Raw genomic sequence first — 72089 nt, forward strand, 5'->3', positions numbered from 1 at the left:
ATATGTTATTTTACATATGGCCTCACCATGAATTGATAAAATGTCATGATAATGAATTCTGTTTTTATTCACAATACTTTATCTTTTATTTTATTTTATTTTTATTTTTACAGAGATTAAGTCTCACTGTGTTGCCCAGGCTTGTCTCATACTCCTGCGCTCAAGCTATCCTCCTGCCTCAGCCTTCCAAAGTGCTAGAATTATAGACGTGAGCCACTGTGCTCAGCCTACATTACTTTTTATAATGAGATTCTTTCTGGTTGACTGTTTAAAAATTAAACTTTTAATTTTGAAATAATTGCAGACTTACATGAAGTTATAAGATATAATGCAGAGAGAGCTCATGTAGTTTTTACCCTGTTTCCCCCAATGGTCAAATCTTGCAAAACTGTAGTGTAATATCACAACTAGGACTTTGAAATGTTGACATTGATGCAGTCAATCTGGATGACTTTTTAAATATTTTTTTGTGGTTGTGGTAATTGTTTATGGCCACAATTTCTTCTCATCCAAAATACATGCTCTTTGGCAATGTAACTTTGCTGTTTCTGTAATTTAGAGGTGGAATCTTTTGTTTTATTTCTTTAAATTTGGGCCAGATTTGTTTTGCTTTGACCAGTAGAATTTGGTAAAAGTTATGTTGCGTCCCATAGTCTAGGCTTCAAAAGGCCAGATACCTTTTACCGCCTCTCTCGGTATGTTTTCCTGAGATCCTCTTGTACAGAAGACTGTCTAGTCACTGGAAGATCAGAGACCATGCAGAGGCCCCAGCCAACAGCTAGAATCAACTGCCAGACATGTGAGTGAGGCCATCTTGCACCTCCCAGCCAGCTGACTGCCTTGCTGATGCATAAATAAGCCCAGGCAAAATCAGCAGAGGAACTGCTGAGTCAAAACCCACAGAATTGTAAGAAAGAAGAAATCACTGGCTGAGCTTGGTGGCTCACGTCTGTAATTCTAGCACTTTGGGAGGTAGCACTTTGGATCACCTGAGGCCAGGAGTTCAAGACCAACCTGGCCAACATGGTGAAACTCTGTCTCTACTAAATCTACAAAAATTAGCTGGGCATGGTGGTGGGCCCCTGTAATCCCAGCTGCTCAGGAGGCTGAGGCAGGAGAATCGCTTGAACCCGGGAGGTGGAGGTTGCAGTGAGCCAGATCACGCCACTGCACTCCAGCCTGGGTGACAGAGCATGACTCCGTCAAAAAAAAAAAAAAAAAAAAAAAAAATCATTGTTGCTTTAAACCATTAAATTTTTTTTGCCAATCACCCTAAAAATTCCATTTGTATATATCCAAATTCAGTAGCAGATGGAGGGTAAAGTGGTGTGCTACTGTGACTGAAGTCTGACTAATTTGAATCTATTTGCCCTCTATCATTTCTATGTCAGCATAGCCATACCATTAATTTTTAGAATACTTGTTATATTGCAGAGGGTAACTGTGACAGCAGCATCTCACACTGAGAATCTTTAGGTATAAAGACTCAGGTTTTATTCTTGGAATTTGATATGGTGACTAGCAGGTAAGGATTGACTATGTATAGTTTGAATTTTTTTTCCTTAAATACATAACCTGTCAGTTGATTTCATCTTGTTATGCCTTGACTCAGCTATATATCAAGAAAATCTGATGAATACCAGCTTTCATATCTCTCTTATTAGCATGTGGAATTTTTAGTGATAATTGGCAAAGAAATTTAATGGCTTCATGTAGATACAGACTCAGACTCTGTTTTTTAGGTTAATATTTTTGTCGACTTAAATCTAGTGAAACAAATGTTTCAGTGGAAAAATCCACATTATCATATTTTAAGATAAGAATGGAAATCTAGAGTTCAGGCTCAAGATGACAATTCAAAGGCTCTTTACATTTTTTGAAAACCATTCAGTAGCTCTCATTTTGATTTTTATGTTGATTCTAATATTAACACCAGTGATAAGTCTTTAACAAGATATGTTCTGAAAGGGTACAATGTTTCAGAAATCCCAGGAAAATATCTGGACACGCAGAGATTTCTATAGGTAGTAAAGATATGAATGAACTTATATTTACTGACCCTTTACAATGTTTTTTTTCTCAGAGATATTAAAGATTCATCAGATATACCAATGGGTAGATCTTACTTTAAATAATGGTTAGGAAATCTATCTTTAAAGTTAGATTCTCAGGGTTAAAATCTAATTATATCATTTAGACTCTATGACCCTTGGCAGACTGCTGAAGCTCCTTGTGCCTCAGTCCCTACATTTATAAAATAGGGGCAAAAATAATACTGTGTAAAGCTTGTTATGAGGATTAAATGAGAAAATGCACAATTTATACCACATAATAATTATTCAAACGTTACTTAATACTATGCCCCCTCATTACCTCTCAGATTGCAGTTGTTATTTCACTTTATATTCCTGTTTTGGCCACTAATATGAACTGTCTTATTCCTAGATTCTTGTTATAACTTTAGTACTCTGAACACTTAACGAAAAGCCACCAGCTTGTCTAGTTTAAGCTTTTGTTACCATTAGTAAATGTTTACTAGAAGGTCAGCAAAGTGTAGCATGAGAGAAGCTCCCGCTGGGTCCAACCCGATCACTGTGGTGTGTTTGCTGTTGTCATAGTTATTTATCTTCTGTGGACATCCCTTCTACTTCCTCTGAGGGAGAAGATAAAGGAATAAAGATTTCTGAAAATTGCTGCTTGCTAGTCCCTTTGGGATCAGGTGAAGAATGGTACCCTTGAAATGAAAATGACCTCTCTTTCTCCTGGCTGTACTTACCTCTCCAAGACATATTTGTGATCAGGACCCAGTCATTCTACCAGAGTGAAAGCCTTGTTTCCATTTATTAAATCATTAGCTGGGTCATTGACCCCCTCGCAGATATGGCAGGGTTATATCAATCTGAAAATTGATGAAAGCTAAGTCCTTAACAAGATCCCTCATACTTTCCTCTGAATAGCCGTGATTCATTTCGGCTGCTAAATTCATTAGAAGGCATATTCTGGGTCTTCTGGATGCAAATAAAGCTGCATGGGATGTATCCAAATGCAGAAGTAAATGAAGGGTAAAGTGATGTGTTAGTGTGACTGCAGTCTGACTAATTTGAATCTATTTGCCCTCCATCATTTCTGTGTCAGCATAGCCATACCAGAGTGGATTCTGTGAAGCTGATTGAATCACAGCATCTAGAAGCCTAATAAATTAGCTGCTGAAATGTAAATACTGACCTGGGGAATTTTGCATGGCTAATGAAGGCAGAGTTCGAAGTGCATGATTACATTATACCGCTTTACCAAAACAGCCAATAAATGTTTACAAATCCATTTGATCTACTCAGGTCATCTGCTCGAAATATAGGTGGGGTGATTATATTTCAATAATAACTTAGCTCTTCCAGGGAGAACAGCATGAAAGGAATGAAGCAGTAGACACAGAGTGAGTGGCTGCTTTGAGTCTTGGTTTCAAGGATGGCTGATGTACAATCCTCAAAGTATTCTGTTTGGTGATTACAGGATCAGCTCTAAGAACAAGAAGCTTTCTGCCAATAAGTAGTGCAAATAGTTTTGGTTCTGGAAGGAGATTGAGGGGTGAGTGGAGAAAAGAGAATACAAATGCTTTGTGCTATGAATGCTGGATCTTTCCATCTGAAATCTGTAAATACAATATAGATTTTCCTGGCATTGGATTCGATTTGGCAGATCCTTCATTCCATTGATCTTGAAGGTAATAATATTTATCATAGTGTAATCCTTTGGTAGAAGCAAAAATGCTTCTGACTGAAGAGACATTCCAATTATTCATGTCCCTTTGTTATTGTGCTGTTATCTTTATGTTTGTTTTGTTTGACTGTTTTGGTAAAGACAGAACAGACTGAAAAAAACATGAATTTGAAATGGTACAGGGTGGGTACCCTGCAAAATAATAAATGCATATGTTATTTTTCATTTTGAATTAGAGGCAAAGTTCCTTTCTAAACCAAAAACATAATTAGTTTTAACGATAGCCTATTTTGTTTAGATCATTTAAAATTTCAAAGTGTGTTGTTAAATACATAGATTCTTTCTTTTTGCTTCTTTCTGTCTGAATCTTTGCTTAAAGCAAGGGCCTCTCAATGGAACACAGGGAATCTTTAGAAAGCAGTAATTCAACCAAAATGAACACAACTGGGAGTGCAGAGACTTGGTGCAAATTATGCTTTTCATAGCCCCCAGATATATTTAGGTATCTGGACAAGCTAAATTCACATCCCAGGGCTATGCAGTGTGGGTGCCCTCCTACCCTGCTGCCCTTCAGATAATAGCAGCACTTAGAGTAGGGCATTAGGAGGGCGACAGAGGGACATGCTTAAACCTATGGTCACCTCAAAGGAGCTTTCTTTCAAGCCATACTGGTTCAGTCATACAGAGACTCTCCACATGTGGTAGAGGGATTTGGCTCCAGGACACAGATAAATGCCAGGAATTCGATAGGTTCATTGAATACTCAAATAACCTGATGGTCTTAGATGACCTAAACCTGATAGGCCTGAGTCTTCTGGGCCACCTGATTCCATATCCCAGCTTGACGCTAACCTTAACCCTAAATTTGGTTATTTATGGCATTAAGTTCTAATCTTATACTTTAGTTCAGCTGATAATAGCCAGCTTATGGGCTACCAAAAAATGTATGTGGAGCTAGGACATCTGGCAAAAGCCTTGGGAGTTTAAGGGGAGAAGAAGGGGAGCAACTCTGGGGAGTCACTGACAGTATACAACTTTCTAACCTATAACTGTTAAGTCCCCGGGAAGATGAACATGAGGCTGAGAAATTAGGCAGATCCCAGTGTATCATGAATAGTCATGGATGCACCAGCTAGGTTCCATTTCAAGGAAGGGCTTGTTGCTCCAGTTGGTTTGGTGGGAGTGGTCTCAGAAGACACCTTGGAGGCATTGTCGCAGCAGCAGAGAACCACCTGCTCACCGAAGCCCACATTCCTGGGCAGCCCATATCCAATGACTTATCTAGGCTTGGCCATTTTGGCCAAACACAAGCCAACTGACAATCCTTGCCTCACATCTTCCTCTGGCATTGACTTGCTTTGCAGTGTGACTGCTTCTTCTACTCAATCCTACTTCCTTCTTCCCAAAAGCACACCCTGTGCGTGAAATTCCATCTCAGAGGCAGCGTCCCAGAGAGCCCAGTCTGAGACACAATGTGAACAACTAGGTCCCATTTGAAAATGCAGCTAGAATTTAGTGAGTTAGGATAAAAGTGTCTTGGTTTGAAAAGTAAAGAAGGAGATTAAAGTCCTTTGCTAAACTAGCTATGTTAGATCCGATATTTAGGACATTGTATCCTAAGGAAGTATCATATTAGAATATCACTAAATAATTATTATTTCAATGATTTCATTGGAAAGTCTGCCACTTAAAAGATTATTAGGAGACAGAGTTAATAAGGCCCTAACCAGGTCACAGGGAAAGGAGACCAGTATGGCATAAGGGAGCTAGGTATCAATAGCAGTGGTCATGAAAGATACGACCTACAGCATGCCTTGCTGAAGACCCTGTTATACAATTTTCATTTACTGTGAATCCTGTGGTAGGATTCTCTGTGGTTGCTCTTAGAGTCATGAGAAATAGAGGCATCTATTTTTCTGTGTTTCCACAGTCCTCATTTCTTTATTAAAAGAATGTTATTTGCAAGCTGGCCTTCCCCATTGCAGTATAAGTTCTTTAAGGGCAAATGGTCTTAGTTTGGGTTGCCCTGAAAGCAGATAGTGAAGCAAAAATTGGAATGCAAGTAATTTCTTTTCCTTTTTCAAGGGGAGAAATTACAGAAAATACTGACAGGGATGTAGAAATAGTTCGAGGGAGAGGAGGCCAGTAAATTGTCCATTACTAAGTTGGTAATACTGAGCCACTCCTGTGTCTCAGCATTCTGCCTCTCCAGTGTCAAAGAAATTAGAGTGTTTCCATACCCACTCCGATTAATCATTGCTTGAGGGCTGTAGAACGCAAGGTATATGAGGCTGAAGAGGCACAGGGAGGTGTTAATTCCCTGTGACTTCTGGCCTGCCATTGTCTGGAGGAGTGGTTTTCTGGAAGAATTATTCAAGCTCAGAGATACAGATACTAGCAGATGGAAGTTGAAACACCAAATCGGTGAAGTCTGAAATATATGGATGTGGGGAGATAAGCTTACAATGGGTATTCAGGCATAAATTTTATTATTTACTCTTATATTTCCTTTTACCTGCACTGGGCCTGGTCCATAGCATTTGCTCAGTGGCCTTAAAAATGAGACCAAGCTCAACTATGTGGTCCTTCCATGCGAGGATCCAAAGCTCTCAGCAGGGCAGAGAAGATGCATGTGTGTGTCTTGGGTCATCTCTTGTTTCTGAAAGAGAGAATAGAGAGGGTCAAGCACACTTAGACTCAGTTCTTAAAGATTAATGTAATACTTGGTTTCCTTGATAAGCTCTAAATTAAAGTTGGAAACTGCCTAGTGCAATTCACAAAGGTGCATACATAAGAAGGGAGAAAAATTCTGATTACAGTTTTATTTGCTGACACTCCTTAACAATTTATGTTCAAGTGCTATTTTGCTAATTAATGGCTGCTCAAGAAATGCCATGTGTCAGCAATGAATCACTTACTTTTGTTGCTCTTCAATGGTATATGGATAATGAACAAGGACAAGTCATATAATTAAAGCTGAAAATAGCCTGGCTGTGGGACAGAGGCCTGTCAATAAGAAAAAGATACATTTTCCAGTATCCATGCCACCCTATTAACAGTTAAACAAGTGAAAAGCACAAGAGGGGACTTTATTGACATATATAACTCAATAGCCAAGGACTTGGAACAAGGGGTAGAACTAGCTTCAGGGACATTTTGAACCAGGAAGTAGAGCATCCACATTTCCACTTCACATCTCTCATCTTTGCCTCTCTCTGTGCTTCCTTTATTTTCTCATACTAGCTTTTCCATAAAGTTGGGGCCATGGATGTTAGAAGCTCCGGGCTCACACTAATACAGCTCAATGCCAGAGAGGAGAGGGCTTTTCTTCTGCATCAACTGTGAAATACTTCAAGGAGGGACTAACCAGCTGTGAGAGTCAGATGGCCAAGGAAGTGGGCCTCAGACTTTAGAGCTACCATGTTTGAGGGAACATTTCTTAGGAGAAGGGGAAGATGCTGTTGAACAGTATCAGCAGCAGTACCAGGAAGTACATGATTAAAATTCTGGGTGAGCAGTCTGCATTAAAGCTGCCATTGTAATTCAGAGACGGTGCAAGGCATGGCTCAAGCGGTTGGGGAGGTGGACTGGAACATGAATTTGATTAATGGAAAGATCACAGAGAAAAGAGCATTTCAGATAAATGATGCTAAGTGAGTAAGTACGGATTCAGGATTAAATGCAGGGCACTGGGAAGACTGGTCTAGCCAGAGCAGAGCTGGTCTGTGTTTCGGAGTAGAAAGAAAGTGGAGGAAAAGGAAGATTATGGACAGCCGTGAATGCCAAGCAGGGAAATCGCAATAGAATTTTCAGCCAGAGAATAATATAATAATGGTAATAATAACAAATACGACACTCTGGGTCATGAATTATTTGAAGTGCTTTATATAATATTTATCTCACTTAGTCCTTATGATAAGTCCATCATTACAATTATCTTACAGAAGAGAAACTGAGGCACAAGTGTTATGTGGTCAAGATCATACAGCTAATAGGTAGCAGTCTGACTCCATGTCTGTGCTTTTCACTGCTGTGCTATGCCACTTAAAGGTAATACATCTTAAAGTTGAATAACACCTGATATGTGTATAATGTTTTACACACAACAAAATACTTTAATTCATTTGAGCTTTGTAACAATCCCCTGAATTTAGTAGAGCAGTTATTTATTTCTATCTTTATTTTATTTTTAAAACAATTCAAATATACTTCTCTCTTCCTAGGCAATTTTCCTAAATTCATATGGCTGGAAAGTGGTTGAGATCAGACTAGACTTAAGAGCTCTTGAGTCGTGTTAGTGTTTTTGCCTTGCTGCCTGAACATTAATGTGTTGCTGGTGGATGACATCAGAATGTGGCCTGGGGAGTAACCAATGGGGGAGAGATGATTCAGGAGGCTGCCTGCAACATCAGAGGGTTCTGAGAATCTGAGCTACAGTAGTACTGTTTACCTTCCAAATCAGGAGGACATTTTTCAATTTTTAAAATTAAATTCAATGTCTCTGATTTCCTGAAAAAGTGAAACTAACCATATTCAGATTTTTCCTGAGGAAAAAATCACTTAAAATATTGCAACTGTCTACTTTAAAAATTTAACATTGTAAACTTAAAATTTTATTCAATAAATGTGAAAAATACTAAAAAATTATTGTTAATTGATTTTAGTTAAAGAAAAGATAAATAAAAGTGAAGGAAAAGGGGTGAGTTAAAAGGAAATACATACTGAGAATAACAGATGTGAGAGAGAAAGACAATGAATGAGATTATATATGTGTAAGAAACTAGCACAGACTCTGGCACATTTTATATGTATAAATACAGTTAAAGAAGCTCAATACATTCTTAGATGTATTTTAGCTCGCAAAGTTGAAAGTGAATAACTTTTGTAATATTGATCCCTCAGAGATATTTTACTTGTTTGAAACCTTGACTGTTTATAAATTCTACTCTTAATGTGATAGGCCAAAGAATCCGATATAGTAGATATTGCCACATTGTAAAAGCATTGATAATTTATTTATTCCCTCTATTCATTCACTGATTCATTCACTCATTCAACAGATATTCATTGAATATCTTCCATTTGCCATATACTATTCTGGGTGGTCCTGGTTTTTAAACAATTCTCAGTCTGGTAGAGAGAAAACTTCAGGTGTGCAACCAAATCCAAAATACTTTTTGATCTGTGATCTCATCAGCAACTCATGGGGTACTATCTGCAAATAACAGATAATGAATCTGAGATTTAGGCCTACAAGTTGCAACTTGAACTTCTCCACACCTGATCAGAGAAATATCACTCCAAGACTGTGTAGACTCAAGCCAAGTGCTGGAATTGGTCTTCTATTTGCATATCTCCTACTCATATTCTAAGTTTTAGCTAAATGAATAGTAATGATATGTCTATTTTAATTAATTCCATTACTACTCTCGTGTATCCATAAACTTTGTTGCTTTTTAGCCAGAAAAAAATTATAAAAGTTAGGCCAGGAGTAACAGTTAATTTTGGTGTAGTCCCTCAAAAATATGAATGTCTAACTATGTGCTATCCCACAAATTCATTGGCAGCTTTGTTTTTTATTTGTTGGCAGGTCATTTCCAATTATCCTTAGACTGCTTCTCACTGATGGAAATCTGGTATCATAAAGTCTTTGGTACCAATGGGGTTCATTTTCTACCCAATGCTGAGGAGCAAAATGCAATAATAACCTAAATACATGCTTAGATATTTAGGAGCACACGAAGTGAGAGATGCCTCTGGGGTTTAGCAGTAACCTGTGACTTCATCTGCTGGATCTGTCTGTTGATTGGACGTAGGTAATTAGGTGAACTCTCTTTCTGAACTCTTTAGAATCTTCCGACAAATTAGATTATTCTCTGTTTTCTGTCTTCCACAAAGAGTTCTGCATTGCTACAGAACTAATTCTGTAACTAACTCCCAGCTAATTCTGGGAAGTGGTCTTGTTTCACACCAGTAAGTGAGAAAAGCAAGCATGACTTGCTCAGAAAAACAAGGATCATTAGACGTGATATTGTTGATTGCAGGGCAACAAAACTGCTTTTTATGCAAATAGATGGATTTGTAAGAACTAGGTTAGTTAAGGAGTAGATAGGCTGAATTTTGTTGTGGTGAATACTGAAGCAATCAGAGGAACAGTTCTTACCCCTCATCCAGAATAGAAGAAAGAAGAAGATATATGAATGGTTTTCGGTTTTTACATATGTTGACAGAATAGTTATAATATAATATGATAGGTATTATAAACTCAGAACACTGATACATATATTTTTTCAGGCTAACATCATCCTGTTTGCAAAATGGACAGATGCTGTTTATTTTTGCAAGTAGTCAACTAAACTAATGTGAGTGCCAGCTTCTTCTTTGATGTTTCAGCTTTAAGAAAGTTGCATTAATGGAGGGCAATTATGGTAATTTGAATTAGAAATGGAATTATGGTAATTGAAAACTTCTGCAGTGACAGGTATTTGCAAGAACCTGGTATTCTGGTGCAGTTCAGAACTGCTATTAAGCCCATGGTAATTAGCATTTTCGCCCCTGAAATGGTTGAAAGAATAAGGGAACATAAAACAAAATTTGACAGTATGAGAAGGGAACTGGCAACAACATCAAAACCTACAGTCAACACAAAGAAACACAAACACACGAATGGTCTTAGACTTTTTAAAAATAGAGAATCAGAAGAAAATCACAGCTTTGTATATACCACTGGGGAGGGAAGGATTTATGTGATAGGTCTGCATTATAGAGCCATTTGCAACAGAAAGATGAAGCATAGAAAGCCATTCTTGTTTTCTGGCTTCATTTCCAAATCAATTGTTGCAGAGAGGTCCATAGGTCCTCACAACACAAAACTTTAGAAAGCTACAACACAATTAGATGAGTCACTCCACAATTATCATGTAGTCATTCAACAAATGTTTGTCGATTGCCTACTATGTGCTAGTGATGTGAAGACTAGGTTCCTGCCCTCAGAGAGAAGCTGCAGTAAAGTAAGAATTGAGATCAATTTGGCCCACCTTAAAGATAGGAATGTATCCTGTTACATCTAGAGCTTATACTCCTAGCCTCTTTCATACTATGAAAGATACTATTTTTGCTCTTAATCTCATAAGGTATCTTTTTGCCTTTGTGATTTCTCCTGAGGCTTAAGGATAGTCAAAGGAGATAGTGTCTATAAATTAGTAAATGCTTGGCTACAAATAACAGGATACCTGACTAAAAATATATTCATGACTTAACTAATATCACATAATATGTAAGAAATTCTAGAGTTAGTATAGCAGGTCAATGGTATCACTAACAACTAGGCTCCTACTGTTCTGACTGCTATTGTCTCTATGGTGGCAGTATTTCTCTAATGGTGACAAAATGGCTGTCAAAGCTTTAAGCTAATGTCTTTACACAACAATGTTTTAAACAAAAAACAAAACAAAAGGTGAAAGGAACAAAATACCTTCTCCCTCATTTCTAGGGGAGATATTTTTCCCCCAAATCACTAGGAGACTTCTCCTTACATTTTATTTGTCGAAACTGCATCATATGTCTACTCTTAGAACTTTAATTGGTGAATGGGAATAGGATCGGCCTAACTGGTTTAGATAAATGGTTACTCATTGCCTGTGACCGAGCCCATTCCCTTTCTATGCAAATTAGGCTTTACTTAGCAGGAAAAAGGGGAAATGGCTTGGTTACACAGGCATCTCTGTGCAGTCAGAGATGATGGAAAACTCTGTAGATACTCTCCTTTGAATTATACATGCGTAATTTTTCCTCTTGGGTCAAATAATTTTTCAAACATCTCTCTGTAAAAATGCAGATGCTTCTGGGAAAGGCATCATATCACGTTCCTAATGCCTCAGTCTGTTGGATACACTTTAATAAGAGAAAATGGGACACTATCACTGGGAATCTGCAAGTTTAAGATGAGGTTAACAAAATAGGAAAACCATGTAGAAATGTGGGCTTGGGAGTGCTGAGGACACGTTTTCCCTATATAATAATTTTACTAAACTTTTATGTAAAATTCGATTACTCCAAGCGAGGCCATGTATATTGACACCTATTATCTGTAGAGCGCTTTATCCTGTGGGCATTTAATTCCTACAACAGTCAGGTGAGCTAAGGCCTCCCTTTACAAGTGAGGAAGACAAGATATAGAGAGTTTAAATAACATGCAGATTGAACCCACTCAGGTCTGATGCCAAAATTCACCTTTTTGTTTTTTTTTTTAATTGTCCCACATTTCTTCTCAAAGACCAGCATAGAAGGGAAGTCATTTGAATCTGAGGAGGTGGTTTATTAGAGTTTTCTGTGTGTTGTGAATTTCTTTGTTATTCAATGCTAATTTCTACATAACATACCTCTATCCCAGCCAGAGTTCAAACACATTGGGGAAAAATTTTAAACTTTATCAAATATCTTAGGTTAAATAACACTAGGTTCTTTTGATAAGATATTAGGTAATTAATGTTCTGACTCTAGGTGATGCCATGATTGCTGTTCTATAATGATTTATTCCATATGAACTGTGGGTAGGAGATTTTACATTGAGCAGAGTTGTTTCAATGTAGACAGAGGAAAGAAATAGTGATCTATAACTCTAGCAGTAGCTATTGTTTTGTAAATGAGCCTAAATGGCCAGTAAAGATTTGTGTTATTGTTTTAATGGGAGGAAATGATGAAAAATAGAGTACAATTCCAATGTGCTCAAATGAGAACCATGTCCTATTAAGTTGGCAAGTACAAGTATGTCTCTTTTCCTGTCACTCTCAGGCAATCTATGTTTGTGAAATGTGTCGTATAGACTCTAGTTCAGCAGAGGGTAATTGACCAAGTCAACTTTGCCAGTCAGTGGTTGTCATTACCAGCTATAATTCCACGTCCCCTGTGAGGAATCTGAGGCACACTTTAGTTACTGGAGTCCCTCTTTAAGAGAAAAAAAATGTTTTCTGACTGTTGAACATTAACTCATGGTACAGATGTGGTTGAAACAAGGAAGCAGTCCATTTCAGAGAGTGGGGACACTGGTTCTATTGATAGTCTGATTTCCTTATCCTGATGACGTATATTAGATACATGAGTTTGTGTGTATTTGACAGCCCCTGGTGATAAAGGACTGTAAGCAAAAGGAGAATCTGTGTATTAACTGTTTCTACTCAGTTTCTCATACTATTTAACAAGCAAACATACAAAAAGGCAAACCTTCCCTGAGTAATTTAGAAAGGCTACTTATTTTCTTTATAAGTAGAAAGTAGAATGAAACAGCTCATTGTGCTGGAAACAAAATCCCATTTGGGACTATGAAAGAACAATTTGACAATTATCTCCCTAGTTCTAAGGTCTGAGGGAGAGAAATGACAACATTTTATTATAAAGCACTTTTAATTGAAGTAATTAGGAGCAAGAATGCTTGTTCAGGCTGAAAGACTGTCAGAAGGGAAATAGATTTCTGGTCAAGTTTGCTGAGTTTGGAGGCTCTTGATGAACTTTTGTGATAATAATTAACATAATACTTCTGAGGCATTTTTAGCCTTACCAAAAATTTTTTTTCTCAGCCTCGTTCTTCTTTCAGATGAAATAATAATGTTTAGCACTTAGCCGGCATCTTTCATTCAGATGGGTCCCCTGGTTCTTAAACAATTTTTCTATCTCTACATGTGTGAATATGTGTCTACACAGAGTCATTTCACCAATTGCCAAAATTTTCAGCAATCCCACTGGGTAGCACGTTGCAGCTGTTCAGTATTATCCAGCAAAGCTACAGTGTTTGGGAGGAAGGAGGTATAAGGAAAAAAAAAGTCAAGAAAAAAAAAAGTTTAAACTTGATGTTTATACTCTAGGAAGAATCTGGAAAGCAGAAATGTGTATATATACAAAAGGATTCGCTCAGCATCTACCTACCCTTGCTTTAATATATGAGCCACGGAGTATCTGGGAGCCAGGAAGGGACTGTGAAGTCAGTTTTAAAATACCTTTGAAATATAGTACTGTCAGCAGCAGGGTTTCCTGATGCTGTACAGGGGCATCTGTTCAGCACTGACATAAAGCATATATGCCACTTCAACGAATTAGCAATGTACTTCCTATAGCCTGCTGTGTATTTCTTAGAGATCTCACTCAAGGACTGGCCATGTGTGCTGTCTAGCTTTTAGGAGCTGATAAGTAACTGTGATCAGCCATTCAGATTTCATCTGAAAAGAAATAAAATGATTTAATTGCTTTAAAAATATGTGTACACTCACAGCATTGGTGTAACTGGAATTTGAAAAGTGATGACTGCTTTCTCCAGTAAATAGTGTAGTACCTGGCACACAATAGGTACCACCTATTAAATGAGTAAATGAAAGCATTGAATTCCTGATGATAATAGCCCTCATTTTGTATGATGGTAACTACTTTTCAACACACTTTCATAGATAACGACTTTTTTGATCTCATTGATATTTTACTGAATTTAATTTGATATGGTTAACATTGTAAGAATTTAATGTAAGACATACATCAATAAGATGACCTACATTTCTCTTTGACAAGCCATTAATCACATTCCTCAATGGATTAAACTTCTAAGTCCTGGGCTAGTCACACTGCATTCTGTGAAAAACTGCCTGACTTAGAGGCTTTGTTTCCTGTGAAGCCCAATTTTTAGCCATGTGATCCTTTTCCATTTTGTTGGCTCTCAAACCAGCTTCATAGGCCTAAGGTGAACCTCAGTAGTAGTGGTCTCACCAAAGGGCAGCCATTACAGGCTGCCCAGTAATGTATGACCTGTATCTTCATTTCCGAAGAGAAGTTGAATCAGGCAGATTTTCTCTTAAGAATTTTTTTTTTCTTTTTTTTTGAGATACAGTCTCACTTTCTCACCCAGGCTGGAGAGCAGTGGTGTGATCATGGTTCACTGCAGCCTCGAACTCCCAGGCTCAGGTGATCCTCCCACCTTAGCCTCCCTAGTAGCTGGGATTACAGGTGCACACCATCACAGCTGGCTAAATTATTTTTTATTTCTTTGTAGAGAGAGGGTTTTGCCATGTTGCCCAGGTTGGTCTTGAACTCCTGGGCTCAAGTGATCTGCCCACTGTGGCTTCCCAAAGTGCTGGGATTACAGGTGTGAGCCACTGGAATCAGTCTTCTCTTAAGAATTTGCAGTCAGTGGCCATGTACAGTGACTCATGCCTATAATCTCAGCACTTTAGGAGGCCGAGGTGCATAGATCACTTGAGGTCGGGAGTTCGAGACCAGCCTGGCCAACATGGTGAAACCCTGTTTCTGCTAAAAATACATAGTTTTATAGAGATGGAGTCTCCCTATGTTTCCCTGATTGGTTTTGAACTCCTGAACTCAAGTGATCCTCCTGCCTCAGCCTCCCAAAGTACTGAAATTACAGGCATGAGCCACTGCACCCAATTCCAACTCTTTAATTACATGGCTGGTTCCTTTGGCAACCAGCCCCCATCCTGAGCTTTCTAGGGGCCCACCAAGACTCACCTTAGCCTCACCCCTGTTATTTAGAAAATTCCATGGGTTTAAAAAGCTTTGTGCCAGGAACCCAGGACTGAAATCAAATATATATTTCTTATTATATCATAATATCATGTAATTGATATTATGATATTGGGAAGAATAAACAAGCTAATGCCTTGAAAGATGCTTTCAACTTTCTATATGGCCTGGGTTCTTTTTTCTTATTCATCATAGTGCTTAGGTGCTGCTCATTATATGGTTTACATCAGGTTCTTTGCACTCTAGGAGCTTATATTCCAACTCAACTGGTTATTTGTTAAAGTTTTACCTTAGTCTTTTTTTTTTTTTTCTTTTTTACCAGAATCTTCATTGGTTCTCTCAGTCTTTCTCTGATTGGTTTTCTAGACCAGACCTATCTGCAGGTCTTGCATTCAGAGAAATTTGGGTCCTAGCGTGATAGCCTCTTATTTCTGAGTTAGGTTTATGCCAGGGGCTCCTGGATCTAACATTTTGGGGAATGAAAAAGAAAAAAAAAGCGTGCTGGGTAGGCAATCCAGTCAGCCAGTCTTATAAAACTCTGTCAAACATTCCTGTCTAAATATTTCACAGGTACCCCAAGAGCATTCGAAAATACAGCTGATACTGCAACAACTTAGGTGTTAGATGTGTCCACGCCTGTGCAGCTGAAAATCCATGTATAACTTTTGACTCTAAAATACTTAACTACTAAGAGCCTACTGTTGTCAGGAAGCCTTACCAATAACAATCAGTTGATTAACATATATTTTGTATGTTATAAATATTATATACCATATTCTTAAAGTAAGTAGAGGAAAGGAAATGTTATTGAGGAAAATCATAAGAAAAATAAAATATATTTACTATTCCGTTAAGTGGAAGTAGATTATCACAAAAGTCTTCACCCTTGTATTGTCTTCACATTGAGTAGGTGGAAGAGAAGGAAGAAGAGGGCTTGGGCTTGCTGTCAAAAGGAAGGGAGAAGTGGAAGAAAATCCATGTATAAGTGGATCTTCACGGTTCAATGGTGTTTAAGGGTCAACTGTGTGTGCAATGATTTGGAGGTGAGAGAGGGGATGGTTTATAGATCAAATGTGGAGACCCATAAGTAGCACAGGATGTGGAGAGAGTAAAGAATGTGAGGAATAAGGAGGAGAACAGAGGCCAAATATTTGTTTCTGTGGTAATTTGTTCCCTGACAATTTAACTAAACTGGAACTGTGTTCCTCAGTATTATTTTCATGGTATGGTTCCTGCAAGGTTTGGGTTAACTACAAGATAAATTTATTATTTTGTTTAAAAAATTCTTATTTGTGAATTTTGTGGGTACATAGCAGATATATATATATAAATGGGGTATATGAGATATTTTGATACAGGCATAGAATGTGTAATAATCACTTCAGGGTAAATGGGGTATCCATCTATCCTTTCTTTGTGTTAGAAACAATCCAATTATATTCTTTAAGTTATTTTAAATGTTCAATTATTTTTGACTGTAGTCTCCATGTTGTGCTATCAAACACTAGATCTTATTTATTCTATCTAACTATATTTTTGTAACCCTTACCATTCCTTCTTCCCCCACCCTCCTCCCACTATTCTACTGTATCTCTATGAGTTCAGTTGTTTTACTTTTTAACTTCCACATGTGAAGTTTGTCTTTCTGTGCCTGCCTTATTTCACTTAACATAATGACCTCTAGTTCCATCCATATTGTTGCAAATAACAGGATCTTATCCTTTTTTATGGCTGAATGGTGCACTCCATTGCATATAAGTACCACATTTTCTTTATCCATTTGTTTCTTGATAAGATGCTTAGGTTGCTTCCAAATCTTGGCTTTTGTGAATAGTGCTGCAATAAACACGAGAGTTCAGATATCTCTTTGATATACTGATTTCCTTTCTTTTGAGCATATATCTAACAGTGAGATTGCCGAATCATATGGTAGCTCTGTTTTTAGTTCTTTGAGAAATCTACAGAATATTCTTCCCAGTGGTTGTACTAATTGATATTCCCACCAAGCAGTGCACAATGGTTCCCTTTTCTCCACATCCTCACCAGCATTTATTATTACGTGTCTTTTGTATAAAAGACATTTTACCTGGGGTGAGACGATGTCTGGTAGTTTTGGTTTGCATTTCTCTGATAATCAATGATGTTGAACACCTTTTCATACTCCTGTTTGCCATTTATATGTCTCTTTTTTTTTTTTTTTTAATTTTACTTTAAGTTCTAGGATACATGTGCAGAACATGCAGGTTTGTTACCTAGGTATACATGTGCCAAAGTGGTTTGCTGCACCTATCAACCCGTTATCTAGGTTTTAAGCTCTGCATGCATTAGGTATTTGTCCTAATTCTCTCCCTCCCTTTGCCTCCCCACCCTCTGACAGGCCCTGGTGTGTGATATTCCCTTCTCTGTGTCCATGTGTTCTTATTGTTCAACTCCCACTTATAAGTGAGAACATTCGGTGTTTGGTTTTCTGTTCCTGTGTTAGTTTGCTGAGAATGATGGTTTCCAGCTTCATCCATGTCCCTGCAAAGGGCATGAACTCATTCATTTTTATGGCTGCATAGTATTCCATGGTGTATATGTGCCACATTTGCTTTATCTAGTCTATAATTGATGGACATTTGGGTTGGTTCCAAGTCTTTGCTATTATAAATAGTGCTGCAATAAACATACGTGTGCATATGTCCTTATAGTAGAATGATTTACAATCCTTTGGGTATATACACTGTAATGGGATTGCTGGGTCAAATGGCATTTCTGGTTCTAGATACTTGGGAAATCACCACACTACCTTTCACAATGGTTGAACTAATTTACACTCCCACTAACAACGTATAAGTGTTTCTATTTCTCCACATCCTCTCCAGCATCTGTTGTTTCCTGACTTTATAATGATTGACATTCTAATTGGCAAGAGATGGTATCTCATTGTGGTTTTGATTTGCATTTCTCTAATGACCAGTGATGATGAGATTTTTTCATATGTTTATTGGCCACATAAATGTCTTCTTTTGAGAAGTGTCTGTTCATATCCTTTGCCCACTTTTTGATGGGGTTGTTTTTTTCTCATAAATTTATTTAAGTTCCTTGTAGATTCTGGATTTTAGACCTTTGTCAGATGGGTAGCTTGCAAACATTTTGTTCCCATTCTGTAGGTTGCGTGTTCACTCTAATGATAGTTTCTTTTGCTGTGCAGAAGCTCTTTAGCCTAATTAGATCCCATTTGTCAATTTTGGCTTTTGTTGCAATTGCTTTTGGTTTGTCTTCTTTTGAGAAATGTCTATTTGGATATTTTGCCCATTTTTAAATTGGATTATTAGAGTTTCTTGAAGAGTTATTTGTGCTTTTTAAAATATTCTGGTTATTAATCCCTTGTCAGATGGATATTTTGCAATTTTTTTCTCCCATTCTGTAGGTTGTCTCTTCTCTTTGTTGTTTTCTTTGCTGTGCAGAAGACTTTTTTAGCTGAACGTAATCCCATTTTCCCATTTTTTCATTGGTTGCCTGTGCTTGTAAAGAAGACTTTGCCCAGTCCAGTGTCCTGGAAAGTTTCCCTAGTGTTTTCTTTTACTAGTTTTATAGTTTGAGGTCTTAGATTTAGGTTTTTAATCCACTGTGATTTGATTTTTTGTATGGTAAGAGATAAAGGTCTAGTTTCATTCTTCAACATATCAATATCCAGTTTTCCCAGCACCATTTATTGAAGAGACTGCCCTTTCTCTGATGTATGCTTTTGGTACCTTTGTTGAAAATGAGTTCCTTGCAGATGTATGAATTTATTTCTGGATTCTCTATTCTGTTCTATTGGTCTGTGTGTCTGATTTTATGCTAGAACCATGCTGTTTTGACTACTATAGTTCTGTGGTATAGTTTGAAGTCAGATAATGTGATTCCTTCAGTTTTGCTACTTTTGTTCAGGATCACTTGGTCTATTCTGGGCCTTTTGTTGTTCTGTATAAATTTTAGGATTGTTTTTGCTATTTGTGTGAAGAATGTCATTGGTATTTTGATAGGGATTGCATTGACTCCGTAGACTGCTTTAGAAAATATGGACATTTTAACAATATTTATTCTTCTAATCCATGAACTTGGACTATCATTTCACTTATTGTGTCTAATTTCTTTCATCAATATTTTATAGTTTCCATGTAGAGACCTTTTACTTCTTTGGTTAATTCCTAGGTATTTTATTTTGCTTGTAGCTATTGTAAATGAAACTATTTCTTGATTTTTTTTTTCAGATTGTTCACTGCTGGCACATAGAAATGCTGCTGACTTCAGTATGTTGATATGTTGATTTTGTACCCTGTAACTTTACTGCATTTGTTTTTCAGTTCTAATGGTTTTCTTGTGGAGTTTTTAGGTTTTTCCAAATATAAGATCATATAATCTGTAAACAAGGATAATTCGACTTTTTCCTTTCCAATTTGGATATCCTTTTTTCTCTTGTCTGAGTGCTCTGGCTAGGACTTCTAGTACTATGTTTAGTAACAGAGGTGAAAGTGGGCATCCTCGTCTCGTTCCAGATCTTGGAAGATTTTCCCTATTCAGTATAATACTAGCTGTGGGTCTATCATATATGACTTTTATTGTGTTGAGGTATGTTCCTTCTATACCCAGTTTTATGAGATTTTTGTTTTAAATCATGAAGGGATGTTTAATTTTATCAAATGCTTTTTCAGCAGTATTTGAAGTGATCATACGGTTTTTGTCCTTCATTCTGTTGATATGATATAGCACATTGTTTGATTTACATATGTTGAACCATCCTTGCATCCCAGGGATAAATCCCACTTGATCATGATGAGTAATCTTTTTAATGTGTTGTTGAATTAGATTTGCTTGTATTTTGTTGAGGACTTTTGCATCAGTATTCATCAAGGATATTGGCCAATAGCTCTTTGTTGCTGTGTCTTTGTCTGTTTTTGGTATCAGGGTAATACTGGGATTGTAGAATAAGTTTGGCAATATTGCCATTCTATTTTTTGGAATGATTTGAGTAGGACTAGTCTTAGTTCATTCTTCTTTTATGTTTGGTAAAATCCATCAGTGGAGGCATTGTGTCCCAAGCTTTCCTTTGCTGGGAGACTTTTTATTATGGCTTTGCTCTTGTCACTTGTTACTGGTCTGTTCAGGTTTTGGATTTTTTTCATGGATCAGTTTTGGTAGGTTGTATGTGTCTAGAAATCCATTTCTCCTAGGTTTTCTGACTTATTGGCATATAGTTGCTCATAGTAGCCTCTAACAATTCTTTGATTTGCTGTGGTATCAGTCATAATGTCTCATTTTTTATCTCTGGTTTTATTTATTTGGGTCTTTTCTCTTTTTTCTTAGTCTGGCTAAAGTTTTGTTGATTTTGTTTATCTTTTGAAAAAAACAGCTTGTTGTTTTATTGATCTTTTGTATTGTTTTACTCATTTCAATTTCATTTATTTCTGCTCTGATCTTTATTTTAATTTTTTTCTACTAAGTTTAGCTTTAGTTTGCTCTTGCTTTACTAGTTCCTTAAGATGCATCATTAGGTTATTTATTTGAAATTTTTCTTCTGTTATGACATAGGCATTTACAACTTTAAATTTCCCTCTTAGTACTGCTTTTACTGTATCCCATATGTTTTGGTATGTTGTGTTTTCATTATCATTTGTTTTAAGAAATTTTTCAATTTCCTTATTTTCTTCATTTACTCACTGGTCATTCAGGAGCATATTATTTAGTTTCCATGTGTTTGTATTATTTCCAAAAATTCCTCTTGTTATTGATTTCTAGTGTTATTACATTTTGGTCATAGAAGATGCTTTATACTATTTCAATTTTTTGAATGTTTTAAGACTTGTTTTTTGGCCTAATATATGGTCGATCTTTGAGAATTATCCATGTGCTGAGGAGAAGAATGTACATTCTTCAACTGTTGGATGATATGTTTTGTAAATATCTATTAGGTCTGTTTGTTTTATAGTGACGATTAACTCCAATGTTTCTTTCTTAATTTTCTATTTGGATAATTTGCTTAATACCGAAAGTGAAGTGTTGAAGTTTCTAGTTATTATTATATTGGGGTATATCTCTCTCTTTAGGTCTAATAATATTTGCTTTATGTATCTGGGTGCTCCACTGTTGGGTACGTATATATTTACAATTGTTATATCCTCTTGCTGAATTGACTCCTTAATCATTATATAATAAGCTTGTCTCTTTTGACAGTTTTGTCATGAAATCTATTTTATCTAAGTATAGCTACTTCTACTCCTTTTTGGCTTCCATTGTCATGGAATATGTTTTTCCATCCCTTTATTTTCAGTTTATATGTGTCTTTATAGGTGAAGTGTGTTTCTTGTAGGCAACAGATCGTTGGGCCTTTTATTTTATTCATTCAGCCACTCTATGTCTTTTGATTGGAGAGTTTAGTCCATTTACATTCAATGCTATCATTGATCAAGTAAGGACTTTCTCTTCTCTTTTTTTTTTTTTTTTTTGAGATGGAGTCTCATTCTGTCACTAGGCTGGAGTGAAGTGGCGATCTTGGTTCACTGCAACCTCCACCTCCTGGGTTCAGGCGGTTCTCCTGCCTCAGCCTCCCATGTAGCTGGGATTACAGGCATGTGCCACCACGCCTGGCTAATTTTTGTATTTTTAGTAGAGATAGGGTTTCACCATGTTGGCCAGCATGTCTCGATCTCCTGACCTCATGATCTGCCTGCCTCAACCTCCCAAAGTTCTGGGATTACAGGCATGAACCACGATGCCTGGCCTGCTCTTCCCATTTTAAAATTTGTTTTCTAGCTGTTTTGTGGTCTTCTCTTTCTTCTTTCCTTGCTTCTTGACTTCCATTAATGAAGGTGATTTTCTCTGGTGGCATCTTTTAATTTCTTGCTTTTTATTTTTGTTATCTGTTTTATGTTGTTTTTATTTGAGGTTACCATGAGGCTTGCAAATAATATCTTAAAACCCATTATTTTAAGCTAATGATAACAACACTGATTACATAAACAAACCAACTAACAAACAAGCAAAGAGAAAACTTATAAGAATTCTACCCCTTTAACTTCATCCTCCTACTCTTTAACTTTTTTTTTTTTTTTTTGAGATGGGGTCTTGCTCTGCTGCCAGGCTGGAGTGCAGTGGCACAATCTTGGCTCACTGCAACCTCCACCTCCTGGGTTCAACCGATTCGATTCCCCTGCCTCAGCCTCCCGAGTAGCTGGGACTACAGGCATGTGCCACCACACTTGGCTAATTTTTTGTATTTTTAGTAGAGATGGGGTTTCACCATGTTGGCCAAGATGGTTTTGATCTTCTGATCTCGTGATCTGCCCCTGTTGGCCTCCCAAAGTGCTGGGATTAAAGGTGTGAGCCACCACACCCACTGCTCTTTAACTTTTTGTTGTTTCTATTTATATCTTATTGTACTGTCTCTGCCTTGAAAAATTGTAGATAAAATTTTTGATCAATTCATCTGTTAGTCTTTCTACTCAAGGTATGAGTAATTCACACACCACAATTACAGTGTTGAAATATTCTGTTTCTTTCTGTATATTTACTATTACCTGTGAGTTTTGTACCTTCAGATGATTTCTTTTTTCTCATTAATGTCCTTTTCTTTCAGGTTGAAGAATTCCTTTTAGTATTTCTTGTAGGATAGGTCTGGTGTTGATGAAATTCCTCAGTGTTTGTCTGGGAAAGTCTTTCTTTCTCTTTCATGTTTCAATAGTATTTTTGCTGGATATACTATTCTAGGATATAAAATTGTTTTTTGTTTTTTTTTTCCTTAATCCCTTTATATATGTCATACCACTGTCTCTTGGCCTGTAAGGTTTTGACTGAAAAGTCTGCTGCCAGATGTTTTGGAGCTCCGTGTATGTTACTTATTTCTTTTCTCTTGCTGCTTTTAGAATTCTTTCTTTATTCTTGGTCTTTGGGGGTTTGAATATTAAGTGTCTTCATTTAGTCTTCCTCAGGTTAAATTGCTTGGTGTTCTATAACCTTCTTGTGCTTGAATATTGATATCTTTCTCCAGGATAGGGATGTTCTCTGTTATTAACTCTTTGATATTGTTTGGCCCTGTTTCCACACCCAAATCTCATCTTGAATTGTACTACATAATTTCCATGTGTTGTGGGATGGACCTGGTGGGATTTGAATCATAGGGGTGGTTTCTCCCTTACTGTTCTCATGGTAGTGAATAAGTTGCATGAGATCTGATGGTTTCATCAGGGGTTTCTGCTTTTGCATCTTCCTCATCATCTCTCCCTACTGCCATGTAAAAAGTGCCTTTCTCCTCCTGCCCTGATTCTGAGGCCTCCCCAGCCATGTGGAACCGATAGTCCAATTAAACCTCTTTTTCTTTCCAGCCTCAGGTATGTTTTTATCAGCAGCATGAAAATTGACTAATACAGTAAATCGGCACCAGGAGTGGGGTGTTGCTGAAAAGATACCTGAAAATGTGGGAGCAACTTTGGAACTGGGTACTAGGCAGAGTTTGGAACAGTTTGTAGGACTCAGAAGAAGACAGGAAAATGTGGGAAAGTTTGGAATCTCCTAGAGACTCGTTGAGTGGTTTTGACAAAAATGCTGATAGTGATATGAACAATAAGGTCCAGGCTGAGGTGGTCTCCGATGGAGATGAGGAACTTGTTGGGAATTGGAGCAAAGGTGACTCTTGTTATGTTTTAAAAAAGAGACTGGAGGCATTTTGTCCCTGCTCTAGAGATTTGTGGAACGTTGAATTTGAAAGAGATGATTTAAGGTATCTAGTAGAAGAAATTTCTGAGCAGCAAAGAGATAAAAGAGATGACTTGGGTGCTGTTAAAAGCATTCCATTTTAAAAGGGAAACAGAGCATACAAGTTTGGAAAATTCATAGCCTGATGAGGCAGTAGAAAAGAAAAACCCATTTTTTGGAGGAGAAATTCAAGCTGGCTTCAGAAATTTGCATAAGTAACAAGAAACTGAATGTTAATCCCCAAATGGGGAAAATGTCTCCAGGGCATGTCATAGGTCTTCACAGCAGACCCACTATAGACCCAGAAGCGTAGGTGGAAAAAATGGCTTTGTGGGCCAGGCCCAGGGTCCCCTTGCTGTGTGCAACCTGAGGACTTGCTGCCCCACCCCCCAGCCACTCTAACGATTGCTAAAAGGGGCCCAGGTATAGCTCAGCCTTTGGTTTCAGAGGGTGCAAGCCCCAAACCTTGGCAGCTTCCATGTGGTATTGAGCCTGAGGGTGAACAGAGGTCAGTAATTGAGGTTTAGGATCCTCCACCTAGATTTCAGATGTATGGAAATGCCTGGATACCCAGGCAAAGGTTTGCTGGAGGGGCAGAGCCCTCATGGAGAACCTCTGCTAGGGTAGTACAGAAGGAAAATGTAGGGTCAGAGCCACCCTGCGCCCCCACCCCAGAGTCCCTACTGGGGCATCACCTAGTGGAGCTGTGAGAAGAGGGCCACTGTCCTCCAGATCCTAGAAAGGTAGATCTACCAACAGTTTGTACCCTGCACCTGGAAAAGCCACAGACACTCAACACTAGCCCTTGAAAACAGCCAGGCGTGGGACTATACCCTGCAAAACCACACAGGCAGAGCTGCCCAAGACTATGGGAACCTACCTCTTGCATCAGTGTGACCTGGATGTGAGATGTGGAGACAAAGGAGATCATTTTGGAGCTTTAGAATTTGACTGCCCCGCTGGATTTCAGGCTTGCTTGGGCACTGTAGCCCCTTTGTTTTGGCCAATTTCTTCCATTTGGAATGGCTGTATTTACCCAGTACTTGTTTCCAGGAAGTATCTAGCTTGCTTTTGATTTTACAGGCTCATGGGCAGAAGGGACTTTCCTTGTTTCATATGAGACTTTGGACTGTGGACTTTTGGGTTAATGCTGAAATGAGTTAAGACTTTGGGGGACTGTTGGGAAGGCATGATTAGTTTTGAAATGTGAAGACATGAGATTTGGGGGGGCAGTGGCAGAATGATATGGTGTGGCTCTGTGTCCCTACCCAAATCTCATCTTGAATGGTACTCCTATAATTTCCATGTGTTGGGGGAGGGACCTGGTGGGAGATAATTTGAATCATGGGGGCAGTTTTCCCCATACTGTTCTTGTGGTAGTGAACAAGTCTCACGAGATCTGATGGTTTTATCAGGGGTTTTCGCTTTTGCATCTTCCTCATTTTTCTCTTGCCACCACCATGTAAGAAGGCCTTTCATCTCTTTCCAAGATTCTGAGGCCTCCCCAGCCATGTGGAACTATAAGTCCAATTAAGCCTCTTTTTCTTCCCAGTCTCAGATATATCTTTATCAGCAGTTTGAAAACGGACTGACACACTCCTTGAATAACCTTTCTGCCCACCCCCATCCACATTCTCTTTAAGGCCAATAACTCTTAGATTTTCCCTTTTGAAGATGTTTTCTAGAGATTGTAGCTGTGCTTTATTCTTTTTTATTCTTTTTTGTTTTGTCCCTCTGACTATGTATTTGCAAGTAGCCTGTCTTCAAGCTCACTAATTCTTTCTTCTCTTTGATCAATTCTGCTACTGAAAGATTCTTATGCATTCTCAGTATGCCAACTCATTTTTCAACTCCAGAATTTCTGCTTCTTTTTAATTATTTCAATCTTCCTGTTAAATTTATCTTGTAAGATTCTGAATTCCTTTCCCGTATTATCTTGAGTTTCATCAAGTTTCCCAAAACAGCTGTTTTGAATTATCTGTCTAAAAGGTCACATATATCTATCTCTCCAGGATTAGTCCCTGGTGCTTTATTTAGTTCATTTAGTGAGGTCATGTTTTCTTGGATGGTCTTGATGCATGTGTGTGATCTTCTGTGTCTGAACATTGAAGAGTTAAGTATTTATGATAATCTTTGCAATCCGGGTTTTGTACCTCTTTTTGGGAAGGCTTTCCAGGTATGTAAAGAGTCTTGGGTATTGTGATCTAAGTTTTTGGTTACTGTAGCCGTATCTGCATTAGGAAGCACCCCAAGCCAAATAATGCTGTTGCTCTTACAATCTTTTTTTTTTTTTTTTTTAATTTATTTATTATTATTATACTTTAAGTTGTAGGGTACATGTGCATAACGTGCAGGTTTGTTACATATGTATACTTGTGCCATGTTGCTGTGCTGCACCCATCAACTCGTCATTTACATCAGGTATAACTCCCAGTGCAATCCCTCCCCCCTCCCCCCTCCCCATGATAGGCCCCGGTGTGTGATGTTCCCCTTCCTGAGTCCGAGTGATCTCATTGTTCAGTTCCCACCTATGAGTGAGAACATGCGGTGTTTGGTTTTCTGTTCTTGTGATAGTTTGCTAAGAATGATGGATTCCAGCTGCATCCAAGTCCCTACAAAGGACTCAAACTCATCCTTTTTTATGGCTGCATAGTATTCCATGGTGTATATGTGCCACATTTTCTTAATCCAATCTGTCACCGATGGACATTTGGGTTGATTCCAGAGTGAACAGGCAACCTACAGAATGGGAGAAAATTTTTGCAATCTACTCATCTGACAAAGGGCTAATATCCAGAACCTACAAAGAACTCAAACAAATTTACAAGAAAAAAACAAACAACCCCATCAAAAAGTGGGCAAAGGACATGAACAGACATTTCTCAAAAGAAGACATTCATACAGCCAACAGACACATGAAAAAATGCTCATCATCACTGGCCATCAGAGAAATGCAAATCAAAACCACAATGAGATACCATCTCACACCAGTTAGAATGGCAATCATTAAAAAGTCAGGAAACAACAGGTGCTGGAGAGGATGTGGAGAAATAGGAACACTTTTACACTGTTGGTGGGATTGTAAACTAGTTCAACCATTATGGAAAACAGTATGGCGATTCCTCAAGGATCTAGAACTAGATGTACCATATGACCCAGCCATCCCATTACTGGGTATATACCCAAAGGATTATAAATTATGCTGCTATAAAGACACATGCACACGTATGTTTATTGCAGCACTATTCACAATAGCTCTTACAATCTTATAGAGGTACCAACTTGGTGGCCTTGGATAAGATCCAGAAGAAATCTATGCATTAGCAGGCAGAGACTCTTGTTCTCTTCTCTTACTTTCTCCCTAATGAAATAAGTCTCTGTCTCTGGGCTGAACTACCTGGAGCTGGGGGAAGGGTTACACAAGCACCCCCGGCACTGCACTGGGTCAGACCTGAAGCCAGCATAATGCTGGGTCTTGCCTGAGGCCTATGGTAATGACTGCTCTACAGTCAGCAGTTGGTGAAGCCAGCCAGGCTTGTGTCTTTCCCTTCAGGGTGGCCAGTTTCTTCCAGTTCCAGGTAGGTCCAGAGATGCCATCCAGGAACCAGGGCCTGGAGCTGGAAACCTTAGGAATCTATCTCGTGCTCTATTCTACTGTGTCTGAGCTAGTCACAAGAGAGTCTTTTCCACTCGTATCTCCCGTTTCCACAAGGAGAAGAGTATCTCTCCACAGCCACTGCTGCCCCAGGCCCCCAGAAGGTAATACCTGGCTATCTACCATGTTCACTCAAGGCCTAAGGGCTTTTCTGTTAGCTTGTGGTGAAGGCTGCCGGGCCTGGGACTCTCTCTTCAGGGCAGTGGGCTTCCCTGTGATCCTGTGCAGGTTCATAAATGCTGTCCAAGAGTCAAAGACTGGAGTTGGAGACCCCAAAAGCCTATTTAGTGCTCTACCAAACTGTGGCCAAGCTGATACCTGAGGTGCAGGACAAAGCCCCCTTTACTCTCCTCTCTCATTTTCTTAAGCAGGAGTCTCTCCCTGTAGCCACCACAGCTGGGAATGTGCTGGATCACACCTGAAGCCAGTATGGCTCTGAGTCTCACCCAAGGCCACAGCAAGTACTGCCTTCATGTTAATTCAAGGCCCAAAGGCTCTTTGCTTAGCAGGTGATAAATCATGCTAGGACTAGATCCTTCCTTTCAACACAGGGGCTTTTCATCTGGCCCAGGGTATGTCTAGGAATGTCGTACAGGAGTGAGGGCTGGAATGGGGACCTCAGGACTCTGCCCCGTGCCCTATTTTACTGAGGCTGAGATGGTATCTAAGATGCAAGACAAAGTCCTCTTTACTCTTCCCTCTCCTTTCCTTAAGTGGAAGGAAGGGGTCTCTCCCAGAGCTGCCAGTTCTGCTGCCTGGGGTTGGGGAAGGGATGGCACAAGACTCCCTTGGCCACCCCAGGTGTTGTCTCACTAGACCACGTGCTCCCTAAGTCCACTGGCTCCACTGGTGCTCCAGTACAGCACCAACATTTGTACAGGAATTGCAGTCCTTGTGGCCTAGACTGCCTTTCAGGTTTATGTAGGTCTCCAGAGCACTTCAGCTCATATTGGCAGGGCTTTCTGGAACTTAGGTTCCAACTGCTGTGATGGACAATTCCTTTCTGGCCAGGGTTGGTCTAATTGCTTTCTCTGTGGGCACCAGCTGAGTTTTGCTCTGTGTTGCTTTCCATTGTGACAGGGCAGCACTGAGTTTCAATGCAAAGTACCACAATCACTGTGCTCTCTTTCCTCTAAGCACAGAGATGCTCTCTCCATACCATGCAGCCACTACCATGTGATAGGGGAGAGGTGATGGTGGCTATTCAAAACTATCTTTTCTACCCTCTTCAGTCCTCTTTCAGTGACGTGATGTTAAACTGGATACTATGATAGTTCACCTGCTTTTTGGTTCTTATGAAGGTGCCCTTTTTTTTTTTGATGTGGCTAGTGGTTCAGTTTGGTGTTCCCATGGGGAGAACAATTGGTGGTGGCTTCTATTTGATCATTTTGATCTGCCCTGGTCTATGAGAGAAATTTAACTGAGATTTGGAAGGTGGAAGTGTAGCAGTAGCCAGATGTCTGTATAGGACCAAGTGATCTACTGGCTTGTCTTACCTGGGTGGTGTAGGGCCATAGCCAGGCCAGCTCTCTGTGCCTCCCCTCCTTTTCCCTGTCAATACCCTCCTTCAGCTTTTCTGAGTCCTGTCTTTGGCTTTGTGGTAACAGATATCTACTATTCTTCATATCACTCACACCAAGAAGGAGGGAGGTGGTGGGAGAAATGAGGGTTCCAGTTTGTCCTTGTTTCTTCCATTTTGTCCTCATAAGTTGCCCCTTGTTTTTGTTCTTCCCCATTTCAAACCCATATTTTCTTCTGTGCTAGTGGCCCTGCTGACTTCAGGCTGAGCTCTGAAGGCAGAAGCAATAGTTTACACAATTGCAAAGGATTTAATCTTTACAATCAATTCTTTATTCTGTGTCATTCATCATATTTCTTGCCTGTGATTAAACCCTAACAGACATCGCTCTTATTAAACCTATTGGTTTAATTGATTAATTGATTAGTTATGACATTAACATTTTTCCCCATGTAAGAATTTTAGACAGTGACAAAATAGACTGTTTAGCCAGTTTTAATAAATCAGTAGCAGGATATTCTTTGCTGAAAAAAGTCCCATTTTTAAAGAAATGTTTTCCTGTAGTAGAATGCCATGTTCAAGAAAGTGACTTTTGCAATAAATGACTTCTAGAGAGTTTTTTTCCCAATAATAGTACTATTTATATTTTAATTGCTTTAGTAAAGAAGGTAACTTTTTTTTTAACTGGTAGTTAACTCAAAACACTTAGAGCTTTATATGGCAGCATTCAAAAGGAAGTCACTTTTTTGGATATTTGAGAGCTCTAACATAGACATTGCTCTAGAGATCATGGTATTAATGATCTAATCCAAAAAATAGGTCTTCTATGTGAGTAGAAATGGCAACCCCAAATATATCTTTTTCTTTTTGTTCACAAGGAACTCCAAACCTAAATATTTGTAAAAATATTTTTAAAAAATTTATTTAAAAATATTTTTTTAAAATTTAAAAATTTAAAAATATTTTTTAAAAATTTATTTTAAAATATATTTAAAAATAAATAAAAATATATTAAAATATATTTTAAAAAATTTTAATATAAAAATTTAAAATTTTATATTTAATATTAAAAATATGTCATATTTTTATTATATTAAATTATATTTAATTTAATATAATAATCTTATTATATTATATTAAAATTATAATATATTTTTAATATAAATATATGATATATTTTAATATGAAATAATGAAATTTTATATTTTAATATAAAATATATTAAAATATATTTTAAAAATTTAAATATATTTTAAAAAATATATTTAAATATGTAGTACACAGCCTTTTAAAACATACCTTCTAAATGTTTCTTACCTTAAAGGATACTATGAGGACAAAAAAAGTGAAAGCTAACAACAAAAAACCACACTGTCTTGAGCTACACATTTAAAAAAAGAAAACTATTGTGTCCTAATCCCTGGTTGCAACCGTTAATCTGGTAGATAACATTCGTACCCAAGGTTAATTTTTTTTAGTTAAGTTTAATTTATAGTATACACAGGCAATAGTGTTTTTGAAACTGGAAACTTAGCAAACCTACTGGAAACAGGTTGTGATAGTGCTGTGTACACTAGAATGAACCGAATTTAATCTCTTGGGCAATGGGAAGCCACTGTAGGTTCTTGCACCAGAAAGTAAAATTCCAAGGGATTACTTGAGCAGGGAAGTGAATATTTCAGGAAGATTAATCCTAGGGAGCTACGAAAGATATGTCAAAAATTATATTTGCGTACGATAGTAATAAATATCTATTAAAATATTCTCTCTATATTAAAAACAATGCATTTTCATTAGAGAAATTTGAAAAACTCAGATAAGTAGAAAGAAGAATATTACAAAACTCATAAAGCGTCATCATTGAATCCCAATATTAGCATTTTTGGCATATTTTCTTCTCACCTTTTTTTCTGTTTAGGGTAACAAAGTTTTAAACATGATAGGTACATACTTTTTATCCTAATATCTTCTCATTTAACATTGTTGAATATCCTTGAAATTTATAATTTTCATAATGAGACTTTTTATGTTTAAATTCATTAATACATTTGAGTGTATATTTTTACCTTTTTAAAAACAAGTTTATTAAGGTATAATTTTGCACAATAAACCTCAAATATAAAGTGGATAATTTGATGAATTATGACAGAAATATATATATGCATATATATATAAAATGTATGTGTATATATATAAATATATATATGTGTGTGTGTATATATATCCATGAAACTGCCACTGCAGTCAAGATATTGAACATTTGCATGATCTCCAAAGGTTTTATCATGCCTCATTACAACCATCCTTCCCCAGGCAGCCACTGATCAATTTTATACCTTTGTGTGTATTTTCTGGTATTTTATATAAAAGGAATCTTACAGTATATACTCTATTTTTTGGTCTGGCTTCTTTCATTCAGCATAACACATTTGAGACTCATCTATATTGTTACATGATCAGTGGTTTGTTCCTTTTTTCTCACTGAGTGTTATGCTGTTGTACAGGCATATAATTTTCTTCATAAAATGTGCAGAGAACAACAAAACCACTGTGAGATTCAGACAGGAGGCACCTCCTGTATATTAGCCCTCATACATCTGATTCATAGTGCCTGTGAATCAATTAATGCCTCACCATAATTACATATTCTTATAAGCCATATAATTAAGGTCACCTGCAAATGGTCAAAATCCCTAATGTTCAATAAATTTATTCATACATTTAAGATGTGTAAAGAGGTCAGGAGATCGAGACCATCCTGGTTAACATGGTGAAACCCCGTCTCTACTAAAAAAAAAAAAAAAATACAAAAAACTTGCCGGGCGAGGTGGCGGATGCCTGTAGTCCCAGCTACTCGGGAGGCTGAGGCAGGAGAATGGCGTGAACCCGGGAGGCGGAGCTTGCAGTGAGCTGAGATCCGGCCACTGCACTCCAGCCTGGGTGACAGCGCGAGACTCCATCTCAAAAAAAAAAAAAAAAAAAAAAAGATGTGTAAGTTTTCCAGGCCTTCTAGGTACTTGAGATACATCATAACTTTTTTTTGTTCAGATCATATTGTAATAGGAGAAGATAGGAAATTTTGTTTACAATAAGTAGTAAATAGAAACATGTAAGTCATCCAGTTTGTTAGAAGGTGATAAGTTCTACACAAAAAGGAAAAAATAGAACTGGGAACAATAGATTGGGAGTGCTGGGTATGTGTTTGTGGGGATAGAAGTAGTTGCAAGATTAAATAGAGTGATCAGGTTAGGCGTCAGTGAGATCTAAATGTTAAAATCTGATAATGTCAAACATCTACATTTTATGGCATTTTCTATGTAATTCTTTGTTAGTATTATATGACTACGTAATATTCACTTGAATGATTATGTCATACTTTGCTTATTCAGAGCTATAGTGGAACATTTAGATTACTTCTAATTTTCACAACTGTATTTAATGGTGCTATAAACGTTGTGAGCAAAGTTTTTGAACTGTACATGTTTGCAGGCATGGTGGCACATGTCTGTAGTCCCAGCTATTTGTGAAGCTGAGGTTGGGAGGATCTTGAGCCCAGGAGTTAATTCTTATAACATAACAAGATCCTGTCTCTAAAAAAAGAGAAATCATTGAATTGTCTATTGTTTATGTAACATGGATTTAGAAAAGCAAAATTACTGTAACAAAAGATATGAACTTTTTCTTTTAATGTTTTAGGTTTTTAAATGTTGAATCATTATTGCATTCCTAAAATAAATCCTCCTCAGATATGATATATCCTTGTTTCCTAAAAACACTGCTAGATTCAATTTGTTAATATTTTATTTAAGATTTTCCATATATTTAAAAAATAAAATTGACTTGTAATTTATTTTCTTGTGCTTTTTTAAAGCATTGGTACTAAGGTTGCTTTATCATCATAAAATAAATGGGCAGCTTCTCCTCTTTTTTCTATTCTCTGCAATCGTTTTGTATAGAGAGTTTTGTTTCTTTAAATGATCATCACCAGGCAAGAACTTCACCCATTGAATTGCTTGTTGGTTCCCTTCACATACCATCTTTAATACTCCTTTATCCCTCCAACATACACTCCTATGTATTTAATGTATTCCTTCCATTCATTGTTCATACACTTACATATTTTTGTTCTTTAAAAGTATATAGTATTTTAAAGTATGTAGCATTTTTTAAATGCTTTTAAAATCTACATAAATGATTTCTGGCCAAGATAGAGTAACAAGAGCAACAGCCTGAAACAAACAAAACAAAACTAGACAGAATGGTTTAGCCAATGGTTTTCCAGACAATGGAAATCAGACAATATAAAAAAGAGTGATCCCTGAAAGATGGGAAAAGATGAGGTGATCCCTATGATTTGCCCAGTTTTCCAGACCATGGTACAGAGCATGGGAACCACAGGTGGGTCCTGGAAGACTCCCTGAGTGGAAGAGATGGAACTGAGAATCTGGGGAGACCAAGGTGGCCTGAGTTTGCAGAACAGAGTACTATAGAAGAGTGAGCTGCAAAAAAACAGAACCCTGGAGATGTGCAGAAGGGGTCCTTGAGTATTTAGCAGAGTATTGATCAGGGCATATGTGTGAAGGAATTACCTGAGACCAGAGAAAGAATCATCAAAAATAATTGCATAGCCACACACACAAAAATACCTAGGAATACATCTAACCAAGGAGGTCAAAGATCTCTACAAGAAAAACTACAAAACACTGCTGAAAGAAATCATAAATGACACAAATGGAAACACATTCCATGCTCACGGATTAAAATAATCGGTGTTGTTAAAATGGCCTTACTGTCTAAAGCAATCTACAGATTCAATGCTATTCCTATCAAGCTACAATTGTCATTCTTCACAAATTAAAAAAAAACTATTCTAAAATTCATATGGAACCAAAACAGAGCCCAAATAGCCAAAGTAATCCTAAGCTAAAAGAACAAAGCCAGAGGCATCACATTATCCAACTTCAAACTATCAGGCTACAGTACCCCAAATGGGGTGATACTGGTACAAAAACAGACACATAGACCAATGGAACAGAATAGAGCATGCAGAACTAAAGCTACACACCTACAGCCATCTGATCTTTGACAAAGTCTACAAAAATAAGTAATGGGAAGAGGAATCCCTATTCAATAAATGATACCAGGATAGTTGGCTAGTGATACGCAGAAGAATGAAACTGGACCTGTACTTTTCACCATATACAAAAGTTAAGATGAATTAAAGATTTAAATGTAAGACCTCAAACTATAAGAATCCTAGAAGGAAACCTAGGAAACACCACTCTGGATGTTGACCTTGGGAAAGAATTTATGAGCAAGTCCTGAAAAGCAATTGTGACATAACTGAAAATTGACAAGTGGGGCCTAATTAAACTAAAGAGCTTCTGCACAGCCCAAGAAACTATCAACAGAGTAAACGGGCAGCCTACAGAATGGGAGAAAATATTTGCAAACTATGAATCTGACAAAGATCTGTTACCCAGAATTGAAGGTACTTAAACAATTAAGCAAAAAATGAATAAGCCCATTAAAAAGTAGGCAAAAGACAAGAATACTTCTCAAAAAGAAGACATAGAAGCAGCCAACTAACATATGAAAAAAATGCTCTTTCTCACTAATCATCAAAGAAATGCAAATAAAAACCACATTGAGATACTTACACCAGTCAGAATGGCTATTATCAAAACGTTAAAAATCAACAGATCCTGGTAAAGCTGCAGAGAAGAGAGAAAGCTTATACACTGTTGGTGGGAATGTGAATTAGTTCAGCTACTGTGGAAAGCAGTTTGGAAATTTCTCAAATAACTTAAAACAGAACAGGCATTTGGCTCAGCTATCCTATTACTGAGTATATGTCCAAAAGAAAATAAATCATTCTATTAAAAGGACACATGTGCTCGTATGTTCATTGCAGCACAATTCACAATAACAAAGACATGAAATCAACATAGGTGCCCATCATTGGTGGACTGGATGAAGAAATGTGGTACATATACACCATGGACTACTATGCAGCCATGATATAAATGAAATCATGTCATTTGCAGCAACATGGATTCAGTTGGAGGCATTATCCTGAGCAAATTAACACAGGAACAAAAAACCATGTGCACGTTCTCACTTACAAGTTGGAGCTAAGCAGTCAATACTGATGGACATAAAGATGGCAACAACAGACACTAGAGGAGTAAGGGAGAGAAGGGGGCAAGGGTTTGAAAAACCATTAGGTACTATGCTTACTACTTGGGTGACGAGATCATTCATATTCCAAACCCCTGCATCACAAAACATACCTATATGACAAACTTGCACACATACCTCCTGAGTCTAAAATAAAATTTGAAATATATATATGTACAGACAGACATTGTGTATGTTTATATATACACACACGTATGTGTGTATATATATACATATATATACATATATACACACATGCGCGCGCACACACACACATATATATATATAACATTGTATAATGGATCCTGGAAGACTCCCTGAGTGGAAGAGATGGAACTGAGAATCTTGGGAGACCAAAGTGGCCTGAGTTTGCAGAACAGAGTATTAGAGAGGAGTGAGCTGCAAAAATACAGAACCCTGAAGATGTGCAGAGGGTGCCCTTGAGTATTTAGCAGAGTATTGATCAGATCATATGTATGAAGGAATTACCTGAGACCAGAGAAAGAACGTCTGTTCTCACCACCTAGTCTGATAAACTTCTACAGTTGCAGCACATTGCCTACTCACAAGGGTCTTGCCTCAGTAGTGGGAAATAATTAGCCCTAGAATAATCGTGGTCCCATTCCTGCCTAACACACCTTAAAAGTAAGAAATGATCAGTGTTTATCCATAACTTAACTGATAAACTGTATTCCAAAATTGCCAGCTGATTTGTTCTGTATTCCAGAACAAAGCTCAACGACATTCATAGAAACACAAAAAGATCCAGTGCCCAGCAAGATAAAACTGGATACTGAGCATTTAATCAAGGATTACCAGGCATGCAAAGAAGCAGGACAACGTGATCCATCATCATGCAATTGAAACTAATAAGAATTGACACAGATGTTAAAATTTTTTAGACAAGGATATTAAAGCAATGATTAAATTATGTCATATGTTCAAAAACTCAAGTAGAGATATAAATAATATTTTTTTAAAAGGATAAGTTGAACTTTTAGGGTTTAAAACTAAAATATGTGGAATTTTTAAAATCACTGTATGGGGATTAATGGCAGATGAGATATCACAGATGAAAAGATTAGTGAATATGACAACATTGCTATAGAAACTCTCCAAAAGAAAACATTCAGAGATTTAAGAGGGAGATTACAAAAATGAAAACAGAATCAGTTGGCTGTGAGACAACTTCAGGTAGCCTAATATACTTGTAATTCTGGTCTCTAAAGTAAACAGGGGTGGGGGAACTAGAAGGAACATTTGGAGAAATAGTGGCTGAAAATTTTCCAAATTTAATGTGCACTATAAACTCACTGACCTAAACATTTCAAAGAACGATAGTGAAAGAAAGAGGGAAAAAGAAAGGCACATCATAATCAAACTGCTCAAGACCAGTGTTAAAGAGGAAATATTAAAAGCAGCCAGAGGAGATGTCACCTGTGTACAGAGGAACAAAGACAAGCATGAAAACAGATTTCTCTCTGAAAACAGTGTAAATCTTTAAGGTCCTGAAAGAAAAAAGTCCACTTGGAACTCTATACCCAGTAAACATATCTTTCAAAATCAATGAAAAATTAAAGAGGATTCGAAACATATGAAAGCTAAAAAAAATTATCACCAGCAGACCTGCACTAACCGGAATGCTCAAATAATTTATTCAGGTGGAAGGAAAATGCTACCATATGAAAATATGGATATTCAAAAAGAAACAAAGAACATTGGAAGTGGTAAAATGGGTAAATATATGAGTTTTTCTTATTGTGTAAATGCCTTTAAACCATAATTACATATCCATTCACATAGTGGTGAATGCCTAGATAGTCTCCAATACCTTCCTAACACTCTGTAAATTGTGATAAGCCTTCTCTTATGTGTCTATGTAGGGTTTCCCTAAGGATGTATACTTCTTAGAAAGCTAGAATTAGAAGGGAACTTCTGGATGACAAAAGTTCTTTGCCAAAAGCCTTTATATGTAACAGAGAAACTTTGGATACATTTTATTTAATATTGGGAAAGAGAGAAGGAGGACCACTTTCACTGCTACTGTCCAACACAGCACTACAGGTCCTGGATGCTGCAATCAGTTAAAAAACTGTACAAAAGACTTTTATTGGATAGGCAAAATTTTCAGATAAAATAATTATTTCTTAGAGAACCCAAGAGCGGTCAGTAAGATTGTTGAATGCAAAATCCAACGGTATTTCTCTATTTCAGTAAAGACCAATTAAAAATGCAATAGATATTATTTGCCATAAAACAAAAACTATAAAGCACTTAGGTGATTTACTAATACAGTTTGCACAAGATCCTTGTGGAAAATATTTTAAAAATTTCTATTAAGGGACATGAAATAAAAATAAATGGAGAGATATAGTCATTGTTGGAACATGTTAAAGATTAAGTTTTAGGCCAGGCGCGGTGGCTCAAGCCTGTAAATCCCAGCACTTTGGGAGGCTGAGGCGGGTAGATCATGAGGTCAGGAGTTTGAGACCAGCCTGGCCAACATGGTGAAACCCTGTCTCTACTAAAAATACAAAAATTAGCCAGGCGTAGTGGTGGGCCCCTGTAATCCCAGCTACTCAGGATGCCGAGGTAGGAGAATTGCTTGAACCCGGGAGGCGGAGGTTGCAGTGAGCCAAGATTGTACTACTGCACTCCAGCCTGGGTGACAGAGCAAAACAAACAAACAAACAAACAAACAAACAAAAAAGTCTTACCCAGATTACTTTATAAATTCAATGCTGAGGTAATTTTGAAAAAGAACAGAGGTGCAAGATTGCCTTATTAGATATTAAGAAATAATACAAAGCCATAGTTATAAAGTTAGTATTGTATTGGTATTGGACCCAACAAACAGACTAATGGCAGCATAAGGGGGGAAATCATTGATTATTTAGAATAAGGTCTCCAGAGAGATGAATAACCAAACTGAGGAAAATATAGGAGAATATCTTCATGACAATGGGATGTGAAAAGATTTGTCAAATGAAACAAAACAAAAACCACTAGGGGCGACATTAATGGATTTACCTATATCAAATTTCAGAGGTTTCTGTCAATTGAAAAACACCACAATGGGTGAAATACTGGGGGATCATATTTGTAAACTAACAAGGAAAGTTCAAAAAATGCAATAGAAAAATGGGCACAGGGTATGGCTAATAAGTATAGGAAAGATTCTCAAACTCACTGTTAATCAGAATAATACAAATTAATATGTGACTGCAAACAACTTCATACCACTGAACAAAAATGGAAAAGCTAGATAATATCAACTGCTCATGAAGGTAAAGAGAAACTTGAAACTTTATGTACTCCTGGTGGATTGTAAACTGGAGACACCATTTTGAAAAGTGGCAAAAATAAGAATTTAGGTCTTTTTCTACAAACTGCCAAATAGTTTTCCCAAGAGTACAGTGCCTTATGATGTCTGTTTCTATATTCCTTGTGCTACATAATGTATTTTAAATTGACCAAAAATTGTGTTAATTTCATTTAATTTTTAAATTTATAGCAGTGCTATATATTTTAAATTTGTTAATGAATTGATTTTTTAAAATTATCCCCTTTTCTCATATATCTTTTGGGAACTTGGTGTTTTCCCTTTATTGATTCACATGAGCTTTCATAAAAGTATTTTTATTTCAATATATTTGCATGAAATAATTGGATTGTTTGTTTTCAATTGTGCTACAGTTAACAAAATGACCCTCAAATATCAGTTATTCAGTGGCTGCTGTTTGGTGACAGCTTTTTTGAGATTTGCCAGGCTCTGCTCCATATCATTCTAAAATCCCAGCTCAGGGAGCAGCTCACTCTGGGACTGACTTTCTTTGTGCAAAGGATAAAAATCAAGTGAACAGGTGAAAACATATAAGTCTCTTAAAGCTTCTGCTCTTAACTGGCATTGTCATTCGTGCTCATATATCATTAGCCAAGGCAAGGAGAGGAAGCATATTCCCCCTACAAGGAGGCAAGGCAAGTCATATGGCAATAGGCGGGAATGGGTCATTCTCTCACTGAGAATGGAGTAACGAATGATCGAGGACAATAATACAACCTACTATAGAGCTTATTTGCAGATGACTAATTTTTTAAAAAAGAATTTAACTCCTTTTATTCCTACCCTTTAATGATGTAACAATGGAGTAAGAGCGTCTCAGAGGAAGGATATTTTAACAGTAAGAATTAACCCTGGAAAGGTACCCTGTTGTAACTTTTGGAGTTTGCAGCTTGCACTACCTTGGGTTGTTTAATCAAGTGGGGAATGTGGGAAGCCTGCTGGTTTGCCTGCTGGAGACTGGTGAGGCTAGCTGGCTGTATCTAGTAATACTAGCAGTTAATAGCACTTGAAAAAAAAAGCTGGGATTTCATAGCCATAAAAGAGTTCTGAAGGCTGAAGGGTTACACCAATTTTGAGAAACACTGGCATTCTTTCAGGGGGCACTGCTTTGGGAGAACATTCATGTGCCCAACGGGAACCAGATCAGAAAGTCAAGTCAGGGACATTTGGGTATAGGATTAAAAATTAAAAGAGTACAGCCTCGAGATGCAAGCAGTCACCTTTCCAGTCTCCACCTTTTCTGATTAACGAAGTTCTAACGTGAGTAAATCTGACCTTCTCACAACACTCTTGCACTCTCTCTCTAACAACTGCAAAATCAGCCCAACCCTCAGCTCTAAGTCTTCTCCACACATCAATCCTTGGTGTTTGAGGCAATTGTTTATTTCAGTAAGTATTTATGGAATGCATTCACATGCCAGCTCTGTGCTGGGTGCTGGGGACACACAGATGAATAGAACCTGTGCCCTAACAAGCAGACATGAACACAGATAATTATCTTTCGGGGCAGACTGATAGACACTACAAGAGAGCCCAGAACAAGGATGTGAATTCAGCCTGGAGGAGGGTGGGTCAGGAGAAGTTTTGTAGAAAAAGGGACTTGTGACCTGGATCTTGATGAGGAGGAGAAGTTCTCCAAGCACAGAGGTAGCATGTACACAGGCGTGGAGGTAGAAAGAGAAGGGATGATAGAAAAGACCCCGTGTCCCAGAGCAGAGAGGACATGATGGAGGTAGGGGGAGTGGTATAAGATGAGTCCGCAGAATTGGGGCCATGATGAAGAGTATGAATTTTTATTTTGTGGGCAGTGGGGAGACATTGAAAGCTTTTGTAAGTATACATACAGTACCAAAGCACAGAGATTCATGCTTCAGAAAATAGCTATTGACAATTTAAAGATTAATTAGAGAAATAAGAGATTGAGAGTTGTGAAACCAGGAGGAAGTTAATGCCATCATCCAGACAAAATTAGCGAGTCCTAGTGAAAGCAGTAACAGTGTAAGTAGAATGGAGGGCAACAGATTCAAGCTGTATTTCAGAGGAGAAAAGGACATAGTTTGACAACAATTTGAAAGTGGTGGGTAACACAGGGATCAACAATGGCTGAGACTGCTGCATCAGGTAGAAAAGGGAGAGATTACAAGAAGAGTAGGTTTGGAAGAGAGGAAGGAGGTGCTGGGGAAGATAATATCACTATACCAGAAGAAGTCCTATTATAAGACGCCTGGGCTAGAACATTAAGCACCCAACAGTTTTTCAGTACACTATGTATTTTTCCATCTGTTGGTTGAATTTCAAGACGGACTAAAATTACATTGACATCACAGCATTTATGCTGAACTTGTGGGGTAATGACTGATAGAGAGGTCCATCGCTGGACCGCTAGGTGTCCCTTGTTGCATGCCAAAGGCTGCCCATCTCGTGACCCATACTATAATGAGTGTGCTGAGTTCTCTATGGAATATTTAAGTAACTTACTGTCCTGGTTGCTCCAGGGCTAGGTACACTGCTGGGACTACGAAAGCTGCAGCATCCCTTTTCTGACAACAGCTGCCTCTCCTTTCACCTCCTCCTCAGCTTTTCCCTGGGTGGCTGTTCTATATGCAGAGAGATAGCAAGCACTGGAGATAGGTGATGTTGCTGACTGCAAGCGGAGCAAACTGGCTTCTCTAGGCTTTTGTTTGTGCTGGCAGCTAAAGTTGTTAATTCACTTCTTGCTCTAATTAAAATTAGTTTGCTGGGTCCTGGGTCAAATTTTTCTTAGGGATAAACATTAAAATCTTATGATGGAACTGACAGGTTTTCTTAATTGTTACTGGCACAGGCTGATGTCTGGTTTCCTTCTCTCCAGGATTTGGATTAGAAAAGTAAGCATAGTTTGAAAATTCAAATCAAGAAAATAATTTCATTGTCCTCAGTCTGTTTTTTTCCCCCAAGTTCATTTCTGGACACTTTCCAGAAAGAAGGCTGGTCCCTAATAGGCTTCATCCTACAAATAGGGGTGTCCTGACATACCTGCAGAATCGCTCTATTGCCCCAGCTGGAGAAAAAAAAGTTGGAGGCAAAGCATTAAAGAAGAAAACGCGGGAGAGGAGCATAAGAAGTAGGATAAGGAAGAATGAGATACATGGAAAAATCCACACCAGCCCTGTTACTTAGGGATAGAAGCAGATTTATTTTCAGCTTCAGGCCCTCTCAGTTGCATGGTCTCCTTCCAAGTTCCTAAGAGGGGCCCTAGCAATGCTTTGCCATCAATATATATTTTTGCAAAACTTTATTTGTATAGTATATATTTTTTTCTCAAAGAGGGTCTTCAAATCGTGTAAGCTGTAGGCTCCACAAAACCTGAATTTACTCTTAAAAAAGAAGAGAAAGGAAAAAGCTCCTAATACGTAGGAGTTCTTTGAACTCTCTATATGCTATATGTTAGCTTTATCTGGCTCACTGACATTCTGCAATTCTAAATGCAGCTATTTTCAAAGCAGGAAAGTTTGGGGGTTGGGTGCAGAGGAGGGGGTAGGGGAGTGGGAGACTAATTTCAGCTGGACCATTTGATTCTGTAATTTGCATAATTCCAGATAAACAAATGATGAAAGCAATGACTAATAGCTATTGTGATACTGCCTTAATTATTTCAAGCCAACAAAATGGTAATATGTCATTTGACGCTAGACTCTTTATGTTTGCTCTGTTTTGGATATATGTGTGAGCTTCAAAATTAGTCATCACAGTATGCAAAACACTATTAAAAAAAAGAAAAAAGAAAAGACAAGGATGTGAGCATGAATGTAAAAATGCATCAGGCTCCACCAGAAAATCATATGAAAATTGGCAATAAGCCCAGGGCTTGTGGGGTTTTGGACTCTAGCTCAGTCACTCAAAATTGTCACTGAAGTGTCATTTTCTGGAGGCATAATTGGAATGACCAGGTCTCCATGGCCTCTTCAGCTTTGACAATTCTCTTCTGTTTATTATTAATTTGTTATGTTGTTTTCAAGCATTTCAACACAATCTTCTTATTTGAAGCACATTTCCGTTCATTACGAGTTCTGCAGAACCCCCACGAGATATGATGTCAGCTTTATCGACCTGGTCTTTCCATTGGTGACATGGAGACAGAATGGGATGAAGAAGGCTGCCTTAGGTCTCACAGTCAATTAATACTTGGGACAAAGCTCAGCAGTGGTTGGTAGCCTTGCTAGCCCTATACCTGGCTACTGGGACATCCTGCTTTCATGGTTTTTCTATAGTGTGTGTGTGTGTGTGTGTGTGTGTGTGTGTGTGTGTTTTAACTACAACTTATTTTTAAATAAAAGGACTAGGGAAAAATGTATTCTTAGCTGCCTCAAGTCCCTGAAAGAACTCACAAGTGCTATTTACTGGTGATAAAATACAAGTGCCTTGTCGTGGAGATGAGATCAATAAGTAGTGTTCTCTAGACTTACTGCTGAACTCTGAGGAGATTAAGTTTGTTCTGCCTTCACTGAGGATTCTTCTCCCTTTAGAAGCAAGCTGTTGTGCTTCCATCCAGGTCTCAGGCTGAGTTATGCTACTGGGACAGATGTGCTGCCCCTGTGGCATTTATTCTCTACATTTTTTTTTTTTTTTTTTTTTGTGATCAGTACTGACATCACGGTGCTGGGCAGCTCAGTAATGGATATCTTGGGGCTCGTTTTTTTCCTGGAGACATCTGCTCTTCTACTTTTGCTGCATGGTTTGGTGTTGCTGTAAGCATGCTGTTCATTTGCATCAGCAGGGCTACCAATGCTCATCTTTTATTTGGACCATGAATATATAGTGAAAGAGTCAGGTTTCAATTAATTTAGATATTTCTAAAATTTCTGAACACTGGCTGGCTGGGGAAGGGAGGATGTCTAGGCTTATTTTCAGTGCAGAATATAAGCAACTCTGTGCTATGAGGCTATATGAACATCTGCAAAATGGGCTCTTTATGGTTTTAAAAAACGTGCACTGTAATGGAACAGAAGCATAACATAACCCATTAACATTAGTGTCAGCATAACAGCCTCTGAATTGCATATTGGTGAGAAAATATTGATAGCAAAGTGTAAACAACTGCAAATGGGAAATGCAATAAAGCTCTCTTCATAGAACCCGTAATTTACAATTAAATAGGCTACATTGAAATGATATGAAGCAGAGGTATGTATGTCCAAAGTAACGGGGAATTTAAATGAATGCTTGTACTTTTCCATTGACCTACAAGCAGGTGAAAATAAAAAAGAAAGAAGTAAAATGAACTGAGTGGATTCTGTGCCCAGCGTTTGGCTAATTATGGCACAAATAATATTGTTAATCATAATTTGGGGTTGGATAAAACTTTTAGTGGTTAATATTTTATGTCCTGCAATTTAGTAGTTAGCTGATGGCAGGAAGACAATTTGTTGGAACATCTACACCGCACAGAGAGGGAATATCCAGTTGAAGGGGAATATTCTCCCAGGTATGCAGCTATATTTTGGATAAGAAATGACTGGTTTATTCTAGTAAATTTATATCTACCTTACAGAATTCCTGGGTAATAGAATTCTGTACACTAATAGATTTGCCCTAAATTAGTATTTTTCATTCTGTTTCTTCTGGGTCACTCTTGTGTTATATAATAAGGTAACAATGGGTAAGTTACTAGTCTGGTTCTTGGGAAAATAGTCAAGTTTAAACTATTTTGTCCTATGATTGTGTGTTGAGCTCTTGGAAACAAAATAGTACTATTATAGTTTTTGTGATTCTGAAGTAAGAAACGAGGGGAGTACTGGGATGAAGGAAAGGGGAGTGTCCCTCTAGGTCTAGTGCGTGGGGATAAAACACTGGCCAGGTACAGACTGGGAATAGGCCCTTGGGGAAAGCATGGTATGATGGTTAATACAGAGTGTCAACTTGATTGGATTGAAGGATGCTAAGTATTGATCCTGGGTGTGTCTGTGAGGGTGTTGCCAAAGGAGATTAATATTTGAGTCTGGCTGGGAAAGGCAGAGTCCACCCTTAATCTGGGTGGGTACCATCTAATCAGTTGCCCACATGGCCAAGATATAAAGCAGGCAGAAAAATGTGAAAAAAAAAAAAAAAAAAAAACCTGACTTTTCACATAGCCTCCCAGCCTACATCTTTCTCTTATGCTGGATGTTTGCTGCCCTTGAACATTGGACTTCAAGTTCTTCAGCTTTGGAACTCAGACTGGATTCCTTGCCTCCTCAGCTTGAAGAAGTCCTACTGTGGGACCCTGTATATTTATACGTATATATGTATGTTTGTGTATGTGTGTGTGTATATATGTATCCTATTAGTTCTGTCCCTCTAGAGAACCTTGACTAAAACAGATTTTGGTACCAGGAGTGGTTCTAGAGGAACAGAATATTAAGGATGGAGTTCTTCTGTTGGTTTTGGGGTTTCTGAAGTTGGCTGCTTAATAAGATTAGACCCCCAAATGCTAAGGACTCTACTTCTAATACTGTGAGGAACACTGATAGTCCTTGGCATGAACTGTTTAGAGAGTTATGCAAAATAAATACATTTGACACTCCTGATTCATTGCTCATGAGAGGCAAGGAGTTTAGTGACTTCATACATAATACCTTTAACCATATGTGGAGAACCAAGGAACATAATGAGTTGTTTGCTCCTTGGTTCACTGGACAAAGTGATGAAGGAAAATGATGAACTCAGGGATTCTAACTCCCAGCTTCAGAAGTGGATATTGAGCCTCAAATCTGCTAAGATAGCCCTGAGTGAGAGTCTTATCTCCTGTAGAGAAAGAGCTGAAAGTGTGGAAAAACAGACGCAAGCTCTTATCATGAGAGTGGTTGACCTGCAATGAAAGGTACATACACAGCCTCACCAGGTGGCTACTGTTAAAGTGAGGGCATTGATTGGAAAAGAATGGGACCCTGCAACTTGGAATGGGGATGTGTGGGAGGACCCTGATGAAGCTGGGGACACTGAGCTTGTAAACTCTGATAAACCCTTTTTGCCAGAAGAAACAGCTACCCCATCCCCAATAGTGGCAACATCCCCTTCCCAACCCATGCTACCATCAGCCTTTCCTCCTTTGTCAGAGGAGATAAACCCTGCGCTGCCTGAGGCAACAGTGATGGCCTCCCCTGAGGCAGTTGCCAGGTACGATAATGTTGATTCTCCTCAGGAGCCACCCCGATACACCTATTTGCTTCTAGACTTATAACTAGACTAAAGTCCTAGTGGGCCCCTAGAGGTAAGGTTCAGAGTGTGACCCATGAGGAGGTGTGCTACACTTGAAAAGAACTGTTTGAGTTTTCTAATTTATATAAGGAGCAATCTGGAGAACAGTCATGGGAATGGATACTAAGGGTGTGAAATAAAGGTGGAAGGAACTTAGAGTTGGATCAGGCTGAATTTATTGATTTGAGCCCACTAAGTAGAGATTCTGCATTTAATGTTACAGCTCAGGGAGTTAAAAAAGGTTCTAATAGTTTATTTACATGGTTAGCTGAAATATAGATTAAAAGATGGCCTACTGTGAGCAAGCTGGAAATGCCTGATTTCCCCTGGGTTAATGTAGAGGAAGGGATCCAAAGGCTTAGGGAGATTGGGATAGTGGAATGGATTAGTCATTTTAGACCTACTCATCCAAGCTGGGAGGGTCCAGAAGATATACACTTGACTAATGCCGTGTGATTTGTGAGGGCAGCACCTGCATCTTTGAAGAGCCCTGTAATTGCTCTTCTCTGCATGTCAGATCTAACAGTGGGAAACACAGTCACTCAACTACAAAATGTAAATACAATGGGAATAATTGGATCCCAAGGTGGCATGGGCCAAGTGGTGGCACTCAACAATCAAAGACAAGGTGCGTGTAGCTACCGTAATGTACAGCAGAGGCAAAACAGCAATCAGAATAGTCTGACTTGTGTAGAGCTCTGGTATTGGCTAATTAATCATGGTGTCCCTAGAAGTGAAATTGATAGGAAGCCTACTGCATTTCTACTTAATTTATATAAGCAGAATACTTACAGGTCAAATGGATAAAAGACTAATTTGAATGATAAAAACAGAGAATCATGATCCCTCTATCAATTTCCAGACTTGAGCCAGTTTACAGACCCAGAACCCCTTGAATGAAGGGGAGGCCAGATCACCTTGAGGAAGGACACCACTACACTCCCAACAATTTATGCAGTGAATAATTCTCCCATCCTTCCCCAAGAAGACCTCCAGCCTTTTACCAGGGTAACTGTGCATTGGGGAAAGGGAAATGATCAGACACTTTGGGACTACTGGACACTGACTCTGAGCTGACGTTGATTCCATGGGACCCAAAACGTCATTGTGGTCCTCCAGTTAAAGTAGGGGCTTAGGGAAGTCAGGTAATTAATGGAGTTTTAGCTCAGGTCCAACTTACAGTGGATCCAGTGGGTCCCCAAACTCATCCTGTGGTCATTTCCTCAGTGCCAGGATGCATAATTGGCATAGATATACTTAGCAACTGGCAGAATCCCCACATTGGCTCCCTGACTGGTAGGGTGAGGGCTATTATGGTGAGAAAGGCCAAACGGAAGCCATTAGAGCTGCCTCTACCTAGAAAAGTAGTACATCAAAAACAATATTACATCCCTGGAGGAACTGTGGAGATTAGTGCCTCCATCAAGGTTTGAAAGATGCAGGGGTGGTGATTCCCACCACATCCCATTCAACTCTCCTATTTGGCCTGTGCAGAAGACACATGGATCTTGGAGAAGGGCAGTGGATTATCGTAAGCTTAACCAAGTGGTGACTCCAATTGCAGCTGCTGTACCAGATATAATTTCATTGCTTGAGGAAATTAACACATTTCCTGACACCTGGTATGCAGCCATTGATTTGGCAAATGCCTTTTTCTCCATTTCTCTCCATAAGGCCCACCAGAAGCAATTTGCCTTCAGCTGGCAAGGTCAGCAACATACCTTTACTGTGCCATCTCAGGGGTATATAAACTCTCCAGCTTTGTGTCATAATCTTATTCGGAGAGACCTTGATCACTCTTCACTTCTGCAAGATATCACACTGATCCATTACATTGATGATATGCTGATTGGATCCAGTGAGCAAGAAGTGGCAAACACACTAGACTTATTGGGTGAGACATTTGTGTGCCAGAGGATGGAAATTAAACCTGACTAAAGTTCAGGGACCTTCTACCTCAGTAAAATTCCTTGGGGTCCAGTGGTGTGGGGCCTGTTAAGACATTCCTTTTAAGATGAAGGATAAGTTGCTACATTTGGCCCCTCCTACAACCAAGAAAGAGGCACAACACCTAGTGAGCCTATTTGGATTTTGGAGGCAACACGTTCTTCATTTGGGTGTGTTACTCCAGCCCATTTATCAAGTGACCTGAAAGACTGCTGGTTTTGAGTGGGGTCCAGAACAGAAGGCTCTGCAACAGGTCCAGGCTGCTGTGCAAGCTGCTCTGCCACTTAGGCCATATGACCTAGCAGATCCAATGGTGCTTGAGGTGTCAGTGGCAGATAGGGATGCTGTTTGGAGTGTTTGGCAGGCCCCTACAAGTGAATCACAGTGGAGACCTCTAGGATTTTGGAGCAAGGCCCTGCCATCTTCTGCAGATAACTATTCTCCTTTTGAGAGACAGCTCTTGGCCTGTTACAGGGCTTTGGTAGAAGTGAAGATATTTGTGTCTTATGTGAGTGCTCACCAAAGGATGAACTCTGAAGAGGAGTATTTTAATAATCAACTGGATAGGATGACTCATTCTGTGAACACCACTCAGCTTCTTTCCCCAGCCACCTCTGTCATTGCCCAATGGGCCCATGAACAAGGTGGCCATGGTGACAGGAATGGAGGTTATGCATGGGCTTAGCAATATGGACTTCCACTCATCAAGGCTGACCTGGCTATGGCCACTGCTGAGTACCAATTTGCCAGTAGCAGAGACCAACACTGAGCCCTCAATATGGCACCATTACTTGGGGTGACCAGCCAACTACCTGGTAGCAGGATGATTATATCGGAAAGGGCAGAGGTTTGTCCTCACTGGAATAGACACTTACTCCAGATATGGGTTTGCCTGTCCTGCTCACAATGCTTCTGCCAAAAGTACGATCCATGGACTCATGGAATGCCTTATGCACCATCATGGTATTCCACACAGCACTGCCTCTGACCAAGAAATTCACTTTATGGCTAAAGAAGTGCAGCAGTGGGCTCATGCTCGTGGAATTCACCAGTTTTACCATGTTCCCCATCATCCTGAAGCATCTGAATTGAACAGTGGAATGGCCTTTTGAAGTCACAATTACAATGCCAACTGGTGACAATATTTTGCAGGGCTTGGGCAAAGTTCTCTAGGAGGCCATGCATGCTCTGAATCAGCATTCAAGATATTTTAGTGTTTCTCTCATAGCCAGGAATCACAGGTCCAGGAATCATGGGGTGGAAGTGGTACCACTCACCATCACTCCTAGTGATCCACTAGCAAAATTTTTGCTTCCTGTTCCCACAACATTACATTCTGCTGGCCTAGAGGTCTTAGTTCCAGAGGGAGGAATGCTGCCACCAGGAGACACAACAACAATTCCATTAAACTGGAAGTTAAGATTGCCACCAGGACACTTTGGGCTCCTCCTACCTTTAAGTCAACAGGCTAAGAAGGGAGTTACAGAGTTGGCCGGCTGTCAAGATGAAATCAGTCTCCTACTCCACAATGGAGGTAAACAAGAGTATGCATAGAATACAGGAGATCCATTAGGGTACCTCTTAGTATTATCATGCCTTATGATTAAGGTCAATGGGAAACTACAACAGACTAATTCAGGTCTGAATACAAATGGTCCAGACCCTTCAGGAATGAAGGTTTGGGTCACTCCACCAGGAAAAGAACTGTGACCTGCTGAGGTGCTTCCTGAAGGCAAAGGGAGTACAGAATGGGTAGTAGAAGAAGGTAGTCATCAATACCAGCTACGACCACATGACCAGTTGCAGAAATAGGGACTGTAATTGTCATGAGTATTTCCTCCTCCTTTTGTTAAGAACATGTTTGTGCATGTATCACTTGTTAACAACACTTAAATGTGATATGAAGTCAATAAATCTTATGTCACATGATAAAGGAAAAAGCAAATGAAATGAAGGTATTTATATGAAGGATAGTTGTGTTATGTGAGGTGTAATTACTATTGTCTTTATCTGAAGATTGTGTATGGGTTGAAGTTGTCAAGGGGTGGCCTTATGATGGTTAATACAGAGTGTCAACTTGATTGGATTGAAGGATGCTAAGTATTGATCCTGGGTGTGTCTGTTAAGGTGTTGCCAAAGGAGATTAACATTTGAGTCAATGGGCTGAGAAAGGCAGACCCACCCTTAATATGGGTGGGCACTATCTAATCAGCTGCCAGAGCAGCCAGGATACAAAGCAGGCAGGAAAAACGTGAAAAGGCTGAACTGGCTTAACCTCCAAGCCTACATCTTTCTCTTATGCTGGATGCTTGCTGCCCTTGAATACTGGACAAATTCTTCAGCTTTGGGACTTGGACTGGCTTCCTTGCTCCTCAGCTTGAAGGTGGCCTATTGTGGGACCTTGTGATTGTGTGAGTTTAATACTCCTTACTAAACTCATACATATATATATGTAATAGGATATATATATATATGTGTGTACTTTGTATGGAAGTTCTGTAAAAGATAAGAAAAGCACCTTGAGATTCCAAAGGAAAGATCTTGAAAGAAGTGTGACATATAGTTTAAACTAGAACAATAGGAGATATATATATATATATATATATATATATATATATATATATATATATATATATAAAATAAAGGATCTCTGAAGGCAGATTTGAAGTGAATGCTATCATTGAATCTGCATGATTATTATTCTTTTTCTTTCTTGGAAACCAATAATGGAAGAAGCAATTTATTGTTTTAGCCACATAATCAAGATCCAGTCCTATGAGACAGTTCAGAAAGAAATAATGACTGGCTTTTTAGCCCAAAGACAACAACATTCCTTCTCTAAAGTTGCAGGGGAAGGCTGGTCTGGACATGAATGTGGCTGAAGCTCAAAACTCCTTCCCCCGGTAGCCTGGTGTGTGGTTATATTCTAAGGAAAATGGCTTCCTGTGTGTCTCATTTGAGAGCACTGTGCCACTAGCAAGCTATAATGCTGACAAGTTCCTCGTGATGGCTAGGAGGGTAGTAGTTGTATGGAGGAGAAATTTCCCAGCACCTGATTTTTATGGCATATGATCATGGCAAAACCCGCACCTGCTGCAGCGTGTTCTCCGGCATGGTTGCTAGCTGATTGTAACATTTGTGGGAAGAAGCTTCCTCTTCCTGCACCCTAAGAAAACATTGTCATGCTTGTGACAGCAGTGTGTACTTTGGTCTCTGCAACAGGTTTCTGGACCACCTGTTATCCACTGTGACATCATAGGGCAACATCCCAGCAACAGTGAGTGAAACAGAACAGATTTTCCATTTCCTCTCTGGGAACGGTGCCCTTTAAAAAGAATAGGAAGACATTCTCAAGGTAGCAAGTGGAGGACTGAGAGTCATTTACATTGCCTGTCCTAGGAGAAATGGCTTATTTTGGACCCCAAGCTTGTGAAACAGGGCATTTTGGATAGATCCATGTGTGAGACAGATTCTAATTCTAGTTAGGCTCACTGTGGGCAATTGCATAGGTAAGATCAGTCATAGGTTCTCTTCAAAGGATGAGTGAAATGACCAGAACCATAGGGATTATTTTTTGAATCCTTGGGGTTCTCAGGCTTAGTCTGGCACTTCAAGGATCCCCTATATGCTATTAATAATGTTTCCATTTTCTTTTCAGGGATCCTTGTACTACCAGACTGGGGCTGAGAGCCTCAAGGTTTGTAAATAAGCCCTGTGGTTCTGGCCATTTTACTTGTCCTTTAGAGAGAACCACTAATGCCCTTCCAACCTCATAATGATTGCGGCGAGGAATATCAACAAGGAAATCTCCGTTCAACAGAAGAGAGCTTTGAGGAAAGAGAAGCTAAAAAAGGGAGTAAATATGGTGAGATCATACTTTGAAATATTCATTTTTGTGCTTTTCTTTGCTGCTCTTCATAGTATGTGACCATTTCCTGATCAGTTAGAACTATTCTCCTTCAGGAGAATTAGGATTGTGATAGCAGGCAGGCAAAAAGAAGGAAACAGCCATTGTTCGCTTTGTGACTTCCCAAATAGGTCCTTGAGATCCACATGAGAAACACTAGTTTCGAAAGTCAAAGCTTTCTATTTTCAAGAGCCAAGTTCTGTAAAAGCTAAGAAAAGCACCTTGAGATTCCAAGGGAAAGACCTTGAAAGAAGCGTGACATATAGTTTAAACTAGAACAATGGGTAAGAAAGTGAAAATGGCAGTACTTCGGAACCCTGGCTGAACATAGAATCACCTGGAAGAGCTATTAAAATGCCAATTCCTGGGCCTCGACCCAGGCTGATGAAATTAGAGTATCTCAGAATGGTCACTGAACATTGGTATTTAAAAACAAAAACAGGGCAAGTGCGGTGGTTCACGCCTGTAATCCCAGCACTTTGGGAGGCCGAGGGGGGTGCATCATGAGGTCAGGAGACTGAGACCATCCTGGCAAACGTGGTGAAACCCTGTCTCTACTAAAACACAAAAAATTAGCCGCACGTGGTGGCGTGCGCCTGTAGTCCCAGCTACTCCGGAGGCTGAGGCAGGGAAATCGCTTGAACCCAGGAGGCGGGGGTTGCAGTGAGTCGAGATCGCGCCATGGCACTCCAGCCTGGTGACAGAGCAAGACTCCGTTTCAAAAAAACCCAAAAACCAAAACCAAACCAAAACAAAACAAAGTAACAAATAAAAATCTCTGGATTTTTCTAATGTTCAGTGAAGGTTTGAGAATAAGTGAAAGTGGGAAAACCCAAGGCTATTTTGATCGGGGAGGCAGAAAGAGAGGAAACAAGGTATGCAGCCGAAGTAGGTATATGGGGCCTGATACCAGAAGAGATGTAGGTGGATCTCATGGAGAGGATCAGTTCCAGCTTGGAAAACTGTCCAGCCCAATCTACTGCTATTAATAACATCAGATAATTGTGTGCAAGTTGAGGTCAATGACATTATAATTTGATTATGAGATTCTCTGAGGAGTTGTTGCCATATTCCACATTTTCTGGGGAAGATATTCCTCTGTCCAGTGCTTGTAGGTCATCTGGCAGAAGGGACACTCATCAGTGCCCCAACATTGTTGTGAACTATCCAGACTTCCCTGGTGGACATTTCCATTTTCATTGACCCCGAAACAGAGGGAGGGTGTCCTCAACACTTTAAGGTATAGTGAAGTTATGCAAAAAGCAGCACATGAACTTGGCTGTGGGAAGCAAGACTGTGTTGAAACTCATTTCTGCTCTATGAAAAAGGGGTATCTCAACAAAACCAAATGATGAGCAGTAGATTTACTTCAGAAAGAGAATGGATTGTGTGAGCATAGCCTCCCTAACTAGGGGTTACCATGGTGATTTTGAAACAATCCTTGATGTACCTGGTAACATATTAGGATTTGGCTCTCCAGTGAAGTTGAGGTGTTCTTTTTAAAGGAACATTTAAAATTACTATAACTAGCAGAGTTGAGTGTAAAAGGAAGAAATACAAATGAAAATTCTGGCAATATTTCTGCATCCACCACCAAATTTTAAATGGCAGAACTGATTTTTTTTTTAATGTAGTAAAATGGCTTTTAAGGGTAAATTTACCAATTTTTTTCAGACAACATGTAAATTTTGACAAATTTTATAATAATAAAAACTTTAGAAAGATTATAATAGTCATACTTGCATGACTTTAATGTTAATAGGGGTATAAAATATCGAAGTATATGTTTTATGTAAAATACATCTGAAGAAAGTCAGAAAACCTCACTAGCGGAGAGCTGGGGATTATTGAATCCTCCTCGGTGTGCATGTGTAGCCATTATGAATAGAAATAAATGTGTTCAGCCAAAGCAGGAGATTTAATTTTTACAAAGAAGGAACGTTAGGAATGACACAGGTGGTAGTGATGCTGAACAGGAAAATAGAATTCTCTGTACTTTGCGCCAAGTAAGCTGACATTGAGATCAACAGCACTGTGCATTCTAAAGTACTGTTGGGTCAGTTTTGTATCGAAAATAAAATTACCCTATTGTAAATCAAAAATAAAATTCTAAGCCCCCCAACCAACTGAATGGACCCCTCTTCTCGGTCAAGGGCATTCTAAAGTAAACCTGAAACACTAGTTCTGGTCATGATGGGAATGAGTGGTTGGATAGGATTCACTATTATCTTCCTTCCTTTGGAATTCAGGCATAGCTGACCAGTGTTAACATTAAAACAAACTTTAAGACTTACAAAACAGACTTTTCATAGCAATAACATACCAGTGTGACAGATAGCAGGCTCTGAAAGAGATCAAAGCATTTTAGCTCAAAATATATTTCTTTGACATATTTTGAAATGGCCTTGCAAAGCTGTCTCTTGTGGGGAAAGCCTACGTTCTGTAGAGAATTCTCTTCCCTTTCCAAGTCTTTTTCCTGATCCAGGAGAGAATTAATAAAGAGTCTGGCACCTTTTAAAGTCTAGCAAGAAACATTCTATTCTCTCTGAAGAATACATACATATAGCCTATTTTCTCTGAAGACTTCATCTGCATAACAAGAACCTTGGTCCCCACAGCCCCTATTTTAACTCAGACACTCCCTTGTAGTGACTCTAGGTTTGTAGATAAACTCTTTATCAATTACAAATCAGAGAATCTTCAAAGCCACCTAAGACTTGGAATCCACCCCCTACCCTCACCTCCACTTCCAGTTGTTTCACTTTTCCCGACAAAACCAATGTATATCTTATATGTATTGATTGTTATCTTATGTCTCCCTAAAATGTATAAAACCAAGCTGTAGCCTGACTACCTTGGGCACATGTTCTCAGGATCTCCTGGGGCTGTGTCATGAGCCATGATTACTAAGTTTTGGCTCAGAATAAATCTCTTCAAATATCTTACAGAGTTTGCCTTCCTTTGTCAACACTATTTTGAGAAATAGTCTTATTTATTGAGGATATAATTATTTTTATTGTGACTAGAGCAGCCATAATATGAGTGGCAGAGTATGTTAAGGAGCTGGATGGCATAGCCTAGTAATTAGTCTGGGAGTTCTCTGTTGTCTGTTTTCCCTGTGCATGATTTTCTCAGGTATATGCTGAGATTGTTATTTCAACTGAGTTTTGGCACAACAGCCAATAAAAATAGTGTAGCTCATTGAGCAGAACATAAATGTTCTGAAAACAAATCTGGGGAGAGGGTGAGGAAGGAGTAGTAACTGCTGATATAAAGGGCTAAGCTGAAAACAATCAGAAAACTCCTATAATGTAATAGTTCTGCTTTTTTAAAAGTTTTAATTTTTTCTCACCAAAAAGATTATAGGATGCCAAGTTAAATTCAGATTTCAGAGAAACAAAAAATGATTTTTAAAAAAGTATTAGTACATCCCATTTAATACTTGGGACCTGCTTATATGAAGATATAAGGCACCTTGTATTTTATCTGGCAACCCTAAATAGGTAGTCACACCTATGAGGTGAGTCTTGAGCAGGCCCTCAAGGAAAGTTTCTATGAATAAAATGCTATTTTTTCCCCCTGACTACTCTAAAGCCTGATATTCCACTACAAAATCATTCCTTTGAGTTAAGACACTATCCAAGAGGTCTTTTAAAAATGCAAACATGATAGCATTATTTTATCTTAGTTTACCAGGGACTCATGCTATGAGACCCCAATTTTTCACTGCCCCGATAGCCACAGAGAAAGTCTTTTGTGACCTGTGGGCTTAGCTCCATCCATTCATTAGCTAGTCCTGAACAAGGTAGACAATGCTCTTGAAGTCTCAGAATGACCACCAAGGGGTTCTGGAATTATTTTTGTGGTTACGGTTTCTGCTCTTAGGATGACTTGGCTTTTTATTATAGCAGTTTTGTGCCTCTGAAGCTGCAATCTTCACTCACTCATATTTGTTGAGTCTCTCTATGCCTGGCACTATGCCAAGTATTTCAGATAAGAAGACTAAAAATAATGATTCTTGTCTTCAATGAGTTTACAGTCATAAATATCAATACAACATGACTTGCTATAATGTAGGTAGTACAGTAGAAGGAGGCTCTGGGTGCCAAGGGAGTATGTAAGATAAACCTCCAAATCAGAGTGGGGGTATTTTTACAGGTAGTTAGGCTTGCGCGGGGCAGGAGAGGGCTTTCCCCTACCCACTAGAAATGACAGGTGATGGTTTGGCAATTATCACATTCCTCTTTAAGAGTGATAAATTGGCAGCTGGTGCCAGGGAGAGGCTAGTTCCTGATGGTCCACACCTGTTAATATTAAAGTGTTAATTAAAGGCAGGCCCCAGGGAGAAGAAATTTCCTGGGCATGCACGTTAAGAGACAAAAATGGCAAAGTATGATCTTCTGGGTACACTCCATCAGAAAAAAAAAAAAAATCTTCAAATGGGCATGCATACAATTTCCTAAACACACTGCACCTGCTCAATTCTGAAGGGTAAAAAGGACACTGCACATGCGGGAAGTCCACCATAAAGGAAGAATCACAGGAAAGAGGTAAGCCTGTAAAGTCCCAGGATCAAGGTTAAAGGCCCTTTTCTCTCTCTTTGACCTTCAGGTGCTCACTTGGATCTCTTCCATGGGTTCTTTTTTTTCTTTCCTATTCTAAAGCCTTTTAAATAAACTTCCACTTCTGCTCTGTAATATGCCTCAGTCTCTTTTTGGCTTTCTGCCCCTCAGTTGAATCCTTCTTCTAAGGAGGCAAGGGCTGAAGCTGCTACAGACCTGCACGGATACACCACCAGTGACTTAGGGTAACGTGGATCTCTTCTACCCTAATAGTGATATGAACAGGAGATAGGGAAATACCAGGTAGAAGAGGGTGGTCCCCTGCAAAGGCCCCACCTTCAAGCCTGGGTGCCCATGGCACTAAATGAGAACAGGCACTCCTGTTTTCATGCCCCAAAAGATGCCTTTTGGCCCACCATGCTCCCTACCCTGCACCCATATAAGCCCCCAAACCCCAGGCTCCAGCAGCAGACCAGCAGACTAGCAGACCAGCAGATGGATGGCAGAATGACAAGGGAGAGACAAAGAGAAGATGAGGAATATCTGGATGCCAAGAGGATTTCAGTAGGGGATGGTCAGGGAAGAGTCAGGCTGCTGGGCGACCAGACTCCAGGGGAAGATCATCTTCCCACTCCACTCCCCCTTCCAGTTCCCCATTCATCTCACCAAGAGCCACTTCACCACTCAATAAAACCTTGCATTCATCCTCAAGCCTGTGTGTGACCCGATTTTTCTGGGATGCTGGGGAAGAACTCGGGATACAGAAAAATGTCATACTGGCCCTCTGCCCTTGTGAAAAGGCAGAAGGTCCACTAAGCTGATTAACACTCAAGCTGTCTGTGGACAGCAAAGTTGAAAGAGCTTTGTAGCCCTGGGGTTGCAGGCACCCACCCCTAGACACTACTGTGGGGCTGAGAGCCCGAAGTACTTGTCCTGGCCTCTGCACCTGCCCATCTGCATGCTCCCGCTCCCACTAGGGATTTGAGCAGTGGGGCGACCAAACAGATGAACCACATCCCTCTTGCACATCTTGTGACAGGGATCAGGGAACTCTCCCATTTCAACAGTGTTAGGAAAGACTTTTGGAGAAAGTGAAGCTTTAATAGAGTTTCAATGGCAATTAGGAATTGGCCAGATGAGAGGAGTAGGAGGAAGGAGGGAAAGGCCTTCTAAGAAGGGATTTGTTCATGCAGGGAAACAAAAGGGAGAGAGCACTCTGTGTTCAGGGAATTATGAATATGGTTCATGCTTAGCTCTAGGATGTCTGTTAGATTTGGGGTACAGGCTGGCGAGAGGTAATGCTGGAGTAGCAGGAGCAGATTATGAGGATGTCTCTGGCATGCTGAGAATTATTTACCTGCATTTCCCATATTAAATGGGCTAAGTAGGCCTCTGTCTCAGTTTCCTTTTCAGCATTGGGCCATTTTTTTTTGAGGCTAGAGTATTGTTCTGACCCCTTTGGCAGGAATCATGTATCATCCTACTTGGTTCTTTTTAGTCTCTCCTTGGTCATGATGGTAGTGGTGGCTATGATGTGTGTGTGTATAAGTAGAGGGTTAGGGATGAACTAGATCCTATTTCTTGAATTACTGGATTGGGTTCAGATGCCAATATAGTAGAAGAAACCCAACACCATACCCAAATACCTTTCAGGTGTTTTTGCTAGTTTACTTCTGCCACTGTGTTCAATTACCAGATTGAACCTTCTTTGTTACAGATGATGAATTTATCGAAACTTAAGTTTATCACCCACTTTTGTAACTATAGATTGGACAGATTAACACTGCTTTTAAGGAGTGGGCCGGGTTCCTAGTGCCAGTAGTTCAAGGTTCTAATTTTACTAGCAACTGTTCACCTATGGCATCTTGTCATGCCTCAAAGATGAGTTTCTGGAATGATAGCTCAATCAGGAGATAAATAGTGAGGAGAGGAGGAATTCATTGCTTCTAGGGAGGACACACACCTCAGAAGAGGTTGACTTTTTAGGGGCCATGGTAGGACTCACAGTGGGTCAGTGTTTTTTGCCAGACTCTGTCTCTTTCTTTGAACCCCCTCCCCTGCAACCCACCCATCCTTTAAAGTTCTGGCTGCTTTGTCTCTATTGGTATCCCACCCAGCTCTTAGCTTCTACTGATTGCTAGCTGATTGTGCTATTGTTTTTGACAATGTCCTAGGGGTATAACTTGCTCCAAAGTCTAATCCAATTAAAGTCATATCATTTTGCCAAGCACTCTTTGAAATTTTCTCTGACTCCAGGTGAGTTTTAAGTTTCTCTTTCCCTGGTTCTCTCTTTTAAACTTCTGGGCAGGGGAGATGTCTCGTGTGTTACTTGTGGCTATCATAAGCTACTAGCCTCCTTGTAAATGTTCACCATCAAATTTTCATTGTTTTCCATGAAGTCCCTGGGCTTGAATTCATCTTCTTTGTTCCAAATTGAGTCTTGGAGAGAGCTATAGAGCCCTCTGTCTGAATGGCCTGACTTTCTCAGTGGGTAGAATATCCATGCTACTCTGCTGGAGCTAGAGTCAGGGACAATAGCCCACTTCTCTCAGAATAACAATGCTGTTCTGTGAGTGGGCATTGGGGATATGTAGTAGTGTCTGGTGTTCTCAGCTTGCCCCTCTTGGTGTGTAACATCTATCTCATGGGAGGGCCAGGGATAGGGTGATTGGAGCCCAGTATTCTCAGCCTGTCATGCCTGTAGCAGAGCTTCTGCTCTGCCAGGAGCTGGTGGAGGAGGGGAGTCCCAGACTTCTCTGCCATGTCTACTTGGAAGAGAGTTTCTACAACACAGGTTAGGGGATGAAGGTGGGCTTGATAAATATGGACAGACTGCCCCTTCCAGGGAGAAATCATCACCCTGGCTTGGGAGCTGGGAAAGAAGGAGCCCTGTCTTCTCAGCTGCACCTGCCCCAAGTAGAGTTTCCATCACACTAAGCTGTTCTTACTGAGATTTATTGTATTTTCTTGCATAAGTATTTCTCCATTTGCTATATGCCCTTAGGACAATTTCCAGAGACTTTAAATTGTTGTTGCTTTTTTTGGAAATATAATATTCTCTAGTGATGGTTGTTTTGGGAAGAAGGTCCACAGATCCGCATACCACCATTCAGACTTGTTTCATTTAAAATTATGTCTTAGATTCCATCTTGAGGAAGAACCCTGGTTTATTCAACCTCTCTTTGTTTTTGGAGTTTTAATTTCTTCACAACACTACAAAAATGCTACAGTAGCCACCAGAGTAGCTTGGTCTTAATACACATCCTGAATTGTTTTCCTACGATACGTCTCTTGTCCCTTGAAGTTTCATAGATGGTTCTAAGCTAGTGCCTGGCTAGATTCTAATGAGGGCTTAATCATTAGGGCTTGAAAGTAAAATATTATCTTTTAAAAAAATTCTGTTTTCGTGACACCAATTCTATTTCATGGTCAAAAGCTGACTCCTTCAAAGACCGAGTCCTTTCTGTATAACCCATTTCATTTTGTTTTCTTTATGAAAACCTCTTTCAGTCTTCAGATCATTTGGGTAGCAAAGGTATGGTTAGTTTTCTAGTCCTGATAACTAATTCTTCCCAGTTCTAGAATTTCTCAGCTTTTCTCCCAGTGCACATAGTGCCCAAATATCTTAAACAAAAAACACAATAAAACATGATTTTTATTAAAACTAAGACCTGTTCCTTCATAGGTTTTGGGAGTTAAAGTAGAGATTCCTAAAAGTAAACTTTTTCTATTTTAAAATTTCCTAATTTCCTCTAAAGATATTCCTGGTGCTACTCTTATTTTAAAATTCTTATCTCCTACTAGGCATTTCTCACTTCTAGAAATGTGTCACGATAATAAGAAAATAATTTAAAAGATCTAAAATAAGGACCATGTGCTATTAAAGGTATTTAAGAGTGATCTCCTTGAGGAAAGTATATGTTTAGGAGTGACGCATACCCATGTATTAGTTATAACTGGCTAGCCTTCACTGAGAAACTAAATTCCTTGTCTTGTTTAAATACTTGAGGAGATGTGTTCAGTTGTCAACATTGTCCTTGTTTCTTTACTCTTAGACTGTATTAATAAGCTTGCAGAAACTCTCTTCTGTAGCAAATTTGGACTATTCATTTTTCCCCAAGTATGTAATGTCCAGGCTCACCTCTTATTTTTACTTATGCTACCTCGCCCATCTGAATTTCCATCTCTTACTTCTAATTATTTTTCAAGGCATAACAAAATAGCACGGAGAGGCTAATTTTTCCAGATATGAATATATTTAAGATTGGGTAGAACTAAATTAATGGGTCAGAAGAGAGTGGTGAATAACAAATTTAAATACACAGAAAATTTGGTCAATGGAAAAGTGTTTGGTTGCTCTGCAGCTCAAACCCCTTGAGGAAGGGGGAGCACGCAGACGGGCTGGTGCAGAGGCAAGCGCTCCTGCTCCGCGGTAGTGTCTAGGGGTGGGTGTCTGCAACTTCCATGTTACAAAGCTCTTTCAGCTTTGCCGTCTGCAGACAGCTTCAGTGTTAATCAGCTCAACTGACCCTCTGCCTTATCGCAAGGGCAGAGGGCCAGTGTGACAGCCTTCTGTACCCTGAGCTGTTGCCCAGTGTCCCGCAAGAATTGGATCATACGTGGGCTGGAAGAATGAGTGCAAGCTTTTATTGAGTAGTGGAGGTGGCTCTCAGTGAGATGGATGGGGAGCCGGAAGAAGGGATTAGGTGAGAAGGCCGTGTTCCCCTGGGGTCGGGCCGCCTAGCAGCCTGACTCTTCTCCAACTGCCCTGCCGAACTCCCCTCGGCATCCAGACGTCTCTCTTCTCTCTTTCTCTGCCGCATCATTCCGCCGTCGCTGGTGTGGTGGTCTGCTCTGGAGCTTGGAGTTCGGGGTTTATATGGGGGCAAAATAGCGAGTGTGGTGGGCCAAGAGGCAGCTTTTTGGGCACGAAAACAGAAATGCCTGTTCTCATTTAGGGCTGCGAGTATTCAGGCTTGAGGGTGGGGGGCCTTTGCCGGGGAACTACCCTCTTCTACCCAGTATATCCCTGTCTCTTGTCCCTATCGTTACCTGATTAAGGAATTTTGAAAACAGGTCTAAGCAGGCTTGGTTCAGCTCCTTCAGGTTTCCTCTCATTTGTGGACTGTCCTCAGATGGACAAGTTCTATTCTGCCTTGTCACCCTGGGGAAGCTTGCAGTTGTGCAGATCTACTAGAGCTGAGTGCTAAGTTTACCTAAGGGAATATGATAATAGTAATAGGCTAAATTGCATCCTATAATGTAATCTTATCTTCAATAAAACTGATTTTTAAAATCTGCATCTTTTGGTAACAGCATTTACTTATCAGTTGGCTTTGAACTTGGAATAGAAAAGGAACATGATTACTCTAAAATCTCAGTCTCAAACTCAAAAAGCCGTTAAAAAAGAAAACAATAAATAAAACTTCAATCAAGTCTCAAGACTTCTCTCATCATTGAAAGTCACGGTAAAATCTTTTACTTTCCATCTCCCAACCTTTATACTGATATTCCTTGTTTGGCACTTACTTATTGCCATGTGTATTTACAGATTTAGATGTATGAGGTAGTCTCCTTTAGAGTGTGAACTTTTTGAAGGAAGACAATCTTTTAGTCATCTTTGAAAACCTAAAGTACTTTCCAGGGTAAATGCTCAGCACGTGTTGAGTGGTATCAGCTGGGCTGAACAGCTCTCTAATGATTACTACAAACCAGTTCCTGATATAGTGACTTATCTTAAATAATAATGTTAATGAATTTGTTTTGTACTTTACAGTTTTCACACTGTACATCGAATGACATGACTTACCTTATTTAATCTTTAAAGAATCCCAGGAGACAAGCAGAACAAATATTTCTATCTTAGATGTGACAAAAAGATCTCAGAGAGGTGAATTGCTTTCTTAGGATCATGGTGCTTATAAATAACAAAATCCAGAACTTCTAATTCTTGGGAGGTAACTCTTTTATTTTTCCACAACTGCTTCTTGCATGAAGGTGAGACCCACAAGTGACCTTCCAGAAATGTAAATAATCCAACAGCATTAGAAAATATGTGACATTTCCAAGGCACTAGTTGAAATTTGATGTGAAATTCCATCTGACATGTTTGTAAAGCTTTAATTATTTAATCAATTTAATACCACAATATTTAAAGCAGCAACAAAAATCACTGGGCATAACCAATTTCATCCATAAATCAGACATTTTGCACCTCAATTTTTTACTCTCATTTCTGTTTTGTGAACTAATTGGCAACACTTGATGGAAATTGAAGATGCAGACAGACTATAACAGGTGGAGCAATCACATCTTCACAAGAAAATTAATTTATACACACACACACAAATACACACGCATATTCATAGCCTCTGATCCTGCCAAGGAAAAAGCCCCAACAGTGCGGTTAGCTGCAATTATGGTTAAGTGTCATAAAACAATTTTGGCATATCATGGTGCCCTTAGGAATCACAGTGATCTCTCAGTTCTTGGTCTTCCAAGCACGTTTCAATCTCATATGAATTCATCCTTGCAAGTTTTCTTTTTGCTGTTTTGTTTGTCAGAAAAGTAATTTAACTACATCCTGCAACTTGTTTTGCGAAAGCAACTATCTTGCAAGCTGGACTAGAACAAAGTATGTCAGTATGATTTATAGAAATTGCTGTGACTCTGCTGCAATGAACAGACAGCTCCATATATGACAGTGCATATGTTCAAATGCCTTTTCACAAGAACGGTTTCACTCAGATTTCCTGATTTTTTTTAATGCTTCTGTGATTACATGGTTATCATTGAATGTTTGAGTAGAAGCAGTCTTTGATTACCTTGTGCCTTCTTTTTGGTAAATTCTAACTATTTTTTTTTTTCTGGCTTGAAAATTGCAAAACGAACAGAGTTCTTTGAGTTTAGATTAGACTATAGACCTGACTGCAAGGAGTCCAATAACTCTTATTTTCTCCAAACTGTAATTTGGAGTTCACTAGGTACCTTATGTAAGGTAAGGTGTGTGATGTGTACTAGGTGAGAAAACTCAGAATTGGTTATAAGTCCTCATACTTCATTCTTTCATATACAAAGACTGAGAGAAAAAGGAATAATTTATTATTATGAAATGTTCTATTCAATTCTTTAGTCAATATGAATTAGGAATAAAGCACTGATTTGGGATGACCTGGGAATGTTTCAAGAACAAAAGTATGGATAGTGAGTCTTAAATAGGTTGAGTAATAGAGAGAGTGTTAGAAAAATAGGAAGGAAAAAAGATTGCAGAAGTAGGAGGAGGTTGATCTTTTTGTGCCTCATAGGCTGTGATTAGGGCGAGTTTATTCTGAGTGGAAATTTTTTCAAAGTTCTAAATGCTATTTGAGGAATCTAAGTGTCCTGGAGGTGCTGATTTTAGGTGAAGAAACAAGGGAAACAGTCATTTATTTATCTGTCTTTCATCAAATATTTATGAAGCAATTATCTCATGCCAACCATATTTTATGTCCCCAAGAATAGGAAATGCTAGGATTCGGTAATTCCCCAAACAGAAGTCCTTGCCCTTTTCAAGCTGACATTCTAGCATCACGTAATAGAATGTTTGGTACCAATGCATGTGAAAATTAAAGCAGGGTAGAGGGATGTGTGCATATGCTGTTTGGTAGGGTGATGGAAGGCCTGTTAAGAGATGACACTTAACTGACATTTACAAGCAGTGAACAAGTGAGCCAAGCCAATATCTGGGTGATGATTGTTCTGAGCAGAGGAAATGGCAGGATCAGCAACTACACTGATGTTTTCTTTTTCTTTTTTTTTTTTTGAGACAGAGTCTTGCTCTGTCACCCAGGCTGGAGTGCAGTGGCGCTATCTCGGCTCACTGCAACCTTAAGTGATGGTTCTAAAAAATCCAGGAATATAGAAAGTGAAGACAGTGATAGAAGATGAAGACAGAGAGGTAGCTAGGATCCTTGAAGGGCATGGTGAGGATTTTAGTTTTGCTTCTACGTATAATGGGAAGGGATGAGAAGCTTTTGAGCAGAAGAGGGACATTATCTCATGTGTTTTAGGAAGATCATCTTAGCTGCTGTGTGAAGGAGCAAATGTTCAAAGTACAAGGACAGTTAGGAGGCCATAATAATAGTTCAAGCAAGAGATGATGGTGGCTTTGATCTGGTGATAGTAGCAGAAGTGGTGAAACATTGTCAGGTTCCAAGTATACTTAAAAGGAAGAGCTACTGGGATTTGCTGATGGATTGGATATGGAGTCTTAGAGAGAAAGCAGTCAAGTAAGATTCCAATAGTTTGACCTTATATACCCAGTGAATGGTGGTGCTAGTTTTAGAGTTGGAGAAGACCATGGAAAAAAATGGGAGGTGGAAAATAAGAAATTCGTTTTGAGTATTAAGCAGCAGATGCCTATTAGATTTTTCTGTGAAGATGTTGAGTTGGCTGTTGAATATACAAGCCTGGAATTCAGGGTCAGGTCTGGAGATGAAAATTTGGAGATACTGACATTTGGATGGTAACAAAAGCTGTAGAAATAGATAAACCAGATAGGGAGTGAGTTTAGCCGGGAAAAGAGAAGATCATTGAGAAAGGAGCCTGTGATTTGGAGATCAGATGGGGAAAGGCAAGAGATAGGAGAAAGGTGAGAAAGGTATGGCATCTCAAAACTAAATTGAATATTTGAGAAAAAGGGCACGATCAATGTGTCAAATAGTGCTGGAGAGTCGTATAGGAAGAGGACTGAGAATTGACTGCTGGATTTCATAATGTAAAGTTCACAATGTTCATGCAAAATGTTTTGGTAGGAGGTGTCAATGAAAGTCTGACAGGAGAGAGTTTGGAAAAGAAAAGTGAGAAAATGACAAGAGGATATAGGCAATGAATTTTTTTATTTTATTTTTTCTGTAAAAGGGATGAGAGGAATGGGATGAAAGCTAGAATGGAATACAATGGAATACAGAATCAAGAAAGGTTTGTTGTTAAACCAGCACTTGTACCCCGTGAATCTAAAATAAAATTGAAATTATATGTATATATATAATATATATGTTTCATACATTCATATGTGTATATATTATGTGTATCTTTCATACATACTTGTATATGTAGAAGAGTAGGCTCCTTCGTTGCGATGTGTGTGTAATTGCCTCTTTGTATCTTTCAGTAATTCTCACCTTTTTATTGATTTATGAGTATTATTTGTATATTAGAAACAATAATTGTTTACCAAATATGCTGTAACTTTTCATTTAGGTTGCCATTTATTATTCAGTCTTATTTCTGATATTACTTTTTAAATACGGTCTTAAATTTATATACAGTAAAGACTATTCATCTTTTTCTGTTTCAATTCTTGTTTCGGTGTTTATGTAACCCAGATGTCAGATTTTCTTTCAGAATTAAATAAGATTTGCATAATCCTCTGTTCTATTTTGTTGGAAGCCTTTCCTAAGATATCTGCAAATTCCTGATGGCTTATATCTTATAGCATTTTCTGACTTCATGAACATCTGATTTTCTATTTACTTAGTTATGATTCCATGCCAACTTATTCACCATTCCTTGAATTTCTCAAAAGCCATTCACACAAGAGATTGAGACTTATTTATTCTTACAAATGGCCAATCAATGTGCCAAGTGCTGAATACCCCTCTTCTGCCTTAAATGCCATTTTAATGTATTCAGAACTTCTATATAAACTTGGGTCTGATTCTAGCCTCTTTAATTCTGTTTGATCTGTCAGTCTACAATATGATTTTAATTACAGTAACTTTATATTTATTCATTTATTTAATGTATTTATTGACTACGTAACGTGTACCAATCACTAGCAAATGCTAGGAACACGGTGGTCAACCAGGCAAATATGGGTTTCTCTTTTTATGAAGCTTAAATTCTAGTGGAAAATTACTAATAATTAACCATAGAATACATTGAACAAAAACAAAAACAACAATAATTGTCAAGAAACACATTCTTAGAGTACAGTGATAGTAATTCCATGATCTACTTTATAGAGGAAGATCAGGAAAGACTTCTGATACTTTATTTAACATTAGACTTCACAAGAGAAGGATGGGAATGACCCAGCCACATGAATTCTTTCAACTAGGCTGTGATGAAGCTAAGGCAATGGCAGAATTTCAGTAATATGAATGTAGGTGACATGATTCTTCTGCTTAGTAGTTTTGTATTTGTTAACCTTGAACTGCCATTTCTTCAAGATGATATATAATTCTTCTTGACCATATGCAGGGATTTTCAAATCAGATATCTAACTTTGGCAAAACATGTTTGAGAATGTTTTATTTTCCAATTATTTTGTTTTCTTTAGGCATGCCAACTAGCTATACATTGGACCTCTGTTGCTTTCACTTCATATCCATCTTTTTCAATTTAATTTTTTTTCTCATCTCTTCTTTATTTCTGTGTGATTTACTCAAATCTGTCCTCTACGTTATGGATTTTGTTTTCTCTGTCTTTTCTCTGCTTTTCACTGCTGCAAATACAATGTTAAGTTCTCCCATAGTGTTTCTTTTTTTCTAATTTATTTCCTTTCCTTCCCCAGTTCTCTTTTCATCTCATTTTGTTGTCATGTTGTCTCATCTTACATCTCTCATTTTATAGCATTCTTGATTTTTCTAAATTTCTTTAGAGGTTAGTTATTTTCTAAATCTAATTGTGAAATTATCTCCTCTGAATTGTGCTCTTTTTCTACCATTCATGCCATGCTTTTATTTTTTCTTCTTTAAGGGGACAGAATTTTTCCATATGTTTGATGTTTCTTTTCTTCTTTTTCCTCTGCTATTTATTTAGAAAAAGTTCTCTCTGGTTATGTTACATACCCATATTGTTGGCCAAGATTTCTTGGCTGCCCTCCCTGTCTCTCTGACTTCCATTTGAATACTGCTAGGAACTAAGTTGGAACTCACACTCAGTCAGTGGCTCTCAAAGTGTGGTCCACAAAACAATAGCATGAGCATCTTCTGGCAATGTACTAGAAGTGCAAATTCTTAAGCCCCCATCCCAGGTCTCTTGAATTTGAATCTCTGGGATAAAACCCAGCAATCTATATTTTGAAAAGACCTCCTTGCAGGCACGGTGGCTCATGCCTGTAATCCCAACACTTTGGGAGGCTGAGGCGGGCAGATCACCTGAGGTCAGAGGTTCAAGACCAGCCTGCCCAACATAGTGAAACACCATCACTACTAACAGCACAAAAAAATTAGCCAGGCATGGTGGCGGGCACCTGTAATCCCAACTACTTGGGAGGCTGAGGCAGGAGAATTGCCTGAACCTGGGAGGCGGAAGTTGCAGTGAGCCGAGATCGCGCCACTGCACTCCAGCCTGGCGACAGAGCAAAACTCCGTCTAAACAAATGAGCCAACAAACAGAACAAAATGAAATGAAACAAAACAAAAGAAAAAACTTTCTCGTGATTCTTAGGCATATGAAGTCTGAGCATCATTGGTTTAGATATGTTTCCCTGCTCCCTCTATGCCACGTAGTTCCCTTTCTATTTATGTTCTTGTCACATTTCTAAATACTAGAATTCTGGGGCAATGTACTTGAAATTGATTACTGTTATGTTGGTAGTATTTAGTGTTCTATGGGTGTTTGAGTAGAAGTATTCACTGTCCTGGAATTCCTTTTCATATATTCAATACCAGAGATTTTTTGGTTTGTTTTAGTAAATACAGAATTATTTTTGGTTCCTCTCACCTGTATCTCCTTTCTCATTGGCTGCAAATTGTACCTGTATTGTATGACCTTCTCATCTTAGTTGCTGATAGACTTTGCCGCTAATAGTATGTGTTATCAGTTGTACCAAATAAAAACTTTTGCCAGCCGGCTGCGGTGGCTCATGTCTGTAATCCCAGCACTTTGGGAGGCCGAAGTGGGCAGATAATGAGGTCGAGCAATAGAGACCATCCTGACCAACATGGTGAAACCCTTTCTCTACTAAAAATACAAAAGTTAGCTGGGCGTGGTGGTGTTTGCCTGTAGTCCCAGCTACTTGGGAGGCTGAGGCAGGGGAATTGCTTGAACCCTGGAGGTGGAGGTTGCAGTGAGCTGAGATCTTGCCACTGCACTCCAGCCTGGCAACAGAGTGAGACTCCGTCTCAAAAAAAAAAAAAAATTGCTGCATTGATCCAAATTTGGAAGAATATTTGTGATGTTAGCTATACATCAGTTTTCTGCTATACACATTTAAGAGCCAGTGGTTTATATTATGTGTCTAGTCATATTGTTTTTTGTGGGAGTTAAGATGAGAACTAGAGCCATGCCCCAACCTAAGAGCTTTTCTTTTTCTGGGTTATCTGTGGGTGAACTGGAACTTTTGTACTGGAAGATAAGCTTTTTGGATTTGAGAACATATCCTGCTTTGTTGGCAGAAGGATAGGGAGGGGATTGGTTTATTTTCATATTTAAGAATGAGTTGGCTAATTTGGTGGGATGTCAAATGAAAAAGAGCTTCCATATTGGCAGATTACAAAGGAACCCAGGAAAACTTTTAAGGCTAACAGATATGTTTATTTGATCTTGGTATGTATTTTCATGGATATGAACACTCATCCCATTGTACACTTTAATATGGATAGTATATTGCATATCAATTATGCTTCAATAAATCTGTTTTAAAAGCTCCATGGGTTTTGTAGGCATGTCAGTACAGTTTGCCCAACAGTATGGTTTGTGGATGTGGGTCATTGGCTCTAACCATGGCGCTTAGTAAATTTTCCTGTCTTCCCATCATCCACAGGACAGAAAGTATGGCAAGATATACTGGCTTTGTTAGGCCTATCACTGTGATTTTTGAAGTGTTTCTGATACTCAGTGAAAAGCATACTACAAGATATTTTGGCTAACGTTCATCCTAGCTCTCTTCTTGTATGCTGAGAATGGAAAGCAGAAACAATATTCCTAGACTCCTTAGAAATATTATAGCATGAGACTTTGATTAAAATAATAAATGTAGCAGACAGAGGTAGAGTGTGGGGGCACAGGTTGCTGCAGAGGTGACATGGTTCTGGAGCCAGCATATTAAGTGGTGACCTCCTAATGTGGAGATGGTTTCCTGATCCAGATGCTTCCTGTCACAGTGGTGGCAGTGTTCCAGTCACATCAGAATTAGTATGGTTTTGCAGTCAACAATAGTGCAAATAGACTCCTGATTTATTATCTTCCTGCATTGGCGATGGTTGCTTTTTCATTCACAGTAGTGGCAGAATGTTTCCAAGGGCTAGAAGTTGGTCCTGGGAGATTAGCCTGGAGCCAGTTCCTCCAGCTGTTCAAATTTATATAAGCACTGAATTCCCTATATAAAACGCTTTCTGCTTAAACTAGTTAACGTGGATTCTGTTGTGTGCAATGGAGCCCTGAGTCATAAAGTAATTAGCAGAAGTGGTTGCAGGCAATAGAACATAAAAAATAAGACTTTATTGTATGTACAGGCTATTATGGCACTGAGTGAGCAATTACTTAAATTATCACTTCTGGTTATCTGAAATGCTATTGAAGGCAAGGATTTGGAAGACAGAATGACTATTGTGATAGACAAGCATAGGGGGCATGAGGAAGAAAAGGACTTTGGGGTGGGTTGGTATTTCTTTTTTTCCAAATTGTGCTTGTGAACTAAAAGAAAGAAAGTGATAGGCTCAATATTTTAAATTCTTAGCTCTAGGAACTGTCTGAGAATCAAGGAATTTCTACAACTGTTCTTGAAAAAGCTCTCATCTTTTGTAGCCTCAAGACTAATTTAGATGGAAATCAGATGGAAAGCCTGATGCTGCAGTTTGTTGAATTATAAGGTAGGTTGAATTTACAGTTTTTCCATTTGTTTTTCAAAAAATTGAAAACATTGCCTTGGAATGAGATAGACCTCATCATTGAAAGGGTTTCATTTAGGAGAATTTGAATATATATGCATACTCTATACCCTTGAACCTTACCAAGTCTCTTTTGCCAGCTAAAGCAGCTCCTCCTTTGCCTGATGATGTTGATTTTACCTTATTTGAAGGCCTATAACAGCTTGTCTGAGGCAGCTTCCTCTCAAAGTGATGACGATTCTCCTCTTGCAGTATCTTTACTAACTTTATTGTTACCACATCCATACCCAGTCAGATTCCTGCATATCTCAGGCAACAATTGCAATGTCAAGACTTAGGGGGAAAGGCTTTTAAATGAAATGGGTTAAATGATTTTTGCAAATATATTTATAACAGCGGAAAACTAGAGATTATGTGTGGGAAATGGATTTTGATGTTGCTAGACCAAGGCTTTGATAGGTCTAAATTCATGATATGGACACAATTACCAGAGATGCGGGATTCAGTGTGTAGGCTGAGCATCTGAGAGTATTTATGTTTATTCTGATAACTGATTAATCCTAGACTTAATGGCGGCTTAAGCTAAATGAAATTGAGATGCTATACATTTTTGAGTATCATAAAAAAGAAGAAATGCAAATCTTAGAATGGGTTTAACATGTAATTAGTTTAATTGTCCTATAACTATGTCTCTCAAGAGTCCTCACATCGGCAGGGTGCAGTGGCTCACGCCTGTAATCCCAGCACTTTGGGAGGCCGAGGTGGATAGATCTCCTGAGGTCAGGAGTTTGAGACCGGCCTGGCCAACATGGTGAAACCCTGCCTCTGCTAAAAATACAAAATTAACCAGGTGTGGTGGCACATGCCTGTAATTCCAGCTAACTGGGAGGCTGAGGCAGGTGAATCACTTGAACCCCGGAGGTGGAGGTTGCAGTGAGCAGAGATCCGCTGCTGCACTCCATCCTGGGTGACAGGAGCGAAACTCTGTCTCAAAAACAAAGAACAACAACAACAAAAAATCAACAAACAAAACTCATTGATAAATGCATTGATGAAGGCAGTTTTTTTGATATGACTGTTTTCTATAGGCTAGAAATAAAGACAGACATGTTGCCATTCAAATGGTATCACAACTTTAATGGGGATGTAGAATTTTATGTAATGAAGGCCAACTCTGGCAACAACCACATCAGAAAGCCTAAGCAGAGTTACCTCGATAGGCAGAAGGGTAAGGGTGGTTTGATGGTGTTGTGCTGAACTCTTATTAACCTCAATAGGGAAGGCACCAGGTTCAAGAGGCTGAAGAAAAGACCCAGAGCCAGCAAATGAGACATGGGGTTTCACTAGGGACTTACATGCAGGGGAGAGGGTCCAGTGGTGGTGAGCTGAACAGAACTACCTTACTTACAGAAATGATCGAGTGGTGGCACGCTGGACAAGATGTCCACCTTACATACAGTCCAGTGGCAGTGGACTGCTTAGACAAGTTATCTACCTTACATACAGTCCAGCAGCAGCGAGCTGGACAAGATAATCACACGACCCAGTGATGACAGAATGGGTAGGAAAACTGCCACTGCTTGCAAACAGCATGTAGTTTGTATAGCATTTTCACTTAACACCATTTTCCTCTCTGATCTCCACCTGGCAACCTTCACTTAATCCAAAACTCAGGGCCTCAATCCCCTATAAGTCCTGTGTTGCAAGGGATGAGCTAGGGGCACATATGTTTCTCACAGACAAGGAACAAATCTCTGGGCTGGCCACTTCCAGATTGCCAAGCTTGGAACACACATTCAGGGGCATCTGCCATACAGGGTCATTCTAAGGATATGCTTAAATTATTGCTATCAGGTGCATTTACCCTACAGCTGACATAAATGTTTAGTGTGGCTTATTGATCTTGGGGCCCTAGGAATAAAATAGATGGGCAGCTCACTGAAAACTCAAGGTCTGTGAACAAACACGTGAAATGAGATATCATGATAATCA

This window comes from Macaca fascicularis, chromosome 11 (genome assembly GCF_037993035.2).
Source record: "Macaca fascicularis isolate 582-1 chromosome 11, T2T-MFA8v1.1".
In the NCBI taxonomy this organism is placed as follows: Eukaryota; Metazoa; Chordata; class Mammalia; order Primates; family Cercopithecidae; genus Macaca; species Macaca fascicularis.